At 38.4% G+C, this 70,885-nt stretch overlaps 2 protein-coding genes, 1 long non-coding RNA gene and 1 other non-coding gene across 6 annotated transcripts; 3 read left to right on the forward strand and 1 right to left on the reverse strand.

Moving 5' to 3' along the window:
- Window positions 1-3,523: 3,523 nt before the first annotated feature.
- On the forward strand, window positions 3,524-26,518 carry LOC131225039 (GDSL esterase/lipase At2g24560-like). Its single transcript, XM_058220464.1, has 3 exons — window positions 3,524-4,153; window positions 4,527-4,788; window positions 26,448-26,518. The coding sequence occupies exons 1-3, from the start codon at window positions 3,524-3,526 to the stop codon at window positions 26,516-26,518; spliced, it is 963 nt and encodes a 320-aa protein (XP_058076447.1).
- Window positions 18,121-18,227, forward strand: LOC131226326 (small nucleolar RNA R71). The gene has a single exon (XR_009161719.1). It is a non-coding gene; the product is annotated as a small nucleolar RNA R71 (small nucleolar RNA).
- A 1,126-nt stretch (window positions 26,519-27,644) lies between the features above and the next one.
- LOC131224659 (uncharacterized) lies at window positions 27,645-30,218 on the forward strand. 3 transcript variants are annotated; one of them, XR_009161101.1, is made up of 4 exons: window positions 27,645-27,922; window positions 29,158-29,233; window positions 29,343-29,454; window positions 29,561-30,218. It is a non-coding gene; the product is annotated as an uncharacterized LOC131224659 (long non-coding RNA). The 3 variants fall into 3 exon arrangements; XR_009161100.1 differs by having other exon boundaries at window positions 29,158-29,229; XR_009161099.1 differs by having other exon boundaries at window positions 29,158-29,454; window positions 29,561-30,217.
- Window positions 30,219-35,146: 4,928 nt separating this feature from the next.
- LOC131225040 (GDSL esterase/lipase At2g31540-like) lies at window positions 35,147-37,243 on the reverse strand. The gene is made up of 3 exons (XM_058220465.1): window positions 36,276-37,243; window positions 35,631-35,892; window positions 35,147-35,337 (listed from the first exon to the last, which is right to left on the reverse strand). The coding sequence occupies exons 1-3, from the start codon at window positions 36,903-36,905 to the stop codon at window positions 35,147-35,149; spliced, it is 1,083 nt and encodes a 360-aa protein (XP_058076448.1). The 5' UTR covers window positions 36,906-37,243.
- Window positions 37,244-70,885: the final 33,642 nt, after the last annotated feature.

Raw genomic sequence — 70,885 nt, forward strand, 5'->3', positions numbered from 1 at the left:
ATAGTTTTATTTTGTCATATCACAATAAAATAATATGGAAAATTGGATGGATGGCACGGATAAGCTACATATACATCAATTTGAGCCCCACGTTCAGGGCAGCACCGCACAGGAGGTTGCGCCCCTTGGCCGCGACGTGCGTGCGACGCTGTCCGTAGGGTCCACCTCGATATATTCATTGTATATCCATGCCGTGCATCAGCTTTTACAGATTATTTTACGGCTTGATCCCAAAAATTAAGTAGCTAAAACTTTCAGGTGGACCACACCACAAGAAACAGTCGTTATTTACCATTTAAAACCTTTTATGGGCTACAAAAGTTTTTAGATCAAGCTCTTTTTTTTTTCTTTTTTTTTGCCTTTCATCCAGGTCGAGAGCTAGTAAGTTCTAAGAAGTTTTTAATGGTGGCCTAGAAAAACTCGTGGACGACTACATTGAATACATCGAAGTGGGCCCTGTGATCAGGGTCGCACCAACGTCACTGGTTTGGATGGTCGTGCTCAGAGACGTCAGAAACAAATCCACTACGTCCATCTTTTTTGCAAGGCCACGTTAAGACAGGATCTAAAAAGCAGGCAGATCCAAACCTCGTGTGGGCCATATCACACGAAATAGTCCGGACTGAGGGAAGCGGATTGGCTGGTGTACCGCACACCAGTGATATGTCTGGTGTGGGTACGTGTCGTGCGAAGACGATCGTTGCAGCTACTCGAGCTCAGAGTTGCAGGAACAGTTCAAACGAGATCAAAGTTACATGGTCTTCAAAATGATGTATTTATTATATCCACACTGTTCATCCATTTTATGAGATCATTTTAAAGTGTGATACCAAAAATGATTCATATCCAAATCTTAAGTGGACAACACCATAAATAGCAGTGGGACAATGATTCTCACCGTTAAAACATTCATAGGACCCATTATAACATTTATTTTCCATCCAATCTATTCATAAGGTCACACAGACATGGATGAAAAGGAAAACTAAATATTATAACAATTGTGATCTCCAAAAGGATTTTAATGGTAGACATTCAATCTCTCACAACTTTTTTCAGTGTGGTCCACTTGATCTTTGGATGTCTTATTTTCCTGTTCAAGCCTTTGGACGGGCTCATCAAATGAAAGGACGGTTGAAATATAACACAGCCCAGTTAAGTTTGAGATCTTGTTCTATTTTGGTCCTTACTCTTGCTCGAGTGGTAGACTCCCAAGAGTTTCAACTCCGGGTCAAGGGTTCGAGTATCCATAGGTGGTGCAATTCCACTAGTGTGAGTGTGTGGAAAAAAAATTTTAAAAATTCTAAAATGAGCTTAAAAAATATATGAACTAGGAAAATTTCTCACAAACATCATGGTGACCCCACCAAAGTTTCCAGCATAGCAACTTTATGCTAAAGGCTTCCGCACGTAATGCGTCCTACCCCTCCGTAATCCATCTGGGCAGGGCTATATGGGGCCACCATGATGTAAGTGCTTTATCCATGCCGTTCATTGCTTTTATCAGATTATTTTAAAGTATAATACTAAAAATGAGGCAGGTGAAAGGCTTAAGTGGACCACAAAGTGGGGGATTTAACGACCACCGTTAAAAACTTCCTGGGAGCTAGAGAAGTTTCGGATGAAGATGATATTTAAGTTTTTACTTCATCCACATCTACATGACCTTATGAATAGGTTTGACGGTAAAAGAACATCATGGCAGCCCTTAGAAAGTTTTCAACGGCGGGTGTCATTATCACTGCAGCTTCCTTTGGCGTGGTCCACTGGAGGTTTGGACCTATCTCATTTTTAGTATTATATCTTAAACTGATCTGATAAAAGCGATGAACGGCGTGGATAAAAAATTTACATCCCGGTGAGCCCCACATATCACTGCCTGGACGGATAATCATCCAACAGGGTAGGATATAATCCTTGCCGTATTAACAATGTTAGTTTATCACCATGCTAGTGCCTCATCATCTCACACTTGCCATTATTGAAGACAATCCAGACCATCCAAATCACCAACACAATTATGGAGGAGTATAAGAATCTCACACTTGCCATCATTGAAGACAATCCAGACCATCCAAATCACCAACACAATTATGGAGGAGTATAAGAATCTCACACTTGCCATCATTGAAGACAATCCAGACCATCCAAATCACCAACACAATTATGGAGGAGCATAAGATATATACTGATAACAAGCTATTGATCGTAAGATCTCTCCCTTGGAATTGGGATCACTGGCTATTTTTCTTCAACCATCCGTTTGACAGCCATCAATTGGACGGCTATGATTGCCTGATCAGTGTAAAATTACAGATAGGCTCTATCCACAATGTCCCAACCATTCTAACAATGTGGATAGCCACACGTGTTGAGCCACCAAGGTTACCAAAATGTGGTGTAACTGTAGCGAGTATGTATTATAATTGGACGCGGTTTAGCCAGTGACGCTGCCACCAGCCAGGTGGCAAGTCATTGGTGCTATGTGGACCCCACCATGACGTGTGTGTTTTATCCACGCCGTACATACATTTTGAAATATAATTTTAGCGCTTGATCATAAAAATAAATTATATATAAATCTCATGTGGGTCACACCATGGGAAAACAGTAGTGATTGAATGTCCACCATTAAAAACCTCCTAGGGACTAATGTAATGGTTATTTGACATCTAACCTGTTGATTAGGTCATACAGACTTGCATGAAGGGAAAAAAATTTATATTAGATTGATCCAAAACATTTGTGGCCCCAAGAAGTTTTTAACGGTGGGCGTTCAATCAACACTGTGCGGTCCATCTGAGATTTGGATCAACCTCATTCTTGGGTTATTACAATAAAATCATCTGAAAGAATGGGTGGACGGCATGGATGAAGCATATACATCATGGTGGGGCCCACAGAGCACCGATGTCAGTATCCAATTCGTTGCAGGACGCGGATTTCCTGGAAAGTCTTTCGCAGGAAGTTCTTGCGCAAGGATACTGGGTGGGCCCTCTTCAACGTATGTGAGAAATCCATTCCGTCCATCCATTTTACGAGCTAATTTTAGGACGTTCAACCAAAAATTAGGTGGATACAAAACTCAAGTGGGTCACACGAGAAGGAAAATTGGGAAAAGAAATTCCTACCGTTGAAACATTCCTGGGATCTACCTTGATGTTTATATGCTATCTAAACCGTTTATAAGGTCATTCCCATTGGGATGAATTGAAAAAACTGAAAATATAGCCTGATATAAAACTATTATGTCCACAAGAATGCTTCAACAGTGCTCACTGAATTCCCACTGTTTCCCACTTAAGTTTTGGATACACTTTATTTTTGGTCACACGTCCTAAAATAAGCTACTAAAACGGATGGACGGGTTGGATTCCTCAAAAACATCACGGTGGGCCCCACCCAGCATCCTTGCGCAGGAACTTCCCTTTCGCGGTAAATCCGCGTTGCAAGTTACCGCATTAACCAACACTATAAATAAAAGCACTAACAGCCTCAAATATTCAAAAAAAAATAAATCACAATGGCGAGAATCGTCCTCTCCATCATTCTCTCGTACGTGTTCATCACCATCATGGCATGCCCCGCCCACGCCCACGGTACGTCGCCGATGAAGAAGAAGTTCCCCGCCGTTCTAGTCTTCGGCGATTCTACTGTCGACACAGGCAACAACAACTATATTGATACAATGTTGAAGGCTGACCACCCGCCCTATGGTGTGGATTACCCTGCTTTTGAGGCCACGGGCCGCTTCTCTGATGGTCGGCTGATGCCCGATATGCTAGTGTCCGAGCTAGGCATAAAGGAATCGTTACCGCCATTCTTGAATCCATTGCTATCGGATGATGAGATCAAGACCGGTGTTAACTTTGCGTCAGCGGGTTCCGGTATCGATGACCTGACCACGGTAGCAACTGGCGTGATACCGGTGTCGAGGCAGCTTTCGATGTTTAAGAACTATATAACTAGACTTAAGTCAATCATAAGTGATCAAGAGGCTAATACGACAATTAGTAATGCACTAATCTTGATTAGTGCAGGGACTAATGACTTTATATTCAACTGGTATGATATTCCTTCAAGGAGGTGGCAGTTCCACAACATTAGTGGGTACCAAGATTTTCTACTGCAAAAGCTACGTAATCAGCTCGAGGTTCTCTCTCTCTCTCACTCTCTCTCTCTCTCTCTCTCTGTGACTAAGATCTCTGATTGTTCATTAGGTGGGCCTACTATATGAATATTTGTTTCTAATGACAGCTAATCTGCAACACGGATTGGGTACTAACCCTACCAGGACCTGACTAGAGACAGATGGTCCTGATAGGGATTCTTTGGGACCCACTGTGATATATTTGTTTTATCCAAGCTCAACTTGGCTTGAACTCAATTTCGAGTCGATTCTAGGGAGTTAACAGAGCTGTGGTTGTTGTGGACCATTCACCCTTTAGACTAAAATAAAATAAAATAGCCTGATTGCTTCTTGAAATGCTTTCAATTTTTACATTTTCTAATATGATCATGTGCAGCAATTATACCATCTCGGCGGTAGAAAGTTCATCGTGCCAGGCCTTGCGCCGATCGGCTGCATCCCATTTCAAATAACTACAAAATTCAAGAACCCATTGCAACGGGTGTGCATTGAAGAACAAAACTTGGATGCTACCATCTACAATGCAAAGCTCAAGAATCTGTTGCCTGAAATCCAGTCTTGGCTGCCTGGAAGCAGATTCGTCTATGCTGGTGTCTATGATCCAGTTGCTGACATGGTCAATCACCCTGAAAAATATGGTAATTCTTTTCATTTTCATTTTCTCAGAAGTTTAAACAGTGGTCTAGTAATTAGAACCATTGGAGGGTGGTTCCTTGATAAACCATTCACTACAGATGGGGCCATGGTTCAATGATAAGTTACGATGACGAATCTATTCTCTCAGATTAGAGATTGTTGATCTCTCTAAAGAATCACCTTGATCCAGCAATTCTAACCGTTCAATCAGTGTCTTGGACAATGTTAATTTCCCTTACGAAATCCATGGATCTTCGATCGTTAATTTATTTGGTTATTTATTTTGATGGGCAGGATTTGTGGACACCAAGAGAGGATGTTGTGGGACCGGTTTTCTTGAAATAGGCCCACTTTGTAACATCCACACTGCTACTTGTAAGGATGCTTCTAAGTTCTTATATTGGGACGCCGTACACCCAACCGAAGCAACCTACAAAGTACTTTCGAAACATCTACTCGAGCTTCTTCCGGGGCTGTATTGAGGCCATTATAGGAAATTCTAATAATATCAGTGTATGCACAAGATAAGTTAATTTATACCGTCCATTTATTGATTCAACACACCCCATCTATTATTTTTTTTTCTAGGTCTTTTTATTTTTATTTTTATTTTTATTTTTTTATTTATGAGATGTATGCAGTGCAATTTACAAGTTTAATGGAAATAGTAGTTTTTTAGATGATCGCTGCCGTTTATTTGATGACCATCAATTGGACGACTAAAGAAGTATCTTTTCATTGTCATCATTTGTTATCTCCATCTATAGTGGATTGGACTATATGAACGGTTTGGATTTGTCTACACATGGGGATACATTTGCATGTGTGGATGGTCAGATGGTGCCTATATTTTTAATTAGATTTATGATGGGCCACCCAAGCCCGAACTGTGATGATTGGGCACGATCTTTGCCGGCCACCCTCTCTCTCTCTTTTTTTTTTTTTTTGCAAGATCTGGGCTGTTTGTAAGGTGGGCCTGGATTCCAATGCAAGCCCAGGCCGAAAGCCCGAAAGGCCAATCCATCCCATTGGCAGCCAGATTGATCTTACCATCAACTTCAAAACAGGTAAAAAAATCAGTCTCCGACTTATCATTTGACCCCATTTGATGATCAGATCAAGATGAACGGTTGGATTTGAACATGTTTGCCACGTTACCAATTTGGGAAGCCCTTGTATGAGAACTGTCTGGTCTTTCAATAACCCACAGATTGTATGTTTTCCGTGCACCCGAGCCGTGTTGGGCGCACCCGTGCATCTGGATCACTATCCAACTGAACTTGAACCACATGCAATTACAAATACTGGTGGGTTTGGGTGCACTATTGAATTGAATTGTGAGCACATGTAAACAGATATGACATAGTCATGGAAAATTTTTTTAGACAGGTCATTCATTTTCAAAACCATTTAAACAGGTACATTGTCTAAATTAAGAAAGAAAGAAAGAAAGAAAACATCAAGAACAATCCCTAAATCTAAAAATCTGAACTAATTAACCTGAACGATCATCTACAAATGGAGAGACGGATTGTAAAGATCATCTAAAAATCTGAACTCATTAACATGAATGAATATGAAAGACCCAGATTACAACAATCGTTTGATAATAAAGAAAGGGAAAAAATAGGAATCATAGTGCAAAACCAAATTTCAATGCCAACAACCAGAATTTTTTTATTTTTATATTTTTTGCAAGGTCCATATTGGTAGAATCTGATCAGCCGATCCACATGCAATATCAATGGTATCAGCCAATACTATCAATATCGCATGTGGCTAATACAATATACAGATGGGTTATGTGATGCTCAATAATATGGTGGGCTCAATAATTTTCCCATATCAGATTATCACTTTTGTACAACAAGAAATGGACAATTGAAACCAATAGCTCAAATAGGGGAGAGTTATTGGTGGAATACTTTCGCTTGATGAAATCATCAGTGAGTATAAAATGAACATGTTTTACTTGTCTACTGCATCCAACCTTGCCAAAGAGTTTTTCACCATCCTCCCAAAGAAGATCATATGGTGATTGCTTCTCATCTAGACTGGTAAAGAAACATCCAAATGAGAGAGAGAGAGAGAGAGAGAGAGAGAGAGAGAGAGAGAGAGAGAGATTGCTTCTCATCTAGCCTGGTAAAGAAACATCCAAATGAGAGAGAGAGAGAGGGAGAGAGAGAGAGAGAGGGAGAGAGAGAGAGAGATCCCACAATTTCAAGATCCCAGCCCAACCACAGACAACAACCTGGCCTTTCATCTGGAATCCAAGACATTCATCGATGTGGGGCAAAAAACTAGCTATAATCATTGATACTATAGAAAGCAAGGGGTGTTTGGATGGAGGAAAAACAAAACATGGACATGGAAAAGTAAACTAGAATCCTCGGAAAATGGAAATGTAACCAATAGATTTTGAATGAATTGCATGTGGGACTGTAATCTAAGAACTAGCCCTTTTCATGGCTGCATGTAGAATTCGATAAGCCTGGAAAAAGAAAATCCAGGATTCAAATTATATTAATGAATACTTTATTAAGATTAAAGGGGATTAAGCTCCAAAAAAAAAAACTCTTACTAAAGGTCTCAAGATAAAAATCCTTGTTTCCCACAACCTGACTGATTCATCGAGCTTGCCATCTCCCATGTTGATGATGCCTGAAAAACAGGACAACAGAAGTTTCAGCATGTAATCGCTTCCTACCTAGAGAAATGGGTGTTGAAAATGAAGGAAATTTGAAAGACCATGTGATGCCACGATGCATTGAAGCACCTCTAGAGAATCCATATATGGACCAGTTATTATCCATATACATTAAGAAAACCATGCACGTACCATTGAGCCATCGGAAAGTTGAGATCTTCACTTAAGCTCCTCTATGTTGCCATGATTAGGTAACTGCAGACATTGATGTCCCTGTAGACATTGCTAAATATTCTTTGAAAATATAGAAAAGAGAAATAATGAGACTGGATTAATCTAACCTCTGCAATAAAAAGTATTCTCAATGTGAACAACAAAGATTGGAAAAGAATCTGAACTTTCAATTTGAAGCTCAAATCCTACACCAACTTGCCACAATTTAGGTTCACAATCAGCCAAAATGGTGTAGAAAGGATAAATACGCAGAACGGCACCACTCAAACTCAATGGCATCGCACCAAAGGGGCTCTACGGTGTCCTTTGGATGCTTGTAAAATTGTTTAGTTATAAAGGGTTTACTAGATGGGAAATTTTGGGCATAAAGCAATTACAACTTTCTTTAGCTAAGACATTTCATTCAACCATTTAAGGACTATTCTCCAACCTGTAGTTATATTACCTTCCTTTTTTAAAGCAAGGAATTTAACCGTGGTTTGAAGGCTACTTCCTCATTCTGGATACTAGGAAAAGCCATTGCAGTTTCATTACTTTGCCTTAGTTGAACTGAATTTTCATAATCAAATTAAATTGTGCATCCAAACATGCTCTTGGGCCATTTCAGGTTTGAATGTTTTAATGTAGTTACATTTTTATCCAACCATTAGAAGTTTACAAAGACAAAACAAGAATTCTTGAAAATTTGCAAGATTTTCACGAAATGATCAAGAAATGAGATAATTAGCCATGCCCGAGAAGTCTCTTCCCTAAAATATGACCAAAGATGAACCCTAAGATGAATCTGAATTCAAAGAAACAATACACACAGGCAGCCAGTCAATCAAAACAAGAAGTACATAACCACACAAATTGAGTAAGAGAGTCAAGGGTTTAAAAGATATCAGACAAGAAAAGACAAAATGTTGAATGGTTAAAATTATCCACTAAAAGCTATATACAAGGAAACCTTAATATTCAAATCGTTTCATGAACAATATATTCATATTTCAACACAACAATTAGAAAAAAGGTAAAAGCAGAAAAAGCGAAAGATCTTTTCCTTTTTTCTTTCTTGCCTATGAGTTTTGGTCAGCACATGCGTGTACAAGCACGACAACAAACTGACTTTTACCAGCGGTTAAAACCGCCAGGAAAGGACCAGAAAACTGCCGGTAAATTTGCGGTTCGGTAAGTGCCAATAAGGGCAGCATCATTAAAAGTTTTGCCAGCGGTCAACGGACTTTGCCGGCGGTTATGCTGGAGGTCGTTTCGTGTCCCACTACCAAGGGGTCAAACGTGATGGATAAAATCCGTAGTTAAAATCTTATAGCTACGGTGATAATCCGTAGTAAGACCGTACTCTATCATTTTGAAGAAATAGCAACGGATCTAATCCGTAGCTATAGAGACGATCATTATGAATTAAATCCCTAGGTGGTGTGGGAACAACACTAAATGTGTCACCTCATGAAATTCCCTAGGTGGTTTGATCCAAAAATCTAGTAGGCCATGTTAAAGTGGAAACTCCAGTGCCTTTGATTTGCCTCCCAACACTAAATGTATTCACCACATGTATGTATGCACCACATACACCCAATTTCATTTCAAGTTAACAGCATATAAGCACACAAACATACAAGGCAACCATATCTCACCTGAACCTGAGATTGTGAGTATCCACCATTACCGCTGACTTTACTTTGCTAAACACTCCGTGCAACGAAAAGAATAATATAATAAAATGACTTAGTGAATAAGAGAAAACGGAAACAAACTTTAGTAGGTCCATAAAAGATCATATGAACACAACAGTTGCCAGCACGACATGTATTTTCATTACCCAAGGGTGTGTGGGTGGATTTGATTCTTTAAAGAACAAATGCTTTCCAGCCAAATCAAGAACAACAAGGTTCAAGTTGAAACAAAACTTTCCATGATATGGGGTGGAAATCTGCCTCTTTAACTTGCAAATTTAAAAGAACGAAAAAAAGAGAGCAACCGAACAAAAAAGAAGAAGAAGAAGAAGAGCAACCCAAACATCTAATTCTACAATTCTTATAAAGGAAAACTCTGGATACATGAAATTTGAGATTCAATCAGATGTCCAAATACACCATACTTCAGAATATTTATGTGATCCTCATTTTTCATGGAATTGATTCAAGAAGCTGTGAACATCAGTAAGAAAACTAATTCCTAGTTCAGAAAAGTAAAAGTTAATCCATTTCTAGGGCTGTACATCGAGTCGAGTCGAGTCAAGGTGGATCAAGCTTGGCTTGTGTTCACTCCCCAAGTATAGGGTTGTGATGTAGTAATAAACTCGGTAAGACCGAGGTCGAATCCACAGGGACTGAAACTTGTACGCTTCCTGAAACTATGTAGAAATAGAACTAGACTAAGATGTGATCTAAACCAAATAGAATTTAGAAAGTAATTGTGGAATAATTATCTAAAACTTTTAGGAATTCAGAAGAAGGAAACTAGGGATTCAGAGGATCCACTTGTAGAGATCAGGAAGATCTTATGCTTGCATCAATGTTTATGGAATTTAAACTGAACTTACTTGATCTGGTTTTCAAGAGATGAAAGGTATATGAATTAAAATGGATTCCATCATCTAACCATGCCCAGGAGACAAAGCAAACAACAGGATTAAACTAATTACCAACCACTCAACAATGTATGAGGATCAGGAAGGGTACTGTCATCCAACCATGCCCATGGAGCAATGATGAACAACAGGGCTTCCTGACTTCATAAACATAAAAAAAAAAAAGAAATATTCAAAGCCCTTGCAATCCCATTGTAATTTCAGTCACACCAGACCATTAAAGGTTAGGAAAAATATTCCTTTGATAATTAAATATATCAAATTCGGTTTAGAAATTTGGATTAAATTACCAGCATACAATGGAGTCTCCCATCTCGCTACAGGCTTCACCTCTTAGCCCTAGCTAAGAGGTTTAGCCACACATGATATGGGCTAGATTATAGAAAAAGGAAAGAAAAACCAGAACCGTGCCTTGTCCAGCTTCTACTCCTCACGTGCCAAACTATTCCACGTTCAGCCCTTCTCTCTCCGTCACATGTGCCAGCAGCCACGTTCCAAAACAAAACCGAGCCTCCCCCACATGCAGCAGCAGCAACTCCCTTTTTCTCTCCCAGCCGTTCACAGCAGCAGCCGTAGCTCCCCAAAACGAGGCTGATTCTCTTTCCTCCCTTCCGTTCCGTTCCGTCCTCCCCAAAACCCAAGACCGGGACCTCCTTTTAAAGATGAACAGTCTCCTCCGAGAGCTGCTGTCGAGTCCCGAACGGAATAGGTTGCGGAACCCGTTTTTACGCAGCCAGCTTGCATACGAACGCAAAACAGTTTGCGTTTGTATGAATTTTGAGATGGAGGAACGTCCCAAACTCCGTTTTTTTCTTCTTGGTTGGGGTAAAGACCCACTTATAAGAATTTTGGACGGTCTGGATCACTGATCCGACCCTGATAATGATCACAGAACGGACCACCGTAGCCGGTTTTCACGGACGCGCGTCCCTGCGTAAACAGGGTACGCTGTGACAATCGGTGGGGCCCACAGTATGGTTTTTAGAGAAATCCACCCCGTTCATTGGGTTCCTGGCGAAAAAAAAGGCTGGAAGGAGTGGTTTTGGTCAGGTTTTAGTGCGGCCCACTGTATTTTCTCCCTACCGTCCGTCCTGCGTTTAGACGGTTAAAATCCGATCTACGCTTTCTTCTGCAGTTCTGCCACCTAGGAGTTGGTTTTGATCATCCTATGGAATGAATGTACGGTCCAGATCAGCTTTCTGGGGAGCGAGGGGGGCCCACTGATGAAAATCGGACGGACAGCGTCCGCTGCAGAAGAAGGAGACGGGTCAGCCCGTCTTTGACCGGGCTGACCGTCCGGTGCGGCGCGGGCAGCGGTGCACTATGTACACGCGATGTACATGCGGAGTCCATTGAGATGTTTGTGAGAAATCCGCTCCGTCCATCCGTATTGTCAGCTCAGATAACGCGCTGGGACCAATTTTCAAGTACATCTGGATAGCGGGCGGGCCCAAAATCAATGGTTTTATGGGCTGATATGTCTGTTGGGCCAATTCCACAGCGATCCAATGGATGAAATTTTACGTGTACGGTTCATTTATGGTCTTCAGGCCACGTATGGAGTCTCGAACTGATTGGATGGTGGGAACCTTATGATCTTGCATTCTGGACACTTTTCAGGCCGCTTGAGCTTCAATTCCTCGATTTTCTTGGATCCCTGGCGTGCAAATCTATCGATCTTGGTCTCCTAGGGTCCATCCCATGCTTTGGTGTCATTAGAGTATTAAGTCCATGCTTTAAGCACCCTTTTCGGTCCAAGCTCGTACATACACTCTGCATTACAAATACAATTAAATTAGGCTATTAAACGGTATCATGCTTGTAAATCCATGCAATAAATGGGTCTGATATGCAATATTTGACCCTCACACACAACCCCCAACCAGCATTTTGCTAGTCCCGAGCAAAGTATGCGAAAAATAAGTTGAGAATTACAGGTGAATTTCTATGAACTCAAGTGGTTTTGGAAAACAATCCAGATATTTAGAATTCAACAATTCATGAATGTTGGGCCTTACTCTCTCCTAGACTCAAACACAAGGTATACTTCGTAACCAAATTCAAAGTATTAGTCCCTTAATTAGAAATAATCCTAAACATTGAGTTCCACAGGTGTAAAGTGTAATCCCAACTTTCAACATTAATATTCAATTCTTTATTTCAGGATATCGTTGGCAATCAACAAGAGAATTCATAATAACCAAAGCTTGCCTCAAAGATCATCTTTTCATTCATTTAGCTTCTTTTTTTTTTTTTTGGACTAAAAACCAAGAAAGGGATTAAGTCCTCACCTATAGGGAGCAAACCTATAGTGAAGATTCTTTGCCTAACCTTTTTCAACGGTATCTTTTTCGTTTAATTGATCATGCCAGGCAATTGTTCAAGTTGGTTCCTTCTATGCTTACTGAACACCAAATTAACCCTTCAGTTTCAAACTGAAATCTTAATGTGTAAGCGAGATGTGACATGTGAAATCATGACTCAATCAATGTTTACAACTTCTAATCATGGACTAATAATTAAACTTAACTGTGAAATCTATCGAGCAACTGAATCCAAGGGCAGTAAATCACTAACATTCCATATCCTGTAATTCTAAATCAAAGATGGTTGTCAAATCACTTTGAATTCTCCAGAAAGTCCAGAAAAATTTAAAAATTTTCACAATTTTTTTTGCTCAAGAAAATACTGATTAGGTAACCCAATCTCCCACCCCCAACCTAAAAGCTACATTGTCCTCAATGTAAAAGATATGAGTATGGAATGCGCAAAGGACAACAAAAGTAAAGAAAAAGTGAAGGGAAGATAGTACCTGGATAATGAATCGTGAGAGACTTTCCAAGAGATCGCAGCATGGAATCCAGTCAGCACGAGAGAGAAAGTAACACAAAACTAACAAAAATAAAATCCTACCTATACCACTTTCGCAGGTGCTCTCGATTGCATTTAGCGCATGCAACAAGCCTTTAAACCCCTAGGTTACCCCTAGTGGACGAGTTGTAGTCTCGTGAGGGTTTGCAGTAATGTTACCCACAAACATTGAACTAGCTAGGAAAATGAAATAAGTTGAAAAGCTGGGTTGCCTCCCAGGAGCGCTAAGTTTAACGTCTTCAGCCAGACCAAAGCAACTACCCTAATCCTATGAAAGCGATAAACCTACCTATACCTCCATCAGACTAGGAGATCAGTCCTGATAAACAGGATCAGTCAGAGGCATGGACATGTCCTCTGAATCAAATTTCTCGACAAATGGCTTTAAACGATGTCCATTTACTTTAAACTCCTTGCCATTGTCGGGATCTCTTATCTCAACGGCCCCATGAGGAAAAACAGTAACAACATTGAAAAGGTCGGTCCAACAAAATTGGAGCTTACTCGGAAAGAGATGTAATTGAGAATTATACAAAATAACTTTTTGACCTAGCTTGAATGATTTTTGCAGAATATGTTGGTCATGAAACGCTTTCATCCTGTCCTTGTAAATTCTTGAGTTCTCGTACGCATTGTTTCGGATTTCTTCAAGTTCATTTAACTGAAGTTTGCGTAGCAAGCCAGCGTTGTCCAGATTAAAATTTAGATTTTTGATCGCCCAGTAGGCTCTATGTTCTAACTCCACAGGAAAATGTCAAGCCTTCCCATAGACAAGTCTAAAGGGAGACATTCCAATAGGAGTTTTAAAAGCAGTACGGTAAACCTATAAGGCATCGGTCAATCAGATTGACCAATCCTTATGGTCAGGGTTAACCGTTTTCTCCAAAATGTGTTTGATCTCCCTATTGGAAATCTCAGCCTGTCCACTTGTCTGTGGATGGTATGGGGTGCTCACCTTATGAGAGATACCGTATTTCTTCATTAAGCTCTCGAATGGTCTATTACAAAAGTGTGAGCCCCCATCACTAATGATGGCTCGAGGCGTTCCGAATCGAGAAAGGATGTTTTCTTTTAGGAATTTAATGACCGTGCGATGGTCATTCTTTCGACATGGAATCGCTTCGACCCATTTAGTGACATAATCTACGGCGAGCAAAATATACAGATTTTCAAATGATTGGGGGAATGGTCCCATGAAATCGATGCCTCAGCAATCAAACGCCTCAATGATAAGGATGGGATTCAAAGGCATCATATTTCGACGGGACAACGCTCCCAATTTCTGACAACGCTCACAAGCTTTGCAAAACTCATGAGTGTCCCTAAACATAGTGGGCCAGTAAAAGCCACACTGTAGAATCTTGGCCATGGTCTTTTTAGCAGAAAAGTGACCACCACAGCTTTGCGAGTGACAGAAGGAGATGACGCTCGGATGCTCGTCTGTACACATCTCCTTAAGATTTGGTCCGGGCAATATTTAAATAAGTAAGGATCATCCGAAAAGTTGCGCACCTCGGTGAAGAATTTCTTCTTATCTTCGTAGTCCATGTCGGTATGGCACTGTAGCAAGATAGTTAGCAATATCAAGAACCAAGGTGAATGGGAGACTCTAAACAGCTGTTCATCATGGAACATATCATTGATATGGGTCGCCTCAAGGGACTCGAGGTATTAAGGCGAGAAAGGTGATCGGCCACTACGTTCTCTACTCCCTTTTATCTTTAATTTCCAAATCAAATTCTTGGAGTAGAAGGATCCATCGTATCAAACGGGGCTTAGAATCATTCTTAGAAAGAAGATGCTTCAGTGCTGCATGATCCGTATAGATAATGATCTTGGATCCGATCAAGTAGGACCTAAATTTGTCCAAGGCGAACACTACCTAAGAGTTCCTTTTCCGTAGTCGAGTAGTTCACCGGTAGGATTTAGAGTCCTACTCGCGTAATGAATGACGTAGGGCTTCTTATCTTTTCTCGGGCTAAGACCGTCCCAAGAGCATAATCAAGCGTCGCACATAAGCTCAAAAGGAAGGCTCTAGGTGGGTGCATGATAGGTGCAGTGGTTAACGTGCCCTTAAGCTTGGTGAAAGCTTCCGGGCATTGCTCCCTTAAATGGAACATCCTTTTGAAGAAGATTACATAAAGGACGAGAAAGAAGACTAAAATCCTTTATGAATCGCCTGTAAAATCCTGTGTCCTAAGAAGGATCGCACGTCTTTGATGTTCTTGGGTGGAGGTAGGTTAGAGATAAGATCGATTTTTGCCTTATCTACCTCGATTCCTTTGGACGAGATGATATGCCCAAGGACAATTCCCTTCTGAACCATAAAATGACACTTCTCCCAATTAAGTACCAAGTTCTTTTCTTCACATCTTTTCAGCACACATTTAAGACTTTCCAAGCACTTGCTGAAAGATGGACCGTAAACAGAGAAGTCGTCCATGAAGACCTCTAGATATTGCCTCACCATATCAGAAAAGATACTAAGCATACATCGCTGAAAGGTGGCAGGGGCATTACATAGTCCGAATGGCATCCTTCGATAGGCAAAGGTGCCGTAGGGACATGTAAATGTGGTCTTTTCCTGGTCTTCAGGGGCTATCTCTATCTGGTTGTAGCCCGAATACCCGTCAAGGAAACTGTAATAGGAATGACCAGCTAACCTTTCCAGGATCTGATCAATGAATGGTAAAGGAAAGTGGTCTTTCCTTGTGACGGTATTCAACTTCCTGTAGTCAATGCACATTCTCCAACCAGTAGTGACTCTAGTTGGCACGAGTTCATTATTAGCATTGGCTACGATGGTGATTCCAGACTTCTTAGGGACCACTTGAGTTGGACTCACCCATTGACTATCAGATATAGGGTATATAATACCCACGTCCAATAGTTTAAGAACCTCGGCCTTAACCACTTCCTTCATGTTTGGATTTAGTCTACGTTGTGGTTGCCGAGCGGTTTTTGCATTATCCTCAAGATATATGTGGTGAGTACAAATCGAGGGATCGATTCCTTTGAGGTCCGCTATCGTCCATCCCAGGGCTCCTTTATGCTCAATGAGAGTAGATATAAGCATACTCTCCTGTTCTTTCTCCAGGTGGGCAGAGATCACCACCGGGTATGTCTCATCTTGACCCAAATATGCATATTTCAAATCAGAGGGCAAAGGTTTTAGGTCAAGCTTCGGCGGCTTGAGGTTAGACGGTAGAGGCACTACATCAGTTTGTGGTAATTCTTCAAATTGTGGCCTCCACCGGTTAACTTCAAATACCGGTGCAGTATCAAGCAAGGCGCATGTCTCCCTAATCATGTCATCATTAAAATCATGGGAGTGGGTCAGGCACGTCTCTAGATGTTCGTAGTATAAGTTCTGATTTGTAGTATCTTACACGAAATAGTCAATCATGTTAATGTCGTTAAAATTGACATCATCCTCTGAGCTGCCATTATTGAAAAAAATGTTTGACTCCAATGTCAAATTTCCAAAAGACATAGTCATGATACCATTCCCACAATTGATAATTGCATTTGAAGTAGCAAGGAATGGGCGACCAAGAATGATGGGAATCTAAGTGCTCATGTTATTGATGAGTTCAGTGTCCAGGATTATAAAATCTACAGGGTAGTAAAATCTATCAACTTGGACCAACACATCCTCAATTATCCCTCTTGGTACACGAATAGAGCGATCAGCAAGTTGTAGTGTGGTTAGGGTTGGTTTTAATTCACCCAAACCTAATTGTTTGTATACCGAGTAGGGAATCAAATTAACGCTCGCTCCTAAGTCAAGAAGTGCATGATCAATTCGATGGTCCCCGATTACACATGATATGGTTGGGCTACTGGAATCCTTGAATTTCTGTGGCACGTCTTGCTTTAGGATGGTACTCACTTTCTCAGAGTTAAGAAGATTTTCTTTTGAATAATTTTCCGTCTTTTGGTCGTGCATAAGTCTTTCAGAATTTGGCATATGAAGGTATCGTTTAACGACATCAAGTAGAGGAATGTTGACTTTCACTTGTTTCAACACCTCTAGATATCCCGAGAGTTAGAGAGAGGTTTTGGTGAAACCAACCGTTGGGGAATGGAGCAACGGCTTCTCTAGAAGTTCCGGTTCTACTTTTTGTGGGGCATCACCGGATCCATCATTGTTGTCCTCTTTTGGTTCTTGAGGCTTTTCGGGCCTAACCTAAGAGTTTTATCAATGATCTTCCCACTCCTAAGAGTGGTGATGGATTTAGCATGCCCCATCTGATTTGAAGAGCCGGGATCATTATTCTCGTATACTGCGGTTTAGGATTGGGGAGAGGTTGTGCAGGAAGCATCCCCTTTTCTATAACCGTCATACGAGAATCTATCTTTTGCATAAATTCTGTGATTCCTCGCATTGCCTGAGCCAGCTCTTGTATGGGATTTTGAACTGGTTCCTCTTGAGGTTTCACTTGATTTGGATTTTGATTGAAAAAACCTGGAGGAGTCACCGTTTGTCCATTTCTCCAACTGAAGTTTGGATGATTTTTCCAGCCAGGATTGTATGTGTTGGAGTTAGGTCCAGTAAAAGGTCTTTGATAATTATTTACGGCATTGGCTTGTTCATTCAACACTCCTCGAAAGGCAGGTATTGTAGAACAGTTTTCAGTTGTGTGAATGTTGCAATCACGGATGCCGCAAACAATTTCATTGACCTTATCCTTCTTTCCTTCCATGACCTCAACTTTCCTTATGAGCGTAGTCACTTTACACTTGAGATCATCCTCTTCTTTCAAGAGATATAATCCACCTTTTTCCTTTAATTGAGTCGGCCTAGACGTGGTGTTCGCCATTGGGTAATAGTCCCATGATTGTGTTTTTTCAGCGAGACTATAGAGGTAATCCCATACCTCGTCAACATCTTTGTTGATGAACTCTCCATTACACATTGTCTCGACCATTTGGCGCATGGAAGATGTCAGTCCATCATAGAAAAAATTTGTAATGCGCCACGTTTCAAATCCGTGTTGTGGGCATGAACTGACCAAATCTTTAAACCTTTCCCAACATTGGAAGAATGTTTCATCTTCCTTTTGGGCAAAGTTCATGATCGCTTTTCTGAGGGTAATCGTTTTATGATGTGGGAAGAATTTTTTTATGAATTCCCTCTGCATATCGTTCCATGTGCCAATGGATCTAGGACGCAGTGAATGTAATAACGTCTTAGCTTTCTCTTTTAAGGAAAAAGGAAAGAGTTTCAGCCTAATTGTATCCTCAGATACATTAGGAAAACATAATGTAGCTATAATCTCATCGAACTCTTTCAAATGTAAATATGGACTTTCTGATTTAAGTCCATGGAATTTGGGAAGGAGTTGGATAACTCCTGGCTTGATGTCCATTTGTCCTGTATTTTCAGGAAAAATCATGCATGAGGGCATACTTACTCCCGCCGGTTGTAGATAATCTCGTAAAGTACGAGGCGGGGGTGCCTGTTGCACCTCATTCTCATCTTGGGTATCCTCCACCCTGGGTGGAAGTGGAGGAAGTTGGTCTTCAGCCATAACCTCAGTTAACTCAGGGGATTTCGAGCGGTGTCTAATCCTGTGATGGATAGTCAACCCCTCAACCAATCCTCCTTCAGTCAAGAGACGTCGAGTGTCGTCACGGGCCCACTTGGGCATGAAAACACTCGCAGCCCTCAATTAAAAACTTAACCGTAGGAAAATCTAGCAAGAAAGAGAGAGTTGGAAAGAAATTACCAAATTGGAGTCCTGAGTTAAAACCTGCAAAATAAAATAAAATAAGTTAGATTCTAAAAAGAGAAGAACAATTCTTTAAAAGAAAGATAGAAGTAAACTAGCTTCTAAAAGAAAGAATTCCTAAAAGAAAGTGAAAATTTCTAAAATAAATTAAGAGAGTCCTAAACTAGAAAGTAGATTACTAAAAGAGAATTGAAAAATAAAAAGTAGGGAAGGAGCTTACCGAATTAGAGATTTCTATCTTAAAGGCCTACAAAATAGGAAGGTTAGTTTCTAAACAAAAATAAACTAAAAATAAACTAGGAGACAAAAAAAAAGAGTTAAGATTAGAAAGTTACTAAAATAAGAATAGAAAGTTAAGAAATAACCCAGTTTCTATTTCCTACAGATGAGAAGATACTAGAGTTAGAAAATTTCTAAGATTTAAACCTTAATTCTAAAAACAGAAAAAGTAGAGAAATTAGGAAGGAATTACCAATTTAAGAACTTATGTCAGGATCCTACAAAACAGGAAAACAGGTTAAGTTCTAAAAACAGAATAAAATAAAAACTTCTATCCTAAAATAAGTAAAATCCTAATCCTAACCTAATTCTAAAACTAATTAATTTCAAAGAATCGTAACCGTCAGTCCTCGGCAACGGCGCTAAAAACTTGTTCACTCCCCAAGTATAGGGTTGTGATGTAGTAATAAACTCGGTAAGACCGAGGTCGAATCCACAGAGACTGAAACTTGTACGCTTCCTGAAACTAGGTAGAAATAGAACTAGACTAAGATGTGATCTAAACCAAATAGAATTTAGAAAGTAATTGTGGAATAATTATCTAAAACTTTAAGGAATTCAGAAGAAGGAAACTAGGGATTCAGAGGATCCACTTGTAGAGATCAGGAAGATCTTATGCTTGCATCAATGTTTATGGAATTTAAACTGAACTTACTTGATCTGGTTTTCAAGAGATGAAAGGTATATGAATTAGAATGGATTCCATCATCTAACCATGCCCAGGAGACAAAGCAAATAACAGGATTAAACTAATTACCAACCACTCAACAATGTATGAGGATCAGGAAGGGTACTGTCATCCAACCATGCCCATGGAGCAATGATGAACAACAGGGCTTCCTGACTTCATAAACATAAAAAAAAAAAAGAAATATTCAAAGCCCTTGCAATCTCATTGTAATTTCAGTCACAACAGACCATTAAAGGCTAGGAAAAATATTCCTTTAATAATTAAATATATCAAATTCAGTTTAGAAATTTGGATTAAATTACCAGCATACAATGGAGTCTCCCATCTCGCTACAGGCTTCACCTCTTAGCCCTAGCTAAGAGGTTTAGCCACACATGATATGGGCTAGATTATAGAAAAAGGAAAGAAAAACCAGAACCGTGCCTTGTCCAGCTTCTACTCCTCACGTGCCAAACTATTCCACGTTCAGCCCTTCTCTCTCCGTCACATGTGCCAGCAGCCACGTTCCAAAACAAAACCGAGCCTCCCCCACATGCAGCAGCAGCAACTCCCTTTTTCTCTCCCAGCCGTTCACAGCAGCAGCCGTAGCTCCCCAAAACGAGGCTGATTCTCTTTCCTCCCTTCCGTTCCGTTCCGTCCTCCCCAAAACCCAAGACCGGGACCTCCTTTTAAAGATGAACAGTCTCCTCCGAGAGCTGCTGTCGAGTCCCGAACGGAATAGGTTGCGGAACCCGTTTTTACGCAGCCAGCTTGCATACGAACGCAAAACAGTTTGCGTTTGTATGAATTTTGAGATGGAGGAACGTCCCAAACTCCGTTTTTTTCTTCTTGGTTGGGGTAAAGACCCACTTATAAGAATTTTGGACGGTCTGGATCACTGATCCGACCCTGATAATGATCACAGAACGGACCACCGTAGCCGGTTTTCACGGACGCGCGTCCCTGCGTAAACAGGGTACGCTGTGACAATCGGTGGGGCCCACAGTATGGTTTTTAGAGAAATCCACCCCGTTCATTGGGTTCCTGGCGAAAAAAAAGGCTGGAAGGAGTGGTTTTGGTCAGGTTTTAGTGCGGCCCACTGTATTTTCTCCCTACCGTCCGTCCTGCGTTTAGACGGTTAAAATCCGATCTACGCTTTCTTCTGCAGTTCTGCCACCTAGGAGTTGGTTTTGATCATCCTATGGAATGAATGTACGGTCCAAATCAGCTTTCTGGGGAGCGAGGGGGGCCCACTGATGAAAATCGGACGGACAGCGTCCGTCCGTTGTTGTTGCGGAAGAAGGAGACGGGTCAGCCTGTCTTTACCGGGCTGACCGTCCGGTGCGGCGCGGGCAGCGGTGCACTATGTACACGCGATGTACATGCGGAGTCCACTGAGATGTTTGTGAGAAATCCGCTCCATCCATCCGTATTGTCAGCTCAGATAACGCGTTGGGACCAATTTCAAGTACATCTGGATAGCGGGCGGGCCCAAAATCAATGGTTTTATGCGCTGATATGTCTGTTGGGCCAATTCCACAGCGATCCAATGGATGAAATTTTACGTGTACGGTTCATTTATGGTCTTCAGGCCACGTATGGAGTCTCGAACTGATTGGATGGTGGGAACCTTATGATCTTGCATTCTGGACACTTTTCAGGCCGCTTGAGCTTCAATTCCTCGATTTTCTTGGATCCCTGGCGTGCAAATCTATCGATCTTGGTCTCCTAGGGTCCATCCCATGCTTTGGTGTCATTAGAGCGTTAAGTCCATGCTTTAAGCACCCTTTTCGGTCCAAGCTCGTACATACACTCTGCATTACAAATACAATTAAATTAGGCTATTAAACGGTATCATGCTTGTAAATCCATGTAATAAATGGGTCTGATATGCAATATTTGACCCTCAACAACTTGGCTCGTCTGTGCTCTCCTCGAGTTCGAGCTCCGCCTCGAGCTTACCATTAGAGCCTGGCTTGTTTGCCAAACCTTTCGAGTCGAGCTCAAGGTGAGCTAGTGGATCGAGTCGAGACGAGCTTACCTCGAGTCGAGTTAAGTCTGCTCCTAACTCGGATCCTTACTCCTACTCCGGTGGTAGACTCTCAGGAGTTTCAACACCCGGTCAAGGGTTCGAGTATCCATAGGTGGTGAAATCCCACTATGGCGTGAGTGTGTGCGTGTGTAAAAAAAAAAGTCTGCTCCTAACCCGACCTAACCAGCACCTGACTCAACCCAGCAACCTAACCCAACTGACCCAACCCCCAAATCAAATATTCAATTTTATATATATATATATATATATATATATATATATATATATAATATTAGATAAAGCCATAGAGGGTACATTGTTTTTGGTTCTGAGAGAGATAGGAGCTTGAGCGCGGCGAGTTAGGTAAGGAAGGGAAAGGGTAAAGCGTAGGGTATGGTTTAAATTTTAATTTTTAAAATTTTTAATTATAATATAATATAATATAATATAATATATATCGAGTCGAGCCAAGCTCGAGTTTCGAGTCAACCCGGTTCAAGTCGAGTCAAGCTCTGCTATGTTCGAACTTGGCTTGTTTTCAAAACGAGTTAGGTCAAATGAAGCTTGTCTGGCCTCAAATCATAGTTCGAGTCGAGTCAAGTTGAGGTAGATTGAGCCAAGCCGAGCAAGAGCAAGCTTTCGAGCTAGCTTGGCTCGTGTACAACCCTATCCATTTCGCAGTCTTTTTGAAAGATAACTGAGATTACTAATGAAAGTAATGAACAATCCTTAAACAAGTGTCAACTTTCATTGATGTAATTTCATGAAAATCAATACCCAACCATCACAAGCTAAATGCCAATTTCGCTCTTCACATGAACTTCTCACAAAAAAAATGCCACATTCACAGAAAATTTCCATCATTCGACAAAAAGTCATTGCCTAATTGGCAAAAAGCTAAGTCAACATTCGTGTCTGTAAGAAATTCTAAAATGTTAAGCCCAGTTCTTAAAAATCACAACCTAAACCCATCAGATCATGATTCAAGCATCCACACAAAGACCAACCACAGGTGTCAAATCAAAGGGAATGCCCACCATTAGGCAAAATTGAAGAGGACCATTACCAAAATTAATTAAAATTTGCTGCATAAATTTCCATAACAATTGCACAAATTTCCATCTTTAAGAATTTTGAAAAGAGCATGGTGTTTGGCTAACAATTGCCACTATATGAAAGACATTGATAGTATGGAGGCCAAATTCAAAAGGCAATGAGGCCCTTCTAGTATGGAGGTTGTCTTTAAAGATGTTGTAGGCTAAATACAAATATGTTTCTTGGGCCTATCTTGAGCTAAGCATAATTCAAAAACTTGATAACTTGACTTAAAAGCCTAGTTCATCCATGTATTGGCCTCACCTGATGCACACTTATACATCCACTATGAGTGCCCAGTTAGCCAGTAGTGCAGCATATGTAAAGGTGCTTCTGGGCTCATGTAAGTCTACATTAATTTCTTTTACATGAACAATGAACTGTTGTAGCCATAGCCACTTCATTTTAATTTTTGTATATATATATATATATATATGGTATTTCTTACCTCTGTTACATGCAACCGGTGTTCGTCAATTGAGCTTCCAAAACAAGCAGCATAATATTGACAGAGGATAAAGGCTGTTTCCACTTTTTGCTGTTCAAATGGAATTTCAGAACAAAGATGTAGCAACTTGCATTGATAGAGTCCATGTATGAATCTAGTTGGAAATTCAAACAATATACATCCAAAAATAGATCTAATGGGTTTCCACCGTAAAATCCTCCAGGATGCATTACTAGCTATGCTCCTTTCTTTTCAGATGTTGCGAATCCTATGTAATGTGCGTTTGGATGCATATTAAAATGAATTCAAATAATTAGTGGAATAAAGTGATAACCAAGTTGCAAGTAACTTTCTTAGCATTCGTATTGAGGAATTGAGCTACAAATTGCTACCACAATATTTCAAATCCGACTTCAATGAAACACAATTGCAATTTGAAGCTGCTTCCTTTTATGAATACTAAAAAGCATAAACAACATAATTCGGACAACAAAAATATTTAAAAAAATATATATATATCACTCCATCTGGCAATCATATTTTCTGTGGAAACACAAATTAGAGTACCTGCATACAATGAAACCACTGTGGCAACCTGCAGCCTTGCTCAAAGTTCAATCACAGGTGAAAAATCTCCATCCATACTAAACAAGCTGCATAATAAGATAAACCAGAGTAGCTTATATAACAAAAATACAATATACCCCCCCTTTTTCTTTTTCAAGAAAGGTGGGAGCACACTGACACTCCACCTATAACTCTGTTGATCAAGAATAACAAAAATACAATATACCACTTCAAAGATGTATTTTATGAGCTAAGAACTTACATAGAAATTGAGAAAAATGATTTGACTTGGTATCCTTGCATAGAATGGCATATTAGGAAGACAACAAAACAATGCACCAAGCCATCTATTGTTCAAACTACCAATCAAAACATCCATCAAACCATACCATGTAATAACTGTGCAATAACATATATAGGCAAGATATTGCATAAGCATTTTTGTGGTTTTAGTTTTACCAGCACCACTTTCACCACTAACTAGAATGGAGTTGCTTTTTCCCTCATTAATCATTGCCCTGTTTCCAATGAATCATATCTGTAAACAAGAACATTCTAATGAAGAAACAACATGTTTTATTGCAAATCATGAGTATGATCCTACCTGTAAGCAGCATATGCAACTGCAAAAACATGAGTATGATCCTACCAGTACATTGGCAGAAGTTTTACAACAATTATCCAGAGAGAGAGAGAGAGAGAGAGAGAGAGAGAGAGAGAGAGAGAGAGAGAGAGAGAGAGAAAGAGAGAGAGAGAGAGAGAGAGAGAGAGAGAGAGAGAGAGAGAGAGAGAGAGAGAGAGAGAGAGAGATTGTGACCATGATTGAAAAAACCTGCATTTTGTTTTTCGTTTTCTTCAAATCATACTGAAAACATAAGGATGCTCGAGCATTTGAGGATGAACGATTGAACATGGCTGCTGTTCTGGAAAAGGCACAATATCTATTTTAAACATTTTGGTAATCCAACCAAAAGAAATAAAACAGTTGAGTCATGGAACACATTGTATTTCTGTCAAACAAAAATCAGGCCAATCAAGTCACCAGGTGGACCACCCTATATCAAAGTACTGGACGTTTTAAATTTGACATGTTGATGATCTGATCAACATACCTGTGGCCTGCCAGATGAGTAGACCGGACTATTTTTGTTCCAGGAGATCTTCATAGTGGGCTTCCTTTTCCACAGCTTGGATGTAGTACACACATGACATGTTGTCCCATAAGATCATTGGTGCATTAAGCTAACCTGCAACTGTTTATAGGAAATCATGCTTTGCTAAGTTCACACATGTATGCAAGGCAGTTCATGCACACATCAGCACTTGTCCCATTGCACTGTCCAGGTGCAATGTCCAAGCTATTCATCAGGTGGTTTTGACCATGTCATGAAAGTAAATCTGGTCCATTCAGCAGGTGGGCCATAATCTCAGAAGCAGTTGGATGGGTAAAGACACTTCAGCCAAGTTTTTTTCAGCCGTATATTTGTTTCATAAACTGTGGTCCACCTGATGAGTGGGCCAACCTGATTTTGAGAAACCCAATATGGAAAGATGTTGTTTCCATGGAAACTGTGCCTTGCTAACCATGGAAATCGTTGTTGCATCAAACAGCTTGACCTGCTTCTTCCTCATGCATAAGCAAAATAAGAAGTGGAAGAACCATGCCACTTGATGCATTTTTTTTTTACCAAGATCCATTCATTCTGAATAAATGTCATGGATTATCCAGGAGTTTAACATGCATCTTTTTATAACAAAGAAAATTCTAATTAAGAGGGAGAAAACAGAAAATTTACTCGCATTTTCCCAAAGGTATGGTTTGGATTTCAGATTAAGCTTAAAAGGTATCACAGAAAAATAAACTTTTCCCTACATTGTGCAATTTTGAACTCCTTTGTTTTCTGTTTTCAATTCTGCCCCTACTTTACACAAGACCTCTTACTGTTTATCTCTTTCAACATAAGTAGGACGTAGAAGAATTTCATGATTTTACAAGTATAGATTGCATATGACCATGATTAAGTTTATGACTTCCTGGCTGTTTATATGATTTTTGTGTTTATATGAATGAAGGTTAGAATGGGTCAAGTTTGGGCTGTGTATGATGGCATGATCTGTCAAAACCCAATTATGAAATTTACTTAGGTGGCAAGATTTGCTTTGGGTGCTTGAGCTTTTCTTGTTCTGTTTTGTGGGTCCATGTACATGGACAATATCTGAAATGCTTTCTTCCATTCTTCTATTAATAGATCTTACAATTTCCATTGTGCTATATGGTTGGTTCTCAGCAGTGCTTTTGTGTGTTTCATTTGGTTTAAGATGCTAAACTTCTTGTGTCTTTTCTTTTTGTTGTTCTATTCTTGAATCAAGTCCATGGGTGTTCGCCTTGCTGGAATGCATTTAAATTGTAAATAAGGATTTCATTTATGTTGATTAAATGTAATGGTAATTGTATTCAATAATGTTTTTTCACATTTGATTTATTTCCAGATGCTTCTTTTTCTGAGTCTTTATATGGATTGCGAAGGAGGGCAGTGAATGGACTTTTCCTTTTCTGTTGATGCTCTGGAATTGGACCAGTGCATCAGTCTGACTTGTTGATGCTCTGGAATCAGACCAGTGTATCAATCTGACTTGTTGATGCTCTGGAGGGTGTTAAACAGGTCAGATTAGGCGAAATAGAACTAACTCGAGTACAACCCATTAGCAATCAGATCCAATGACCTGGACCCAAATCCAAAATGGATCCTAAATGGGTCTAGTCTTAGGCCGTCGCCATACCTGATCCACCAGGTCATGGGGTTGACTCAATCTGTTGGCAGCTGTACTACACACAAGTTTGATGTTTGGCAGTCTAGGATTCAAGAGCAAATGTAGAGCAAAGAAAAAAAAGAAAAAGAACTTGAGCATGAATGTTTTGTTGGATGATCAATGCTAACTGCATGATTTAAAATTTGTATCATGTTGACATGTCTCAGTGTTAGTGTGAAGGACACTACCAGAACCCGGCAACATTGCTTATATAAAAATATTTTTTGAGATTCTTTTATGTTAAATAATTTACTTAAGTAATATATTTTAATAATTAAATATATGTGTGTGTGTGTGTGTACACACACACACACACACCAATGTGTGGATGAAACTGTGTTTTAAACACCATGTCTGGCGTGGAGCATGTGTTGAAGTTACATAGAACCCCATCATTAGCAATGTTAGAACAAGAGCATTTTATGAAATTAATGACTTTGTTGTAATAATCCAAGAGGATGGATTCATTTGACGATGGCATAGAAACTAGTAATGAAGGAATCATTCCCAAAAGGACATGATGTGTAGCATGATTTTAGAACTTGAAGTGCAAATTTTGGCCACTAAGAATGGCCATTCCAACTGAGGAATTACCTCTTCTCAAGTAGCCTTGAGTACTTGATGAAGAGACCTTTTTAAAAAAAAAAAAAAAACCTTCCCTCCATTTTTTTTTTTAAAAATTTATCATTAGCCCTTGACCTTGTGCATAATCGGTTGGACTTGATGGCTCTAATGAGTCTGTTGTTCTTCAATTTCCAACCTTGGTGACTATTAAACCTGTTTGACTTTGCTTTTTGGTAGGTAACTAACTTGGGACCTACAAAACAATACCAGAAGGTAAAATGGAAGAGATAGATGATCACCATCATTGTTGCAAGACGTGCGTTCGCACCATCCCCTAATTGACATAATCTTGTACTCATTTTATACCTATGAAGGCACTTAATTTAATGTTTCTGAATTGGCACTTGAAATATGAATCCAAGAATTATACATTTGGCACAATTTCTATCTTTTTGTGGATGAATTGAATCTGTTTATTCTGTGTACTCATATAGTTGAGAGGTTTTGTGGTGCAGGTACAAAGCATGGGGTGCTCTTTTGGGAAAACAGTTAGCAGAAAGAGATATTATAGTCACATCCATTGATTACAGGTTTTTCTGTTATCTTAATTTAAGGTTCTACCATTTTGTTGTCTTATCCAAAATCTCCACGTACCTGTGCACGTAGATCAGCGCACACATGCAATCAACATGTTTCATGGTCCACATTTCTATGCAGAAATTTTCCTCAGGGAACCATCAGTGATATGGTGAAGGATGCGTCTCAAGGAATCTCGTTTGTATGCAATAATACTGCTGAATATTGTGAAATATCTCCAGTCTCTGTAAGTTTCTTGTTGAATGAGAACTTAAAGGTTTTTGGTTTATGAATACAGGACAGATTTTCATGAATCGCATTCCATCTGTATGCAGGAATCTTAGCCACAATTCCCTATCTGGGCCTATTGGCAACATATTTATGGATCTGCTGAATCTAAAATAATTGTAAGATTTCAAACAACACTTTTTCTATGTAGATAAGTAAATGTAAACTTAGGTATCTATAAGTAATTTGTTTGGTTTCGATTTTTAGTACTCATTTTTCTTAGTCAGAATTTACCCATTGAATTTTTAGGTGATTCCATTGATATATTATAGTTTGCGATGAGTACTTGTGTCAAGGTGAGATCGGGTTTGTCAATAGTGGAAATAGTATGTTTCTATATCTGCCCTCTACTCATTCGATAAAATGCCTGAAAATGATTTTCCTTGTTAATGGTTGTTGCTAATTGAAGCCCTGCATCAGTCCAACTGAGGATCCTAACTAGCCTTGAACAAATATGAATAAATAAATAGTTTTGTATTGGTTGGAAATGAATTTCCATTGTACCCATAAGGCTATTCAAGTGGTTTGCTCACTTGCACAAAATCATTTATAACTTAAACCATTTACCACCATCCAAACAACCACTTAGGTATTGATTTGTTTCCAGTTTTCAGATATCTGGCATGGAAAACTACCCGTCATGTCAGGTTTTGTAGACATCAGTTTGTTAGAATGCAATCCTTTATCCAGACCCCTGTTGGTTTCAAAGCCTATTTTTATTTGTAGGTTTCAATTTGAATCTTCATTTCTTGGCTTTTGGTTATGGAAATTGTTAATACATGGCGTTAAAACCTCAGTTTTAGAAGTCTTACAATTTCATGTCTGCATTTGGTTTGCTGATTCTCACTATATTTTAGCTTCTCTCTTCTTCTTTTTTCCTGCTTTCATGAGAAGGATTTCCAGATCTTGCAGACCTTGAACATGTTATCTTACTTGAATTTCTCTATTTTGTTCTTTACAGAGTTTCCTGTATCAGTTGTGCAAAGGAGTTGCTCATTGTCTAGGCCATGGAGTGCTACAGAAGTTACCTTTTGTTGGTTATTCATTCGTCTTCCTTTTCATTTCATTGATTCCATCCTTCTATAAATGTCATTGTACAAAAATATCAAAAATCTGATCTTGATCCGTTGGAACTACATGGAATAGAGATCTGAAGCATCAAAATCTCTTGGTGGACACAGAGAAAGGCATACTGAAGATTGCAGATCTTGGGCTTGGAAGAGCCTTCACAGTCCCTCTCAAGAGCTACACTCATGAGGTATGCATAGGTAGTGGAAAATGAGAAACCGGTCCATGTAATTTGGTTTAGATTACTCCTCTCAATCAAATCTGCTATTTAATTTCATGTTTGTTTCCCATTTCAGATTGTTACACTTTGGTACAGAGCTCCTGAGGTGTTGTTGGGATCTACCTATTACTCAACTAGAGTGGACATGGGTTAAATTTATTCTTCTTTCTTCATCTTCCATTGCATTATATGAATTTGAAGAAGAATAGCCTTAAAATGCTAATTTGTTTGTCTGAATTGGCTCAGTTGTATGTGTGGTGTCATGATTTTTGGTAATAAAAAAATTATAGTTGCCTTCATGAATTATTTAATATTCATGATAATTGCCTAATAGCCATCATATCCAAGAAATGAGTGGAGTTGTAGTCTTTGGTGTCATAGTTTCACGAATTACCATAAAATTGATGTTCCTGTTTCATTGAATTGGTCTCTTGTAGGAGAGACATTGAAATCCCCATTGCTCCAGCTTCTCTGTTTCTATAAAAATTGTATCCAACAACTGTACTTAGTTCTTGACTTCTTGTACTCTTCCTAAAACTTAGCAACTTTATTGAAATTTCTTCCGGTTATGAATTTCGATTTTTAAACTCAACTATTTTTTTTCTTTGGGTTGGATTACCAAAATGTTTAAAATAGATATTGTGCCTTTTCCAGAACAGCAGCCATGTTCAATCGTTCATCCTCAAATGATCGAGCATCCTTATGTTTTCAGTATGACTTGAAGAAAAAAAGAAAAACAAAATGCAGGTTTTTTCAATCATGTCACAGTCTCTCTCTCTCTCTCTCTCTCTCTCTCTCTCTCTCTCTCTCTCTCTCTCTCTCTCTCTCTCTCTCTCTCTCGATAATTGTTGTAAAACTTTTGCCAATATACAGGTAGGATGATACTCATGTCTTTGCAGTTGCATATGCGGCTTACAGGTAGGATCATACTCATGTTTTGCAATAAAACATGTTGTTTCTTCATTAGAATGTTCTTGTTTACAGATATGATTGATTGGAAACAGGGCAATGATTAATGAGGGAAAAAGCAACTCCATTCTGGTTAGTGGTGAAAGTGGTGCCGGTAAAACTAAAACCACAAAAATGCTTATGCAATATCTTGCCTATATATGTTTCTTTCTTCTATTAGTATTGTACAGTTATTACATAGAATGGTTTGATGGATGTTTTGATTGGTAGTTTGAACAATAGATGGCTTGGTGCATTGTATTTTTGTCTTCCTAATATGCCATTCTATGCAAGGATACCGAGTCAAATCATTTTTCTCAATTTCTAAGTTCTTAGCGCATGAAATACACCTTTGAAGTGGTATATTGTATTTTTGTTATATAAGCTACTGTTCTTGATCAACAGAGTTCGGTGGAGTGCCAGTGTGCCCCACCTTTCTTGAAAAAAAAGGGGGTATATTGTATTTTTGTTATATAAGCTACTGTGGTTTTTCTTATTATGCAGCTTGTTTAGTATGGATGGAGATTTTGCACCTGTGATTGAACTTGGAGCAAGGCTGCAGGTTGCCACGGTGGTTTCATTGTATGTAGGTAATCCAATTTGTGTTTCCACAGAAAATATGATTGCCAGATGGAGTGATTTTTTTTTTTTTTTATAAATGTTTTTGGTTTCTGAATTATGTTGTTTATGCTTTTTAGTATTATAATAGGAAGAGCCTCAAATTGCAGTTGTGTTTCATTGAAGTTGGATTTGAATTAATGTGGTAGCAATTTGTAGCTCAATTCCTCAACATGAAAGCTAGGAAAGTTATTTGTAATTTGGTTATCACTTTATTCAACTAATTATTTGAATTCATTTTAATATGCATCCAAACGCACGTTACATAGGATTTGTAACATCTGAAAAGAAAGGAGCTTAGCTAGTAATGCATCCTGAAGGATTTTACCCATTAGATCTATTTTTGGATGTATAATGTTTGAGTTTCCAACTAGATTCATACATGGACTCTATCAATGCAAGTTGCTACATCTTTGTTCTGAACTTCCATTTGAACAGCAAAAAGTGGAAACAGCCTTTATCCTCTGTCAATATTATGCTGCTTGTTTTGGAAGCTCAATTGACAAATACCGGTTTGCATGTAACAGAGGTAAGAAATACCATTATTATAATAATTTTTTTTTAAAAAAAAAGGAAGTGGCTACGGCTACAACAGTTCATTGTTCATGTAGAAGAATTTCATGATTTTATAAGTATAGATTTTACAAGTCAATTTTGTTGTAGTGCTTTTACATGCGTGTGCTGACCAAAACCCATAGGCAAGAAAGAAAAAAGACAAAGATCTTTAGCTTTTTTCTGCTTTTACCTTTTTTATAATTGTTGTATTGAAACATGAATCTATTGCTCATGAAACGATTTGAATATTAAGGTTTCCTTGTATGTAGCTTTTAGTGGATAATTTTAGCCATTCAACATTTTGGTCTTTTCTTGTCTGATGTCTTTTAAATCCTTCACTCTCTTACTCAATTTGTATGGTTATGTACTTCTTGTTTTGACTGACTGGCTGCCTATGTATTGTATCTTTGAATTCAAATTCATCTTGGGGTTCATCTTTGGTCATATTTTAGGGAAGAAGCTTCTTGGGTATGGCTAATTATCTCATTTCTTGATCATTTTGTGAAAATCTTGCAAAATTTCAGGAATTCTTGTTTTGTCTTTGTAAACTTCTAATGGTTGGATAAAAATGTAACTGCATGAAAACATTCAAACCTGAAATGGCCCAAGAGCATGTTTGGATGCACAATTTAATTTGATTATGAAAATTCAGTTCAACTAAGGCCAAGTAATGAAATTGCAATGGCTTTTCCTAGTATCCAGAATGAGGAAGTAGCCTTCAAACCACGGTTAGATTCCTTGCTTTAAAAAAGGAAGGTAATATAACTGCAAGTTGGAGAATAGTCCTTAAATGGTTGAAAGAAATGTCTTAGCTAAGAAAGTTGTAATTGCTTTATGCCCAAAATTTCCCATCTAAACACTAGTAAACCCTTTATACCTAAACAATTTTACAAGCATCCAAACAACACCATAGAGCCCCTTTGGTGTGATACCATTGAGTTTGAGTGGTGCCGTTCTGCATATTTATTCTTTCTACACCATTTTGGCTGATTGTGAACCTAAATTGTGGCAAGTTGGTGTAGGATTTGAGCTTCAAATTGAAAGTTCAGATTCTTTTCCAATCTTTGTTGTTCACATTGAGAATACTTTTTGTTGCAGAGGTTAGATTAATCCAGTCTCATTATTTCTCCTTTCTATTTTTTCAAAGAATATTTAGCAATGTCTATAGGGACATCAATGTCTGCAGTTACCTAATCATGGCAACATAGAGGAGCTTAAGTGAAGATCTCAACTTTCCGATGGCTCAATGGTACGTGCATGGTTTTCTTAATGTATATGGATAATAACTAGTCCATATATGGATTCTCTAGAGGTGCTTCAATGCATCGTGGCGTCACAAGGTCTTTCAAATTTCCTTCGTTTTCAACACCCATTTCTCTAGGTAGGAAGCGATTACATGCTGAAACTTCTGTTCTGTCCTGTTTTTCAGGCATCATCAACATGGGAGATGGCAAGCTCGATGAATCAGTCAGGTTGTGGGAAACAAGGATTTTTATCTTGAGACCTTTAGTAAGAGTTTTTTTTTTTTTTCTTGGAGCTTAATCCCCTTTATTCTTAATAAAGTATTCATTAATATAATTTGAATCCTGGATTTTCTTTTTCCAAGCTTATCGAATTCTACATGCAGCCATGAAAAGGGCTAGTTCTTAGATTACAGTCCCACATGCAATTCATTCAAAATCTATTGGTTACATTTCCATTTTCTGAGGATTCTAGTTTACTTTTCCATGTCCATGTTTTGTTTTTCCTCCATCCAAACACCCCTTGCTTTCTATAGTATCAATGATGATAGCAAGTTTTTTGCCCCACATCGATGAATGGCTTGGATTCCAGATGAAAGGCCAGGTTGTTGTCTGTGGTTGGGCTGGGATCTTGAAAGTGTGGGATCTCTCTCTCTCTCTCTCTCTCTCTCTCTCTCTCTCTCTCTCTCTCTCTCTCTCTCTCTCTCTCTCTCATTTGGATGTTTCTTTACCAGGCTAGATGAGAAGCAATCACCATATGATCTTCTTTGGGAGGATGGTGAAAAACTCTTTGGCAAGGTTGGATGCAGTAGACAAGTAAAACATGTTCATTTTATACTCACTGATGATTTCATCAAGCGAAAGTATTCCACCAATAACTCTCCCCCATCTGAGCTATTGGTTTCAATTGTCCATTTCTTGTTGTACAAAAGTGATAATCTGATATGGGAAATATTATTGGGCCCACCATATTATTGAGCATCACATAACCCATCTGTATATTGTATTAGCCACGTGCGATATTGATAGTATTGGCTGATACCATTGATATTGCATGTGGATCGGCTGATCAGATTCTACCAATCTGGACCTTGCAAAATATAAAAAAAAAAAAAAATTCTGGTTGTTGGCATTGAAATTTGGTTTTTGCACTATGATTCCTATTTTTTTCCTTTCTGTATTATCAAACGATTGTTGTAATCTGGGTCTTTCATATTCATTCATGTTAATGAGTTCAGATTTTTAGATGATCTTTACAATCCGTCTCTCCATTTGTAGATGATCGTTCAGGTTAATGAGTTCAGATTTTTAGATTTATGGATTGTTCTTGATGTTTTCTTTCTTTCTTTCTTTCTTAATTTAGACAATGTACCTGTTTAAATGGTTTTGAAAATGAATGACCTGTCTAAAAAAAATTTCCATGACTATGTCATATCTTTTTACATGTGCTCACAATTCAATTCAATAGTGCACCCAAACCCACCTGTATTTGTAATTGCATGTGGTTCAAGTTCAGTTCGATAGTGATCCAGATGCACGGGTGCGCCCAACACGGCTCGGGTGCATGGAAAACATACAATCTGTGGGTTATTGAAAGACCAGACAGTTCTCATACAAGGGCTTCCCGAATTGGTAACGTGGCAAACATGTTCAAATCCAACCGTTCATCTTGATCTGATCATCAAGTGGGGTCAAATGATAAGTCGGAGACTGATTTTTTTACCTGTTTTGAAGTTGATGGTAAGATCAATCTGGCTGCCAATGGGATGGATTGGCCTTTCGGGCTTTCGGCCTGGGCTTGCATTGGAATCCAGGCCCACCTTACAAACAGCCCAGATCTTGCAAAAAAAAAAAAAAGAAAAGAGAGAGAGGGTGGCCGGCAAAGATCGTGCCCAATCATCACAGTTCGGGCTTGGGTGGCCCATCATAAATCTAATTAAAAATATAGGCACCATCTGACCATCCACACATGCAAATGTATCCCCATGTGTAGACAAATCCAAACCGTTCATATAGTCCAATCCACTATAGATGGAGATAACAAATGATGACAATGAAAAGATACTTCTTTAGTCGTCCAATTGATGGTCATCAAATAAACGGCAGCGATCATCTAAAAAACTACTATTTCCATTAAACTTGTAAATTGCACTGCATACATCTCATAAATAAAAAAATAAAAATAAAAATAAAAATAAAAAGACTCTAGAAAAAAAAAAATTAGATGGGGTGTGTTGAATCAATAAATGGACGGTATAAATTAACTTATCTTGTGCATACACTGATATTATTAGAATTTCCTATAATGGCCGCGCCAGAAGAAGCTCGAGTAGATGTTTCGAAAGTACTTTGTAGGTTGCTTCGGTTGGGTGTACGGCGTCCCAATATAAGAACTTAGAAGCATCCTTACAAGTAGCAGTGTGGATGTTACAAAGTGGGCCTATTTCAAGAAAACCGGTCCCACAACATCCTCTCTTGGTGTCCACAAATCCTGCCCATCAAAATAAATAACCAAATAAATTAACGATCGAAGATCCATGGATTTCGTAAGGGAAATTAACATTGTCCAAGACACTGATTGAACGGTTAGAATTGCTGGATCAAGGTGATTCTTTAGAGAGATCAACAATCTCTAATCTGAGAGAATAGATTCGTCACCGTAACTTATCATTGAACCATGGCCCCATCTGTAGTGAATGGTTCATCAAGGAACCACCCTCCAATGGTTCTAATTACTAGACCACTATTTAAACCTCTTGAGAAAATGAAAATGAAAAGAATTACCATATTTTTCGGGATGATTGACCATGTCAGCAACTGGATCATAGACACCAGCATAGACGAATCTGCTTCCAGGCAGCCAAGACTGGATTTCAGGCAACAGATTCTTGAGCTTTGCATTGTAGATGGTAGCATCCAAGTTTTGTTCTTCAATGCACACCCGTTGCAATGGTTTCTTGAATTTTGTAGTTATTTGAAATGGGATGCAGCCGATCGGCGCAAGGCCCGGCACGATGAACTTTCTACCGCCGAGATGGTATAATTGCTGCACATGATCATATTAGAAAATGTAAAAATTGAAAGCATTTCAAGAAGCAATCAGGCTATTTTATTTTATTTTAGTCTAAAGGGTGAATGGTCCACAACAACCACAGCTCTGTTAACTCCCTAGAATCGACTCGAAATTGAGTTCAAGCCAAGTTGAGCTTGGATAAAACAAATATATCACAGTGGGCCCCAAAGAATCCCTGTCAGGACCATCTGTCTCTAGTCAGGTCCTGGTAGGGGTAGTACCCAATCCGTGTTGCAGATTAGCTGTCATTAGAAACAAATATTCATATAGTAGGCCCACCTAATGAACAATCAGAGATCTTAGTCACAGAGAGAGAGAGAGAGAGAGAGAGAGAGAGAGAGAGAGAGAGAGAGAACCTCGAGCTGATTACGTAGCTTTTGCAGTAGAAAATCTTGGTACCCACTAATGTTGTGGAACTGCCACCTCCTTGAAGGAATATCATACCAGTTGAATATAAAGTCATTAGTCCCTGCACTAATCAAGATTAGTGCATTACTAATTGTCTTATTAGCCTCTTGATCACTTATGATTGACTTAAGTCTAGTTATATAGTTCTTAAACATCGAAAGCTGCCTCGACACCGGTATCACGCCAGTTGCTACTGTGGTCAGGTCATCGATACCGGAACCCGCTGACGCAAAGTTAACACCGGTCTTGATCTCATCATCCGATAGCAATGGATTCAAGAATGGCGGTAACGATTCCTTTATGCCTAGCTCGGACACTAGCATATCGGGCATCAGCCGACCATCCGAGAAGCGGCCCGTGGCCTCATAATCAGGGTAATCCACACCATAGGGCGGGTGGTCAGCCTTCAACATTGTATCAATATAGTTGTTGTTGCCTGTGTCGACAGTAGAATCGCCGAAGACTAGAACGGCGGGGAACTTCTTCTTCATTGGCGACGTGCCGTGGGCGTGGGCGGGGCATGCCATGATGGTGATGAACGCGTACGAGAGAATGATGGAGAGGACGATTCTCGCCATTGTGATTTTTTGGTTTTGAATATTTGAGGCTGTTAGTGCTTTTATTTATAGTGTTGGTTAATGCGGTAACTTGCAACGCGGATTTACTGCGAAAGGGAAGTTCCTGCGCAAGGATGCTGGGTGGGGTCCACCGTGATGTTTTTGAGGAATCCAACCCGTCCATCCGTTTTAGTAGCTTATTTTAGGACGTGTGACAAAAAATAAAGTGTATCCAAAACTTAAGTGGATCAAACGAGAGGAAACAGTGGGAATTCAGTGAGCACCGTTGAAGCATTCTCATACACATAAAAGTTTTATATCAGCCTATATTTTCAGTTTTTTCAATTCATCCCAATGGGAATGACCTTATAAACGGTTTAGATAGCATATAAACATCAAGGTAGATCCAAGAATGTTTCAACGGTAAGAATTTCTTTTCCCAAATTTCCTTCTCGTGTGACCCACTTTAGTTTTGTATCCACCTAATTTTTGGTTGAACGTCCTAAAATTAGCTCGTAAAATGGATGGACGGAATGGATTTATCACATACATTGAAGAGGGCCCACCCAATATCCTTGCGCAAGAACTTCCTGCGAAAGACTTTCCAGGAAATCCGCGTCCTGCAGGGAAGCAGCTTGCGTAACGAGTAACTCAGTACTCCTAGCGTACTGAGTAAACTCTGTGGAGCCACCTTCATTCATGCATTATATCAACTCCATCCATCCGTTTTATCATATAATTTTATTTCTTTAAACAAAAAATTAGTTATATATAAAGGTCGAATGGACCACACTACCTGAAACAGTGTGAATTAAAGTCTACCGTTGAAAAAGTTCTTGGGACCCACAGAAGTTTTAGATCAATATGATATTTCTTTTTTCCCTTCATCCATGTATTTTTTTATCTTATGAAAAGTTTGGATGATAAATAAACATCACTGGGGCCTTGGAAAGGTTTCAACGGTGGAAATCAACACTTTCACTGTTGCCTTTGGTATGGTTTACTTGAGCTTTTGATATACTTCAGTTTTGGGCTGAACCCCTTAAATGATCTGGAAAAACGGATGGTCGGCGTAGATAAACCACGTGAAATAACAGTGGGCCCAACAAAATTTATTCAGTAAAATAACAGCGTACTGAATAACTCAGTACCCAATCCTATTTCGTCCTGCAACGAATTGGATACTGCCCCTGACACAAGCCAATGGCTACTGGTAGGTGCTCTGTGGCCCCACAATGATGTATGTGTTTCATCCATGCTGTCCACCCATTATTTCAGATCATTTTATTGTAACAGACCAAGAATGAGGTTGATCCAAATCTCAACTAGACCGCACAGTATTGATTGAATACCCACCATTAAAAACTTCTTGGGGCCACAAATGTTTTGGATCAAGCTAATATAATTTTTTTTCCCTTCATCCAAGTCTATATGACCTAATCAACAGGTTAGATGTCAAATAATCGTTACAGTGGACCCTAGAAGGTTTTTAATAGTGGACATTCAATTACTACTGTTTTCCCATGGTGTGGTCCACCTGAGGTTTATATATAGTTCATTTTTATGGCTGTTCAAAAGGATGGTTGAAGAAAAATAGCCAGTGATCCCAATTCTAAGGGAGAAATCTGACTGTCAGTAGCTTGTTATCAGAATATATCTTATACTCCTTCATAATTGTATTGGTGATTTAGATGGTTTGGATTGTCTTCAACGTTGGCAAGCATGAGATGACGAAGCACTAAAAATGGTGGTAAACTAACATAGTAATCTGCAAAGTGTAAATATGGCAAGGATTGCGTCCTACACCCGCCCGGATGGTAATCCATCCGGGCAGGGCTCTATGGGCCCCACCATGATGTAAGTGTTTTATCCACACTGTTCATCACTTTTATCAGATCATTTTAAGGTTATGATACTAAAATTGAGACAGGTCCAAAGCTCCATTGGACCACACCAAAGGAAGATACAGTGATAATGACACCCATTGTTGAAAACTTTTGAATGGCTACCATGATGTTTTTTTTACCATCCAACCTATTCATAAGGTCATGTAGACATGGATGAAGTGAAAACTTAAATATTAACTTGATCTGAAACTTCTCCAGCTCCCAAAAAGTTTTTAATGGTGGACGTTCAATCCCCCACTTTGTGGTCCACTTAAGCCTTTCACCTGCCTCATTTTTAGTACCGTACCTTAAAATAATCTGATAAAAGTGATAAATTACATCACGGTGTGCCCCACATAGACTTGTCTGGACAGATTGTCGTCCGGGCAGGGTAGGACGCAATCCGCGTCCAATTTACTAGAATACATCGAATTATATTTCTTGTGGAAGCCTTTACCATAAAGTTGCTACACTAGAAACTTAAGTGGGACCCACCGTGATGTTTGTGAGAAATCTACCCTGTCCATACATTTTTAAAGCTCATTTTAGGACTTGAGACTAAAATTGAACAGGATCCAAGACTTGAGTAGACCGCATTGAAGGACAAGGTGGGTAGGGAAATTGAAAATTGGTAACAATCTATACTATAACTAGGCTAGGTTATGTGAAAAAAGATAAATTGAGAAGTAGATAGATGTGTTTGGTATAAGACCTTGACTTCTTCTTCATGTTCTTTTTTATACCTTATCGAGGAGGTAGAACCCTCGCTGGGTTTCCTTGTTGATCTTGAATCATTCGTATTTGCGACGTGTTTTCTTGATAAGAAAATCTCCTGATGGATTGGGAACTGCTGCCTTCTATGATTCTCTTCTCACAATTGATCCATTTGATAGAGATGTTTATGGCCCACTAATTGGAATGATTAGGAAATTACTGATCAATCATGCCCATTCACCTCGTAGACCACCTACTGCACTTCTAATCTAAGTGTTGGATGGTCCAAATTAAACCACCACCTGCATTCAACCTTCCTTCCCATGATGGTTTGGAGTGTTGGAAAGGATAGATGGACAGGATCCCCTTGATACCAATATATTATGAGAGATATGTCAAATTAGATCTTCCATCTAGTTTTCTCATTCTCTTGATCCTAATTGAACCACGACTACATGATCGAGTACTCAATCTCTCTCATTCCTTTTTTTTCTAATCAATATATGGCTTGAGATCTAATATAGTCGTTATCCATTTTCTCCCAATTTAGGTCCGAACCATAATTGAGTTTACTTGGAAATCAGTCTAATCTCCCTATATTCGAAACCGTCTAGAATGCTAGAGACTCTTTAAACATCTCTGAAAAGATCTTCCATTTTGGAAGGACTGTGAGAGATGGCTTCGCCGAGTATATCATAGCCAAATATTTGGTAAGATACATTCTCTCAATAAGTCGGCCTCGCTAAGTGTATAATAGCCAGATATATGATAAGAAATGTTCTCTCAATGAGTCTTTTTGTAGACGCGCTGGGTATGCTGCCTTATTAATTAACACATTTACTTGTGGCCACATGACATATGTCAATTTGCTCCTTTAAAAGCATGCATAAGGGTATATGCCTCCGTATTAATAACAGAATACGTAAAGGAACATCGAGCAACCAGTACTAACCTCATAGTGTCAATATGTGGTAGCTCTCTATTGGTCCATGTCAGGGTGCCAAAAATGGGTGTGAACACATTCCATACATATCTTGCACCCACCATGCTAGTTTGTTCGAGTGTATGCTTTGTGGCTTATCTGTTCCTCATATTCTGTCCATAAAAAAAAAACTTAGATTAACTGGAGTCTTATAGCTTCTCAAGTCAGGTGGGTTTGGGCGGAGAATTCCTCTTATCCCTCTCCTAAAGTGAGTATCGCATTATCACACAATATATCATCCATTCATTATACCATTCAATGCAAGAACTAACCAAATCCCTTATATTTCCCTTGCATTTTATCAAGTTTTGTGAAGTATAGATCGTACGTTTGTATGGCAAAGATGGTACCTACACTACAACAAAATCGGGTTTTGTGGACACTTTGGGGGGACCCTTTGTGGCACTAACTAAAACCGAGCGCCGACCCTTGCAGCCTATAAATTTATATATATATATATATATATATATATATATATGTATATATATATATATATATATATATATATATATATATATATATATATTAAAAAAGCCCTAGCCCATTTCTATTCATTCCCTCTCCCCGCCCCTGACTCTCTCTCTCTCTCTCTCTCTCTCTCTCTCTCTCTGCAACTCCATGACCTCGACTCTCTCTCTCTCTCTGCAACTCCACGAACCCAACTCTCTCTCTCTCTCTCTCTCTCTCTCTCTCTTTGCAACTCCACAACCCATATTTCGACAGCAGAACCACCTTCTGTTGCAGCTCCAGCAGCTACCGACCACGGAGAAGCAACCTTCGTGGCACAATGACTCTTGGTCTCCCTCTCCCTCTCTCAGGTCTCTCTCTCTCTCTCTCTCTCTCTCTCTCTCTCTCTCTCTCTCTCTCTCTTTCAATCTTGCGTTCAATCTCTCTTAAGATAAAGCATCTTCAATGTTGAAACCCTAATTAATATTTTACAATGGTGAATTCCTAATTAGGGATTTACAATGTTGAAACCCTAATACACATCTGGTTGGTTTATAGGTACCTTGTTCCATTGTTCGGCCCATTTTTTCATGTTCACACATTTGCAATATGGGTGAACGTTCCTTGTAGGACATTGGACATGAAGTAGATGATGCCAGAGGCCCATATTGGAACAATTCGGATGATGCATTTGTGCTCTTTGATCTGTCGGATAGTGCAAAGGCATTATGGATTTGTAGAACCGTCTGACATTAGTTCCCCATCAGTTATGATGATAGCTTTGTTTAGGAAGCTGACGAAGCAGCATGATCATGGTATTAGATTTCTTCTCACCAGTAGCAAAAAATGATTTGCATGTAACCACTTGTTGGACGATATCATTAATCCCAACCGTCGGATTAATGGTAAGCTATTTGATCCATTTTGATCCTAACTATCATAAAACATTTGATTTTATATATGCTAATGAATAAGTGTACACACGTGGCTATCTTCATGAATCGACCAGTTTGGTTTTTGTGCTAAAATGTGGCCCACCACGCTTGCTCTTATTTTTTAGGTGTTATGATCGTGTGGGGTCCAACTATCAATATCTGACCACTATAAGGGGGCACGATAGGATTCATCCATATAGCCTATGTGATATGTTCATGCGAGATCCAGGCCATTCTTCAGGTGAGCCCCACCTAGTGTGTTAGTAAAAAATTGAGGCCGGTCCAACTGCAGAAATGTGTGAACCGTTGGCCAAGTTTGTTTGTTTATTTTTTTATATAATACACATGTTGGACATAGGGTAGATCTTTTTTGGCCATTAATTCTGTTTTTCTCAACCACAACAGCATGAGAGGTTGGGTTTCATCTAAGCACGTTTGTTTCGAGTTCTAGGAATTAACATGATAGCTTATTAAAAAATTTGGGTCACGTGTAACTGAAGCCTGCAATTCATTGGCGATCTTTAATGATTTATATGTAACTGATATGGGAATTGAAATTCCTAATCTCTAATATGGGAATCAAAATCCCTAATATTGGATTGATCCTCCATACCTGATGCACAGTGTCTCTGATACCAACTGTAAGTTCTTATTGCAGAACTGCCAAAGGATCTACTGTACATTGGATATGAAAGATCGATGAAGAAGATGGCTTACCTTGTTGAGTCGCCATTGCTATGAAATCAGAATGCCGAGATCTTCCTCTCCTTACACCTTTTAAAGAAGCTATAATGGAGTTGTAACTTCTGTCGATGGTATTGGATTGGGGACCCAACCCTGTTAATATAAGTTAAAGGGGTGAGGAGTTTGAAACCCATCAAAACTCCTCTCCCCAAGGCTCCACACGAATTGGTAATCCTAGTTCTTCTAAAACACTGTGTGTGTATCACAATTGTAACACTCCACCCCTTACACAAAATTCTGGATGTATCACATCTTAGTGGGGCCCACAGGTGCACCCGATCACACTATCCAACCTTTAGGTTAATCTAGACCATTGATCAATAAGGCCCGCCTTATAAGATTCTTTCAAAAAAGACTACAGGTTTCATAAATGATGGATATTGATTTGTAGATTACGGAGCTAAATGCGCTTATGTTTACTCCTAGTGCAAATATCATGTTGAATGCTTGTTTATGTAAGAGTTTGGATGCTGATTTTTTGTTTCTCTTTCTTTTTATTGTGAATATTTCAAATCTGTATAGGTGGCTGAGTTAATGCAGTGTCCTGTTTTGTTGCCTACTTGCTTACCTTACCCGCAACATCATTTAGTAACTTTATTCATTTTGATGTGTCTCATGTACTCTTATATGTGAGAAACTCAAAAGATTGGTCACGTTTTTCCTTTTCTTTATTGATGCATATTGTCACCTATTTCTTTTAGTATTCTTTGCTCCCGGTTTGATATTTGTTTATTCATATAGGAGGTTTTCGTGATTCAATACGACATATTCTTGCCCTTATTCTTTGCATCTTATGAGTAGAGGGCCTCTTCCAAGTTTTCCATTTCTTACTGATATAGGGATGAACGTGAGGAGGTCAATCACCGTCTTCCTCAAGGATAATTACTCTAAATCCATGTAGCTTCTTTGGACTCCTCATAGAAACTTCTCGAATTCATGAGGAAAAAAGTAAGAAAAATAAAATAAATTCTATAAAATTCATAATTTGATCGATGAATGAAATAAACGAGTTCACAACCCTTTAAATAGGGATACTAAGCAATGGAAGAAATTTCAGAATCAAACTACTACTAAAACTCCTAGAATTCATAACTTACTATAAATAGTAAACTTACTATTTATAGACGGTCATGATGGCTCAAGGTTTTCGGCGAAAAATAATAAGTATCCTATTTGGCTTCATCATGCTATTCTTCTAATTATTCTAAGCACTTTTCACGTTGGGCGCGACTCCTAAAGCCCAACGGATGAAGAGTTATAATTAAACTAAAACGTACTATTTATAGTAAAAAAGGAATTAAAACAGGTAAACGACCATCGATCTGATGGTATTTCGCAAATCCGACTAGCATAACCAGGCGCACCTAGGTTCGGTGGCTAAAGTAGCTCGTCTTACCCCAAAATCATATATGGTACATCGAATAACTCATTCCAGATTGCGAGATGCACCCGATTTAAGGTCTAATGGTCTGGATCACTTCTGTCGTCGACTGGGCCTTTTCTGATCCATCTTAGCCATGAAACTATCCGCGACCCACTCTACATCACTTAGGTGTTCGGCCCATTTTTTTTTTTTGTTGAAAGTGTAATTTTGTTGTATTACAGTTCATTATTGGCCACTCATTGCAATTTGGAATACTTTTGGCACATTCCTTTTCTATGGTGGAGTCTATAAGTCTGGACTTTGGATTACTTAACCATGAGAGTAAGATGTCGTATTAATCATATCTGATTAATGGCCAGACACTTTATGGTCCAGTAAGATGGATGTAAAACATTCCTCCTTTCTGAAACCAATGCATCATATGTAACTTTAATTATCTAAATCACCACTCCAAGCCTGTTTGGGAGCGTGGATTTGAAACCACCTGGATTCGGAACCCCCTGGATTTGAAATCCTCTTGTTGTGTTTAGCACCCTAGATTGAGAATCAACTTTAATCCAAAAGTAGCTATTCATAGTATATTTGCAGGGGTTTGAATTTAAATCAACTTTAATATCCACCGTGATGTTTGTGAGAAATCTACCCCGTTCACACATTTTTAAAGCTCATTTTAGGGCTTGAGACTAAAATTGAACAGGATTCAAGACTTGAGGATCCAAGACCTGAGTGGACCGCATTGAAGGAAAAGGTGGGTAGAGAAATTGAAAATTAGTAACAATCTATACTATAACTAGGCTAGGTTATGTGAAGAAAGATAAATTGAGAAGTAGATGGATGTGTTTGGCATAAGACCTTGACTTCTTCTTCATGTTCTTTTTTATAGCTTATCGAGGAGGTAGAACCCTCGCTGGGTTTCCTTGCTGATCTTGAATCATTCGCATTTGCGACGTGTTTTCTGGATAAGAAAATCTTCTGATGGATTGGGAACCGCTGGCTTCTATGATTCTCTTCTCACAGTTGATCCATTTGATAGAGATGTTTGTGGCCCACTAATTGGAATGATCAGAAAATTACTGATCAATCATGCCCATTCACCTCATGGACCACCTACTACACTTCTAATCTAAGTGTTGGATGGTCCAAATTAAACCACCACTTGCATTCAACCTTTCTTCCCATGATGGTTTGGAGTGCTGGAGAGGATAGATGGACAGGATCCTCTTGATACCAATATATTATAAGAGATGTGTCGAATTAGATCTTCCATCTAGTTTTCTCATTCTCTTGATCCTAATTGAACCACGACTACATGATCGGGTACTCAAGCTCTCTCATTCCTTTTTTTCTAATCAATATATGGCTTGAGATCTAATATAGTCGTTATCCATTTTCTCTCAATTTAGGTCTGAACCATAATTGAGTTTGCTTGGAAACCAGCCTAATCTCCTTATATTCGAAACCGTCTACAATGCTAGAGACTCTTTAAACATCTCTGAAAAGATCTTCCATTTTGGAAGGACTGTGAGAGACAGCTTCGCCGACTATATTATAGCCAAATATTTGGTAAGATACATTCTCTCAATAAGTCGGCCTCGCCAAGTGTATAATAGCCAGGTATATGATAAGATACGTTCTCTCAGTTAGTCTTTTTGTAGACATGCTGGGTATGCTACCTTATTAATTAGCACATTTACTTGTGGCCACATGACATATGTCGATTTGCTCTTTTAAAAGCATGCGTAAGGGTATATGCCTCCATATTAATAACAGAATACGTAAAGGAACATCGAGCAACCAGTACTAACCTCATAGTGTCAACACGTGGCGGCTCTTTATTGGTCCATGTCAGGGCGCCAAAAATGGGTGTGAACACATTCCATACATATCTTGCACCGACCATGCTAGTATGTTCGAGTGTATGCTTTGTGGCTTATCTGTTCCTCAGATTCTGTCCATAAAAAAACTCAGATTAACTGGAGTCTTATAGCTTCTCAAATTAGGTGGGATTGGGTGGAGAATTTCTCTTATCCCTCCCCTAAAATGCGTATCGTATCATCACACAGCATATCATCCATTCATTATACCATTCAACGCAAGAACTAACCAAATCCCTTATATTTCCCTTGTATTTTATCAAGTTTTATGAAGTAGAGATCGTACATTAGTATGGCAAAGATGGTACCTACACTACAATAAAATCGGGTTTTGCGAACGCTTTGGGGGGACCCTTTGCTGGCACTAACTAAAACCGAGCGCCGGCAATAATTTATAAATTTTATATATATATATATATATATATATATATATATATATATATATATATATATATATATATATATATATATATATATATATTAAAAAGTCCTAGCCCATTTCTATTCATTCCCTCTCCTTGCCCCCGACTCTCTCTCTCTCTCTCTCTCTCTCTCTCTCTCTGCAAGGGCAGACCTCGACTCTCTCTCTCTCTGCAACTCCACGAACCCAACTCTCTCTCTCTCTCTCTCTCTCTCTCTGCAACTCCACGACCCATATTTCGGCGGCGGAACCACCTTCTGTTGCAGCTCCAGCAGCTAACCACCGCGGAGAAGCAACCTTCGTGGCACAATGACTCTCGATCCCCCTCCCTCTCTCAGTCTCTCTCTCCCTCTATCAATCTCGCAATCAATCTCTCTCTTAAGATAAAGCATCTTCAATGTTGAAACCCTAATTAATATTTTATAATGGTGAATTCCTAATTAGGGATTTACAATGTTGAAACCGTAATACACATCTGATTGATTTATAGGTACCTCGTTCCATTGTTCGGCCCATTTTTTCATGTTCACACATTTGTGATATGGGTGAACGTTCCTTGTTGGACATTGGACATGAAGCAGATGATGCCGGAGGCCCATATTGGCACGATTCGTATGATGCATTTGAGTTCTTCGATCTGTTGGATAGTGCAAAGGCGCCATGGATTTGTAGAACCGTCTGGCATTAGTTCCACATCGGTTATGATGGCAGCTTTGTTTAGGAAGCTGAAGTAACATGATCATAGTATTAGAATTCTTCTCACCGGTCGCGAAAAATGATTTGCATGCACTCACTTGTTGGACTTGATCATTAATCCCAGCCATCGGATTACTGGTTATATGTTTGGTCCATTTGGAACCTAACTATTATAAAACATTTGCTCTTATGTATCCAAATGAATAGGTGTTCATCGTATGAGGCCCACCCACTGAATGGAGTGGCGTGGTTTTTTGTGCCGGAATATGGCCTACCACGCTTGCTCTTATTTTTTAGGTGTTATGATCGTGTGGGGTCCAACTATCAATATCTTACCACTATAAGGGGGCACGATAGGATTCATTCATATAGCCTGTGTGATATGTTCATGCGAGATCCAGGCCATTCTTCAGGTGAGCCCCACCTGGTGTGTTAGTAAAAAATTGAGGCCGGTCCAACTGCGGAAATGTGTGAACCATTGGCCAAGTTTGTTTGTTTATTTTTTTATATAACACACATGCTGGACATAGGGTAGATCTTTTTTGGCCATTAATTCCGTTTTTCTCAACCACAACAGCATGAGAGGTTGGGTTTCATCTAAGCATGTTTGTTTGAGTTCTAGGAATTAACATGATAGCTTATTAAAAACTTTGGGTCACATGTAACTGAAGCCTACAATTCATTGGCGATCTTTAATGATTTATATGTAACTGATATGGGAATTGAAATTCCTAATCTCTAATATGGGAATCAAAATCCCTAATACTGAATTGACCCTCCATACTTGATGCACAGTGTCTCTGATACCAACTGTAAGTTCTTATTGCGGAATTGCCAAAGGATCTACTGTGCATTGGATATGAAAGACCGATGAAGAAAATGGCTTACCTTGTTGACTCGCCATTGCTGTGAAATCGGAATGCCGAGATCTTCCTCTCCTTACACCTTTTAAAGAAGTTGTAATGGGATTGTAACTTCTGTCGATGGTATTGGATTGGGGACCCAACCCTGTTAATATAAGTTAAAGGGGTGAGGAGTTTGAAACCCATCAAAACTCCTCTCCCTAAGGCTCCACACAAATTGGTAATCCTAGTTCCTCTAAAACATTGTGTGCGTATTACAATTGTAGCACTCCACCCCTTACACAAATTTCTGGATGTATCACATCTTAGTGGGGCCCACAGGTGCACCCGATCACACTATCCAACCTTTAGGTTAATCTAGACCATTGATCAATAAGGCCCACCTTATAGGATTCTTACAAAAAAGACTGCAGGTTTCATAAATGATGGATAAGTGATCCTATGATTTGTAGATTACGGAGCTAAATGCGCTTATGTTTACTCCTGGTGCAAATATCATTTTGAATGCTTGTTTATGTGAGAGTTTGGATGCTGATTTTTTGTTTCTTTTTCTTTTTATTGTGAATATTTCAAATCTGCATAGGTGGCTGAGTTAATGTAGTGTCCTGTTTTGTTGCCTACTTGCTTACCTTACTTGCAACATCATTTAGTAATTTTATTCATTTTGATGTGTCTCATGTACTCTTATATGTGAGAAACTCAAAAGATTGGTCACGTTTTTCCTTTTCTTTATTGATGCATATCGTCACCTATTTCTTTTAGTATTCTTTGCTCCCAGTTTGATGTTTGTTTATTTATATAGGAGGTTTTCGTGATTCAATACAACATATTCTCACCCTTATTCTTTGCATCTTATGAGTAGAGGGCCTCTTCCAAGTTTTTCCATTTCTTACTGACGTAGGGATGAACGTGATGAGGTCAATCACCGTCTTCCTCAAGGATAATTACTCCGAATCCATGGAGCTTCTCTGGACTCCTCATAGAGACTTCTCGAATCCACGAGGAAAAAAGCAAGAAAAATAAAATAAATTCTATAAAATTTGTAATTTGATTGATGAATGAAATAGATGAGTTCACAACCCTTTAAATAGGGATACTAAGCAATGGAAGAAATTTCAGAATCAAACTACTACTAAAACTCCTAGAATTCGTAACTTACTATAAATAGTAAACTTACTATTTATAGATGGTCATGATGGTGCAAGGTTTTTGGCGAAAAATAGTAAGTATCCTATTTGGCTTCATCATGCTATTCTTCTAATTATTCTAAGCACATTTCACGTTGGGCCCGACTCCTAAATCCCAACGGATGAAGAGTTATAATCAAACTAAAACTTACTATTTATAGTAAAAACGGAATTAAAACAAGTAAATGACCATCGATCTGATGGTATTTCGCAAACTCGACTAGCATAACCCGGCGCACCTGGGTTGGGTGGCTAAATAGCTCGTCTTACCCCAAAATCATATATGGTACGTCGAATAACTCATTTCGGATTGTGAGATGCACCCGATTCAAGGTCTAATGGTCCGGATCACTTCTGTCATCGACCGGGCCTTTTCTGATCCATCTTGGCCATGAAACTATCCGCGGCCCACTCTACATCACTTACTTAGGTGTTCGGCCCATTTTTTTGTTGAAAGTGTAATTTTGTTGTATTATAGTTCATCATTGGCCACTCATTGCAATCTGGAATACTTTTGGCACATTACTTTTCTATGGTGGAGTCTGTAAGTCTGGACTTTGGATTACTTAACCATGAGAGTAAGATGCTGTATTAATCATATCCGATTAATGGCCAGACACTTTATGGTCCAGTAAGATGGATGTAAAACATTCCTCCTTTCTGAAACCAATGCATCATATATAACTTTAATTATCTAAATCACTACTCTAAGCCTGTTTGGGAGCGTGTATTTGAAACCACCTAGATTCGGAACCCCTTGGATTTGAAATCCTCTTGTTGTGTTTAGCACCCTAGATTGAGAATCGACTTTAATCCAAAAGTAGCTATTCATAGTATATTTGCAGGGGTTTGAATTTAATTACTAAATCAACTTTAATATCTCTAATTAGTGAACTTATGTAATTTTTGACACAATGGTTGTAATAAGCCTGCTGAAATATATACTTTGCCAAAAAATGATGAAATTTCAAGTCTTAAATGGGCCACAACACAAGATCACGTTCGAGTGACTAACCAACGATTTTTAACCATTGATTTACATGGACAATGTTTGGACGGTGCTGATCATCGTATCAATGTAATTATAGTGATGCAATTGATAATCTAATTATTTTAGGATATTTTTGGTGGGCCATGTGTCCAATAGATTAATAATCTAGTGAAACACATGTTACACATGCAATTATGTGAATGATTTTTGATGTAATCTAAGGTCTCACCTTGGATTTCAAACCCCCTGTTTGAGGGGACGAGATTTGAAACCCCCAGTTACTTTATGGTGCCTAGAGGTGTACACGAGTTAATTCGAGTTGAGCTTGGCACAACTTGACTTGGCTCGGCCTGTAACACCCCCTTTTTTCCAATGGTGGGTTCCACTGTTTCCTATGATGTGGCCCACTTGAGCTTTAGATTGCCCTAATTTTTAGGCCCATGCCCTAACTTTAATAGGCAAAACTGATGGGTGGAGTGGATTTGTCATGACATCTATGTGGGGCCCACTATTTTTTTTTTAAAAGAATTTGAGTGACGTGTATCAACCCTGCTCTAATTTTCTCTCTTATTCCTTCTTCTTCATTTCACAAAGAGAAAACTGGACCCATCTGCCTCTAACCAACCATCATCGTTGGGACCCACCTTTGGGATCCAAACGGTCCATTCAAATCGGAATCCCATAAAACTCCACCTGTTTCAGTCCTTTGCTCCAAAACCTTTAGTACGGCCCACATGTGATCCCAATCTTCTTTATTTTTAAGTTCATAACCCTTCATGACATTGCAAAACTAACGAAAGGCTTAGACTCTTTTCACACCACCTTATCCCATTAAAACTGGAAGCTAAGCCTCTCGGGGTGCACAATTAGTGCACGAAACCCATCTTCTACCGAACTCCATCCACATTCGGAAACACGGCTTTTTATTGATCCACAAGACTTCCATCCAGAGAATCCTTTATGTCCATCCTTTCAATCTTAGCCATTGATCAACTCATCCCTCAGATCTATCTGCTTTGCTAAGTTACAAATCATTATTAATGTGTTGTGCCACACATCTCTCTTTCTCTCTCTAACTCTTCGAAGTACGGAAACTAAGCAATCCGCTTGAGACCTTCCAACTCTTGTCAGTTGCTTGATCTGCTAGCTCTTGTTGCTCCAACACAATTTTAGTGCTAACACCAGACATGGGATTCTTTCACATCAGAATATTTATTCACAATCAAGTAGGTGATCTTCCCCGTTGAAAACATTACATTATGTTGAGTTTAGTTGATAATTAATATGTACATTGAATTGATTTGAGCATTATTGTGTAAATTGAAATTACTTGAATTTATTTGATTCTCATTATATAGATTAATTAGATTTATTTGAGCATTGCATCTAGTATAAATTTTATTTAATTTATGTTTCATATTGTAGAACGCATTTAATTGACTGGTGTTGTTGGTGCTCTACCCTAGAAATGATCATGTTGTTATGGGTGCTCTGCCCGAGTCTGTAACACCCTGGAAATCGGGGGTCGCGCATATACTCAACTCCCGAGTTCCCGAGAGTCACCATTAACAGATTTTATTAATATGCGTTAAATTTGTTTAAGTTGCGCAGCCTGAAATTTCCTGAACATGAAACATAAACACGCAAGTCTGCTGAAATGAAAGAGGTCTGTCATATATATACAGGTTCAAAATATAAATGGGTCGCACAAGGCGTTGCTCAACCAAAACAACAAAAGAATATTATGTCCAAAAAGAATAAGGCCGAGCTCATTGCCTAGCCATCCAATCCCGCCCCTCAAGCTGGCGGAGAACCCTCCATCAACTGGAAGTACGATAGCTCGTCCTCCTCGTCCAAGCTCGCCTCGCCAAGCTCCTCCAGTCCCGAGTCACCTGCATCTATGAATGGGTCTGGTTGGTGTTTTAAAACACCGTCCCAAAGTGGGAGTGAGTGATCAACTCAGTGGGTGCTATTAGTCTCAAGTTATCATAGGCATCAATTATAATACGGTCTTAATGAAAAGCAGACAATCACATACGTCTAAGTAATCTTATTAATGCGCATGTATGCAGCATGACATAATGCATGCCCTTACCACAACGCTCCCTCGTGCGACACCATCTAACGATCGCCAATGACAACACTCCCTAAGTGCGACCTCGACTACCGAGTCGCCAACCTAACTAGTGCAATGCAATGTGATCGTGTTAGCCGAGTTATTAGTTAGGTTTATTCATCTAGCAGATTTAGAAATCTGGTACACCCTACGTATCAATGCCCTAAACAGGTTGCGAGGTCAAGGCCCCCCAATGCATGAGGCCAATACCCCGCGGTCCGTGATCCCGTCGGGTTCCTCATCCCCGACTTCAAGCACATGAGGAGTGTCATGAAAAAGGGATCGCTCGCGGTCACTACGGAGAGGCGCGGTATCCCAGCATAGGCCGACAGCTCGGACACAGTGTCCCATTCTACCATGCCCGGCTCACGAGGCTGTGGACTAATTTTCAAGTGGGTTATTGATGGGCTACCACGGTTGTGGGGTATTCCAGGTTCTAAACATATGTGAACAAACAGGGTTAACAATCAAGGTTGGTCAGTCAGTAGGCTAGACCTCACGAGTCAGGCGAGTGTGAGGCGTGTGGCATCGGCACGAAGGTTCCATATAGTCGAACTACAACTACCCGATCACACTCGCCCAAACCCACAAGTCCAACCATAGCGTAGTCCTACCGATGGGACTACCGTCTCTCCTCAAGTTCCTGACCAACCCAAGGGTAGTAATAGTGACTCATAGCATGCCAACAACAAAGCAACATCCAACATATTCAACACCTTGTTCTCATGTTGCTCAACATATAAATCAATTTTTTTTAACAAGCAAACCCTTAATATCATGAATAAAGTGTATGTGTGTGGTGTGGGTTGGTGAGAAAATTAACACTTTCTCCATGTTGAGAAATCATGTACACAAGAGTAATGAAATCATACGTGATATGAAGCAACAACATATGAAAGTCAACACGGCATGAGCATATGATCATCCGTACACCAAATCATGTGAGAAACATGAACGACATCATGAGAGAGAGCCAAACATGTAAATCCATACCATTCCATCCAATATACCATTCCTAGGATTTCCCTAGACTCTCCAATATAACATCTAAGCAATCAAAATCATTAATCTCATATTGAAATTGGTGCTAGGCCACCTAAGATCAATAGTCTGCACCTTCGAATTCGTTGGAGGTTTATGAACGAACTAGGAGCGGGGATTTTGGGATTTGAATCGCCGGAGTCCCTAAAGCATACATTTGTATGTTAGAATCCCATGTAAGCATCTCCTCTACACAAGGGTTTCAAGCAAAAAGGATGAAGGATCTTACCTAGACGATCAACGGACGATTTTTGGGGTTGTAGTGTTGGGTTTTTCCTTTGAAAGAAGGATAAGGAGATGCAATATCGACTATCTTAGTCTCCACCTCGATCTAGGGTCCACCTTAAATCTCCCTCCCTTTCTCTCTTTCTTCCCTTCACTCTCCTTTACTCTCTTTCTCTCTTGGTGGTTGTAGGAATTGAGATAGAGTTATGGGAGTTAGGGTTTATTCCCTAGACTTGGGCCTTTTGGCCTTAAGTTTCCTCAAATTCCTAAAATAGCCTACTAGGACTCACCTTTGGGGTTGGTGTGGCCCTAATACTCCTTTGGCCACCAAATATGGTGGGTAGGTGCCCTATGGCCCGATTAAGGCTCGTGTAAAATTTGGGAACAAATGGATGGACGGTTGTGGGGTTTGAGTCAAGGGTTCTGATCTTTAAACGGCCCTGAGGGGTCCATTCTGGTGATTGGAGTGACTCTGGTGGTCCTCTGGCTATGAAATTTCTAGGATAGATACTTCATGGCCCGATAAAGGGTCATGCAAAATTTGGAGACGATCGGACCTGGGGTTTGGTCGTACGGGTCCAATTTGTGATCAACGGTCACCGTTCAACGATCGGGTCCCAGAGTTGGTGGACGGGTGTAGGAAAATTCATTAGACCTCTACCGTGAATGTGGAAGAGATCCGACTGTTGGATAGCCTGGTATCTTGGTTTCATTTGCAAGCGCTAGATTTCGGTTCTGGCATTGGTGGGGTGCATTTAGTCGGTGCCAAATCCCACTTCTGGGTGTCCGCTGGGTCCGAGGTCCACGATAGTCCTCAAGCCCAGTGAGATTCATGGTTCCCTTTATTTTTAGAGTTTTCTGACCTTCCTGTGTCAAGTGGACTATCACTAAGGGCAAATGAGTCATCTTGCTCGACGGCCGCACCGGGTCCTGCCATGACCCGACCGGTTTATTCTAATGGGCTAATCCTAGGTTGATTTGCTTGTGGTATCTCACCGCACATGGTTTGAATGATCGGTCCTGCGGAAAATCATACGTGGACGCCCCAGGACACTGTACTGGTTGGACGAGTTGTTACAGAGTCATTTTCGAAAAGGATGTTTATTTTGTGCCGCATTTTAAAATTTAGCAATTGTGGACATTTAATCCCTGACCCATGTTTCAGGATGTATGTCATATGTGAATATTCAATCTCTGGCCCGTGTTCCAGGATGTAAGTTGCATTTTATTTTTTTTTGGTAAGGTTAAGTGAATCTATATACGGGTGCTCTGCCCTGACCAAGTCCAAAAATGGATCAGAATTCATTTTATTTTATTTGACTCCTTTATTAGAATTTCAGTTGTTATTATTAAAATGTTAATGTTCTCTTATATTCGGGTTGTGGATGCCTAAATAAAAATTTGGTGCACACATTCATGGGCCACGGTCCCCATTAGGTATGAGACTATTCGGGATTGGAAGCCTATCATCATGTAATTACTTCACACGTTAGGTATGTGACTAACGTCAGTTGTGGTCTTTGGTGCTAGGCCCCTACCGGCCCGTGATACCATGCATTACGACTCGACCTTTTGTTATTTTCTCTTTTGTAACATGTCTACTTATGATAAGTTGTGTTGACTTTATTTATTTTATCAAACTATACTTAATGTCAACGTATTATTTCTAACTTTGGGAATGATTTGACCCTATGAGCCATAGGGCTCACATCTCTGTAGATTGTTTTACAGGTATAAAGATGGAATAATGAGAGCAAGCTATTATTTTATGATTAGTTTGCGTTTTGGATGATGATTTATTATTTAGTTTATTTTTATTCCAATGTAATAAAGATTTGTTGATGGTTTAGTAAGCTTCTAATTAATGAGAATGGGTTATTATTTATTTTATCTTTTAGTTTGACTCTAGTTACCTTGAAAATGCATGGAAACTATGTGGGTTGCGTCGTATATTTTGTTTAAGTACAACTCACAGTCCTGGAATTCGTGTTCGGGCTTAGCCAACTCGCGTACTGAATTTCGAGGCGTGACATGACCACTAGTTGACCTCAGCTCAAAATCGTCTCGGCTTGGTCCTCGAACCTGACTGGCCAGCTCGGCTCGGTTCGGTCAGCAGCTCGGACTAGATCGAGCCGAGTTCGAGCCAAGATCAAGCTGAGTTCGCCCGTGCAGCATTTTCACAAACACACGGACTTTACCTTCAAATTCTCACTGTATATAAAACATCAGCAACGGTTTTACAGGTATTTCATCAAACACTTTGTAGGTAACATCAAAATCAAGAAAAAATATACCTTCCTTGTCACCAGCCGACACTTCATTGAGTCATTTCATCAAATACTTGGTGAGCAACATCAATATGAAAGTAATCGAGTCACCGAATTGGTTCGTTCCGAGTCGAGTCGAGCTTGGGCAAGCTCAAACTTGGTTCAAAAATTTTTCAAGCTCAAAAAATCAGCTTTAACTCGCTCGAACTCAGTTTCGAACAGAGTGAATCGAGCTTTTTTGAATCGAGTCGAGCGAACTAACTCGGTTCGTGTACAACCCTAGTACTGGCGGGGGAGCAGCCAATCCGTTCCCCAGGTATCATACCATGCAGGATTATATCATGCTGCTAGAAGTGGATTAGCTAGTGTACACACAATACTAGAGGTGGGCAAGATGGACCCGATCCGGCAGATCCGACTTGACCCAACTCGATCCGCCCCGATTCGAACAGAACCGATGGCCTGAATTGGTCAGGTTCGGGTAAGATTGGACAGATCCGAATGGTAATCAGATCAAAATTGGGTACATAGCAAATTCGATTGAACCGAACCGAAAACCGATCCATTTGGATCCGATCCGGACCGGGTGTAGTAACCAGTGAATTACATGTATACCCCTCCCCTGTATATACAATATACGCGGACTGTGTACTACCCCCATTAGTCCCTAGCTCTAAATTGAGTTTTGTGGGTGGTCCCACCGTGATGTATCTGTACATCCAAACCATCAATCCTTTTTCTCATATTATTTTAAGGCTTGATAACAAAAATGAGGCATATCCAACGCTCAAGTGGACCACACTAAATAATAATTTTGGTTGCATTAAAATGCACAAAGCATTACCCGCATGTTTGATTTTTCAAAAAAGTTGTAAATATCTGGAAAAGGGGTAATAATTACATCCTCTTACCTTGTTTTTTCCTGGGCTTGATTTGACCGTGTACTTTCAAACACAAAAAACAAGAAAGCTGCAGGATATTTGTGGGTCCTACTGTGATGTATGTCGCTTATTCACACCGTTCATTTATTATGGCAGGCGAATTTACAATATGAGCCAAAAAATGAGGCATATCCAAATCTCAAGTGGACCATGCCACTTGAAAAAGAGAATAGAACATTAACCATTAAAAACTTCTTGGGGCCACTCTTTCTTTTGGTGTGGACCACTTAAATGTTGGATCAGGCTAATTTTTTAGCTCATGTTTCAAAATGTCGTGGAAAAATGTTTGGATAGAACGGATTTATCATATACATCAGCGTGAGTCCAAAATTTTAAACTCTTTTGAAATGGTTTTAAAGTTAGAAGCTCTGATGCATTTTCAAACCGAGTGAAAGGGACAAAGGGTAACAATTAACCATTTGCAAGTATTTAGAACTTCGTTTTTTTTAAAATGGTGTGGTTCATTTGATCGTTGGATCTGCTCATTTTTATTCTGATGCCTTAAAATGATACGAGAAAAGGGATAAACGATGTGGATGTACAGATACATCACGATGGGCCTGCTCACAGAACTGCCCGTTCGAAGATAGGGACGAGGGCGGGTAGTACACAATCCACGTCCAGCCTATAGCTTAGGCACGTGGCGTGCTAAGTCGAGCACTGACTCTCCTCGAGCTCCTTGTTGTACGAACGGTTCAAAGGAGGTCAAAGTTATATGGCCCCACAGTGATGTATTTATTATATTTACACTGTTCATATAGTTTTAGAGATCATTATAGAGTATTATCTAAAAAATAAATCATATCCAAAGATCATATGGACCACACTACAAATAGCAGCTAAGAATGATTTTTCAAGTGTGGTCCACTTGATAGTCAAATCTATCTTATTTTTCGTATCAAGCCTTAAAACGAGCTCGCAAAATGGATGGACGGTTTGGATATAACAAATATCCCATAATATGATTTATAGCCACCTATAGAACTTGCTAAGATCAAATCTTGAATAGCACGTTACCGTGAATGTTCACACGTAACCCTCGAGCACTGAGTTTGTACGAACTGCTCAAATGATATCAACGTTAGATGGGCCCACAATGATGTATTTTTTATATCCACACCGTTTATCAATTTTTGGTGATCATTTTAGATCATTTGGAAAAAAATGGATCATATCTAAAGCTCAAATGGCCCACACCGAAATGGATCATATCTAAAGTTCAAATGGCTCACATCAAAGATAATAATGAGGATAATAATTTTTCACCATCAAAAAAATTGATCGAATCGCACCTGACCTGATCCAACTCGGTACCAACTCAATTTCTGACCGAGTTGGATTCGGTTCAGGTCTCGCTAACTGTGCGTCAGATCGAATCGAATAGTATGCCCCAGACCCGGTCCCGGATCCAATCGAGTTCGGGTCACCTGAGTTAAATATCGGGCCGAATCAGATTAGCCCCGGTCCGATCGACTTGGTCCGATGCCCATCTCTACGCATCACCGTTCTGGCTGATGTGTTGACGTCATCAAGTTCCATGGGTCTCATCACGAGGTATGTGTTATATCCCAACCGTCCTTTCATTTGGCGTGCTAGTTCTAAGGCCTGAACCGAAAAGTACGACGGATCCAAAGATGAAGTGGGCAAAAAGCTGCTCGGGATTGAACGTCTACCATTAAAACCCTTTTGGGGTCATTGCGCAGGATTGAACGTGTACCATTGTATTTGTTTATCCTCTTCATCCAGGTCTGTCTGACCCTATCAACAGATTGGATGGAAAATAAACGCTACAATGGGCCCTAACTTTGTCCCACTGCTATTTCTGGTGTGGTCCACTTAAGCTTTGGATGCGAATCATTTTTGGTATCATGCTCTAAAATGATCTCATAAAATGTATGAACGGTGTGGATATAATAAATACATCATTTTGGGGGCACCTGTAACTTTGATCTCCTTTGAACCGTTCGTACAACTCGTAGCTCGAGGAGCTGCAACGGTCGACTTCGCACGACACGTACCCACACCGGTACACCAGCCAATCCGCTTCCCACCAATACCATGCTAGGGTCGAGTATTTGCATAATACATTTGTTAGGATGTATGGAACCTGATTACCGGAGGTTAGTATTCATCCGGACTTTCTTGGGTCGAGCTCTGCGCTGAGTGCGCTGTCCTCTTCTTTGGGTTTGGGAGTGTTCCAACGGTTTAGAGGGTAATTTTATAATTTCAAATGAAGTTTCATTCATTTGGGGTAATATATATTCGGTCGTGAGAGAGAGCCGTCATTGTATTGTAAGCTACTTCTTCATTTAATTTTATTTTCCTTCAAGCATGGTGGATTCGCGTGTATCCATGGAGGTACCGAAAGGAAACACCTAAATCTCTGATTTGTGGTTTGCATCTTTATTTTTTTATTTAATTATTTAATTTTATAAATTATCTGATATTGCTGTATATGTGATTGAGAAGGGATTTTATTCCCAACAATGTTGAGGCTTTCAGTTCATAGTACGATACAAGTTGGCCTGTTGGTACGGTGTTACAAAGCATATATTTGAGCCTCACACAAATAGCTAATGCCCCAAATTTCTCTCCCAAACTGAAAGATCATAGCCATGGAATGTAGAGCCTTTTCTTGATTAGATGTGAGGCATTTCAACAGCGTTGACCGCTTTTGTGACCATTTATTTTTAGGCTAATCTATTGAAGGGGTTAGAACTTTTGAAATACAGGGGATATCTACACACATGGGCCATATGTTTCGTTGGTCGGAATGACAAAACCATGCCTGCTTACAAATTGAAACTCTGAATGGTAATCAATCAAGCCTTCGCCCTGGCATTGTATAAAAGAGACTATATGCAGTACAAATGTTTCTACATTGAGCTTAATGTATAAATCAATGCATGGGTGCATTATGATGTGTCGATGATATCCAATCCTTATACATAATACACACTCACTATCATTCTCCTTTGTTCCCAATACTCATGTGGGCCACATCATATAAAATCATGCTTGAAACCTTTAAAATTAGATGTTGTGGTTTACTTAAGTTCTAAAATATCCTAATTTTTGTTATGCTTTATCTGGATGGATGCATGTTTTAAATGGAATTCAGCTTCTTAAGTAATACCTCTATGTTGATACAGCATATGATGTACATTTTACAAGTTTGTTAGCTTGGTCAGGTTGGCCGGTGGGCTTTTAAGTAAAAGTATACTGCAGCTCAGGTAATAAATGGATTAATATTTGAGCTTAAGAGATGTAGGACAAAGTCAAGGAAAATTTCATGAATGGCTAGGATTGAAAGGAATCAGGTTGGAAAGGTCAACCCAAGGGTTTAGCGTGCACTATAGTTGTAGATGGCTATAATTTTATAGTTGGTTATCCATTTCGTAAATATAATGTCGTTACAAAGCTATCCATAAGCTATGCATGCTGGCCAATGCCAAAGGCCATTGATGTTTGAACTGCTTTTCAAAGTAAGGTCGCTTTAGAAGTTAATTTTGAGTTATAAGTTCAAATTTACTATTTTTAGCAAGTCAATGAAGAGAAGGTAGCTCTCTCTCTCTCTCTCTCTCTCTCTCTCTCTCTCTCTCTCTCTCTCTCTCTGTCTACACTGTAGATCAAGGCCCATCATTGGTTGTGTGGGCTATTTGCATTACATTTTTGTCATTTTTAGGTATTTTAAGGTTCTGAGATTTCTATAATAGCTTAGAGTCTTTATTTTAGTCATAAGAAAGAATTTGAGTCAGGTTAGAGGTCCTTTATTATCTTTAAGTAAATTAAAGAAAGTTTTATTATTTTGGGGAAGTGACAAATTTAGAATTTTTCATAGATAAACTTTAATCAAACTTCCATTAATAAAAAATAAAATAAAATTTCATTATATATATATATATATATATATATATATATATATATATATATATATATATATATATATATATATATATATATATCTTTCTCTTTGAGGATTCAACCACGATGCTTGAGAAAAGACAATTAAAATGTTATCTTTTATCCACACACCGACCACGTTATTGACCCAATCCCTGGGCGTGATACATGTTTTTGAGACTTCTACCCTAATTTAGACAAATCAATTCAAATTTGAAAGACTTGTATGAATTGTGTGCCTCAACATGTTGAAGTCAACCTAGATTTAAAAGAACTTGATCTAGTTAACACTACGAGTTGGCCACCGACCCCCTAAGTCACCCCAACTAAGGGGAGTTAGGCCAGTTTAGTCTCGACTTGCCTATATACATGGTAGTCTTTTAACGATAGCCTAATATGCTAGACAAGGCCCCATCCATGGTGGACCAAGCACAAGAGCTTAACAAGCAAATCTAACACATTGAAAGCACTGGGACAAATTATGAGACTGAATTTAACCTTCTTTTAAAAAAAAAAAAAAATTCCCCTAGACCAGCATAATTGCACTCGGGTATGTAGGAGATTAGGACCGTTCATCGAGCAAGGGCACATTGTTAGAATTTCTTGGCAAAAAATACCATCATTTCACAAAGCAGTTGTAAATCCGAGAGGCTGGATATAAAACTAACGGTTCAAGGCAAAAGCTCTATGGCCCCCACCATGTGATGTTCATGTGGCATCCACTTCAATCATCAGTTTCACCACCTTATGATGTAGAGTTTGGATCCTTTGTTTGTAGCAAAACAGGAAATGTCTGTTTGTTTCATTTTTATTGGTATAGCGTCATCCCTGCCGACGTCAACAATACGCTCTTTGAAAAGAAAAAAAAGAAAAAGAAAATATAGCTATTATTTAAAAAAAAAAGAGAAAAAAATCAAAAAAATTAAAAAACCCACACAAAGGCAGTGTCGTTCCCTCTTTTAGAACCAACCCATCTTCTTCCATTTTGAAAAAAAAAAAAAAAAACAGGGAGAGAGTGTGTTGTTCCCCCCTCCAGAACCAACTCTTCTTCTCCCATTTTGCTACAAACAGAGGATCTAGAATCTCTTATCTCTTATCTCCCAACTTCTCTCATATCATTTTTCTTATTTTCTCTCCTCACACACCTTCTCTCATTTTTTTTGGTTTTTTTTAAGTCTCCCACCTTTTCTCCTTACATTGCTTGACAAGGTATGATATAGTGAGTTATTCTATAATGTCAATCAAATTTAAAATGCTTTAGAATGTAATTAGAGCTGGACATCAGACCGAGTCGGATCGGATTGGGTCCAACTCGACTCGGTCCGGATTCTACATGGCCCAACCCGAAGTCGGACAGATTCGGGACTGAGTCCGGGTCATCTTACTTGGACCGATTCGAACCCCTGCTGGCCTGAACCGATCCGAGTCCGACTCGGTCAGGAAAATCGAGTCGGATCAGATTGGGTAAGGTTCGGATTGGATTTGGTCATCAGATTCTCAGCGACGTCTGCAGGAGTGATTTTGGCCTCTTCTAGCAAGTATTGCAGTCGGCGCAATCTCCAAGCCTAACTCATCCGTCTTGAAAATACTCCTGGTAATTCCATTATTTGAAATAGGGATTAGTTTACAAACGTACAACCACACTCTGAAAATTTAAAAGTAATTAAGAAGCCTGAAATAAGGCTTAGATGATGAATCCAAAGCAATTGGTAGATAACTCCAATTAATTGATTATATATGATGATGATGAACCAAGAAGCCTGAGAGATAAACCCCCTAAGCATTAGATGAATCTACTTCATTATCTTTAGATTTGAATTTTCATTTTTAAGAACAGAGTGAAATGGTAACCTTGCATCATGAAAAAAAGATGAAAGGGGGAAGTCCAATATTTCCAAATGAGTATCAGTGTCCTCAGGCATCGCTAGGGCTTCTGGGTTGTTTGGCATAGCTGCTGCAGCCACACTCTCCTTGGGCGTAGCTGGAGCGTCCATCTGTTATAACCAACTCCTCTTGAGGATGACAACTGCAAGAGAAGAAGAGAAAACAAAAACTTCTAACAGCACGATTCTTTCTTCTTCTGGATTCATCATAGACGAAAAAGTAGAAAACAAGTGAAAAATCATCAGATCATAGCAATCGATGGATGTCCTCTTTCGAGTCTCCATGCGAGTTTGTTAGCTTGGAAGAAGATTACCAGAAGGCGGAGAAGAGGGTATCAGAGAAGGAGATTATTGGGTTTTGTAGGGAACCCGACTACTTGCTCTGGATCGGGTCGGTCCGAATCCTTTTGGATCGGGTTTTCGGATCGGATCGGTCTGGATAGACCACTATCCGAACCCGACCCGAAAAACAATCAGATCTGGATGGCCACACTCGATCCGCACCGATCCAGGCCGTCGGTTCGGTTCAGAAGAGGTCGGATCCACCAGATCGGGTCAGACATGCCCACCTCTAGATGTAATAAGTAAAAAGGTATGGGATAAACTCATTATTATTGTTTCTCATTTAATATTGGAGAAGACCATTCACTCACAAAACGTCAATTATACTACTAGATGTGCTCCGTCAAAGTTTTATAATTTTATTAAGAAAATAAAATTGAAAGATGAGCATGTTAAAGCGATAAAAGATACTCATTTTAAAGGATTTATGTATTTTACGAAGTTTTCAGTTCAATGCACATTTCTAAATACTCTTTTCACTAAATGGGATGATGGACGTAATTGTTTCCTCTTCGGAAGAAAGATGATCTTTCTTAAACCCCAAGACATTGCCATTATATTGTGGTTGAGTATGAATGGATAATATATGGATTTGAGAAGGGAATTGAATGCTTGTGATAAAGAATTAAAGAAATTTTTTTTGTAAAGGTTCTTCTTAAGAGAGAGTTAATAGGGGAGAATATTGAGAAGTTGTTAGAAGAAAGTTCAAAAGAATCTTTATTCGATTTTATAAAATTGTTCCTTATGTATCTATTTAATACAGTTTTATTTCCAATCGCCAGTGAGACTACTCCTATATTCCTGTTGCACTATGTCAATAAGTTGAAAATTTTGTTAGTTATGCATGTGCCACCGTCATTTGTGAGTTTATGGTTAGGAGTATTTCTGAATGTGTCATGGTTTTGGAAGTAAATATTAATTGTTATATAAATGAAATTATTTTCAATCAACTTTTTTTTTTTTTGCTTTGTATGTTTTTTTAATCAATGATATTATTCTCAATAGCCCTGGTTATAAGAATATATTATTCTTCTGTCATAGTTATCAAGCAAAATGGTGTATCCACGTTTTTTGACATGGGTCAAAAGCAGTTATCAACAGATTGCCACACATTAAAAATTATTAGACACTCTTATCTGTACACATATATTTACATTTTTTAAAGAATTATTTGTCATACATTCATCAATATTGTATCCAAATATATATTTATATTTATGTATTTATGTCCATCAAATTATTGAAGATATAAGCTCTACAACTGAGGATAGTTATTTCTCACCTTCTGCCTCCTACTATTAATGTTTTATATTCATTTTTTTTACCCATTATGTAATCAATTACTGATTTCACATTTGATTATATAAGTTATTATTGTAATTGGCATACAAGAGACATCGAATACAATTAAAGAGATACGTCAGTGGTTGAAGATTGAAGAGAAAATAGTAAATATTCCCAACATAATAATTATTTTGTTTACACTGTGAACGCTTGGTAATATAAATAAGCCCACACTTGATCATATAAGTGATGGTTGTGATATTCATATATGAGGTCTCAAACCCAAATAAAAAAATGTATCAGTAGTTGAAACCTGGACTTTTGAAGATTGATGAGAAAATTATAAGTAAAATTTTAAATATTTTCCATATAACTTCAATTTCATTATATGTGACTAGATTATATAACTGATTCCACATTACTTTATATAAGTAATCATTGTAATTAGCATACAGGCGACCTCAAACACGAACAAATAAATGCATCGGTGGTTGAAACCTGGACTTGTGAAGATTGAAGAGTAAATCGCAAGTATTCTTCCCATAATGTTTATTTCATTTATATACATGCACATATTTGTAATCAGAAAATTATTTTGAAATATTTTATTTTTTTCGCCGTTTATTTCAACTTGTATTCGATTTTTTACTATTAAAATAAGACAAGTTTTTGACTCAGAATAAGAATCATGAAGAGAACGTACATAACAAAGAAATGTTGATGGAGTGCAAATAATTATTAGAGGCGTTCAAAGAAGTGCAAGATAATCTAGATGCCCAGACAACACTCATTAAATAGTTATTTGATAAACTAACAAAGTAAAAAAAAATTACAATTATTTTAGTCCATTATGTGAGATAATGGAGGATAATTGGATGATAGCAAATAGTCCATAACTTACCCCCCTTATGAATGCAATGCTGGATATGCCTTTAGCTGCAAATAATTCACAACTTCCCCTCTTTTGAATACGATGTCGGATATGCCGTTAGCTACAAATAGCTTGCGACTTTTTCATCTTGTGAATGCAATGCCCATTAAGAATTATTTTATACTTGTAAACTCGAGCTTTTTAGTGAGGTGTGTAAAGAGGAAGGTAGGATTAGGAATGCTTCGAAAGTTCTCCGTATATGATTACACACCAAAAATGTAAAACTAAAATCAAAGTTAAATCACTTGATAATGATTCAACTATAAATAAGGGGGCGGATGAGCGTATCTTGTCTTCAAAAGAGGATGTTACAATTATGAGTTTCGTTGCCTTGACTGACTACTAGTATGACACGTAAACTAGTTAGTTCGTCATTAATTCACCTATTTTCGTTGTAATAATTCCTCGTACTAATACCAAATTACATGTATGTAGGTAAGATTTATGTGGACCACTGCATGTCCTTCGAAGTTCATTAAACATATTGGTTGATCCTACAGGATGACTTGATGATGAAGTATATCCACATATACTGTTTTCAGGCTCTTACTATATCATACACAAGCATATATTAATCTATCGTTCATGGATACAAAGAGTATAGTCACTTGACATATCATATTTCTGTTAAAATTGTATTTCAGGTTATAGACAAGTATAATAAATTGTTGAAGAGTCCAGAAAAGAGAAACGTGCAAGATTTATTAAAATGTCATTTTTTAATACCTGTTTTCATGTAAGTTTTTCAAATAAATGTACAATGTCCATATAAAGATTGATGTGTTTAAAAATACATTCTAAGTTGATAATAATTGAACTATTTCCACGATTTATATGTTCAAAGAGCAATGATAAGGCAAAAAGAGCGAAAAGTGAAGAGACAGAGAGTAGTTTTAGAAGACAAATTAAACGTATTTTCGAGACGATACCTTATGATTTATAGAGCAGAGATAAAAAATTTATTCCTATTAATGAAGCGTTGCACTAGTATTTGCTCGTTATTGACTTAAAGTACCAAAAATTTTTAGTTTATAACTCCATCAAAGGTCACCACACGTTTAGCTACATTAAAACAATGGTATGTAGTTGTTTATGTGTTATGATGTAAATTATTTAAACTCAAATAATGTAATAATGAGAATATTTACTTTTTTATTTTCATTGCATGTTACAAGTGTGAATAAATTTTATATTAATATTTTGTATAATCGATTGCGCTACTTTTCAACTCATCGTGGAAAATGAATGCCCTCAATAAGAAAATTCGTATGTTTATCATTTAATTACTTCTTTTTACGGATGTGTTGATATTGTGTTAATACGTACTTACTTTTATCATTTTGATGTAAATAGCCATGATTGCGGTCTTTTTGTAATCAAATTTATATATTCCTTGTCTCGGGGAGATGGATTTTATTTTAATTCGGTATTTTCACTTTCTCTTTATTTTTTTCTCATAAGAAATATATAAAATTTATTACAAAAAGACCGCAATCATACCTATTTACACCAAAATGATAAAAGTGAGTACTTATTAACACAATATCAACACATATCTATATAAAGAAGTGATTAAATATTAAACATACGAATTTTCTTGTTGAAGGCATTCATTGTACACAATGAGTTGAAAAGTAGCGCAATCAAGTATACAATATATTGATAAATATTTCTTCACACGTAACCTGCAATGACAATAAAAAAGTAAATATTTATTATCACATTATTTGAATTTAAATAATTTACACCAGAACACATAAACTACATTCCATTGTTTTGATGTAGCTAAACGTGTGGTGACCTTTGATAAAGTTATAAACTAAAAACATTTTTGTGCTTATAAGTCAATGACTACTAAATACTAGTGTGACACTTCATTGATAGGAATAAAATTTTTATCTCTACTCTCTAAATCGTAAGGTATCATCTCAAAGACACGTTTAATTTGTCAACTAAAACTACTTTCTGTCTCTTAACTTATCTTTATTTTTGCCTTATCATTTTTCTTTGAACATATAAATCGCTAAAATAGTTTAATCATTATCAACTTAGAATGCCTGTTAAACACACCAATCATTGTGTGACCATTGCACATTTATTTGAAAAACATACATGAAACCATGTATTAAAAAATGACATTTTAATAAATCTTGTCCATCTCTCTTTTCTCAACTCTTCAACAATTCACTATACGTGTATATAACTTGAAATACAATTTTAACATGAATATAATATATCAAGTGACTATACTTTGTATCAATGAGTTGTAGATTAATATATGCTTGTGCATGAGATAGTAAGAGCCCAAAAGCAATATATGTGGATATACTTCATCATTAAGCCATCATATAAGATCAACCAATATGTTTAATGAACTTCAAAGGACATGAAATGGTCCACATAAATCTTCCCTACAGACATGTAATTTAGTATTAGTACAATGAGTTATCATAATGAAAATAATTGAATCAATGACGAACTAACTGGTTTACGTGACATACTTGTAGTCAGTCATGTGAAGGAAGCTCCTAATTGCAACATCATTTTTTGAAGACAACACAGGCCCAGATGCCCATTTCCCATAGTTGAATCATTATTATGTGATTTAACTTTGATTTTAGTTTTACGTTTTTGGTCTGTTATCATGTACGAAGATTGTACAGCTTTTGAAACATTTCTAATCGTACCTTCCTTTTCACACACCTCACTAATGAGCTCGAGTTTGCAAGTACAAAATAATTTTTGATAGGCATCGCATTCAAAGGATAAAAAAGTTGTGGCTATTTGTAGTTAACGGCGTATCTGGCATCGCATTCACAAGAGGGGAAAGTTGTGGATTATTTGTAGCTAACGGTGTATCAAGCATTGCATCCATAAGAGGGAAAAATTATGGACTATTTGCTGTCATCCAATTATCCTCCATTATCTTACATGATGGATTAATATAATTGTGATTTTTCTCTAACTTTGTTTGTTTATTAGATAAGTCTTTGATGAGTGTTGCCTGAGCATCTATCTTATCTTGCATTTCTTTGAACGCCCCCAATCATTGTTTGTGCTCCATCAACATTTCTTCGTAATGTACATTTTCTTTAAGATTCCTATTCTGAGTCATAAACTAGTCGTATTTAGATAGTAAAAAATTCAATACAAGCTGAAATAAACAGCAATGAAAACAAAGTATTTCAAAATACTTTTCTGATTATAAATATGTACACATATATAGATGAAATAACAATTATGTGAAGAATACTTACGATTTTCTCTTTAATCTTCGCAAGTCTAGGTTCTAATCATTGATGTATTTCTTTATTCGTGTTTGAGGTCGATTGTATTTAATTACAATGATTACTTATATAAAGTAATGTAGAATCAATTATATAATCTAGTTACATATAATGAAATTGAAATTATATGAAAACTATTTACAATTTTACTTACAATTTTTTTTATCAATCTTCAAAAGTCTATGTTCCTACCACTGACACATTTTTCTATTCGATTTTGAGGCCTCTTATATAAATATCACAATCATCACTTATATGATCAAGTGTAAGATCTTTTATATTAATAAGTGTCTACCATATAAATAAAATAATCATTATGTGGAGAATATTTACTCTTTTCTTTTCAATCTTCACTAGACATTACTCTAACCACTGATGTATCTCTTTGATTTTATTTGATCTCCTATATGCCAATCACAATAATGACTTATATAATTAAGTGTGAAACCAGTGTTTGATTACATAACGAGTAAAGAAGTGAATATAAAAAACTTATGGTGAGAGGTAAAAGGTGGCTCTCCTCATTTGTAGGGTTTATATCTTCAATAATCTGATGGAGATAAATACATTAATTTAATTGTATATTTGAACATAATATTGATGAATGTATGACAAATAATTCTTTAAAAAATTTAAATACTTGTGTGCAAATAAGAATGTCTAAGAATTTTTTATTTGTGGCAGTATGTCGGTAACTTCTTTCGACTCATCTCAAAAAACGTGAATATACTATTTTAGTTGATAACCATGATGGAAGAATAATTTGCTTTTGTAACCATGGTTATGGAAAATAATATCATTGATGAGAAAAACATGCAAAGCAAGAGAAAAAAAAAAACCAGTTGATTGAAAATAATTTCATTAATATAACAAGTAATACGTATAAAACCATGATACATCCATCTGTTCACATATTTTTTCTTCTTCTTCACACATTCAGAAATACTCCTAACTAGAAACTCAAAAATGACAGTAGCTCATGCATAAATAAGTAAAATTTCTAACTTATACATATTGCAACATGAATATAAGAGTAATCTCACTGGCGATTGGAAATAGAATTATATTGAATAGATACATAATGAACAATTTTGTAAAATCGGATAACGATTCTTCTGAACTTTCTTACAACAACTCTAAATATTCTCTTCTATTAACTCTCTTAAGAAGAACATTTGCAAAATATTTTTTCTTGAGTTCTTTATTAGAAGCATTCAATTTCCTTCTCAAATCCATGTATTCTCCATTTATACTCAACCTCAATATTATGCAATGTCTTTGGGTTTAAGAAAGATCCCCTTTCCTCCAATGAGGAAACAATTACGTCCATCATCCCATCTAGCGAGAAGAGTGTTTAGAAATGTACGTTGAACTGGAAACTTCGGGAAATGCATACATTCTTTAAAATGAGTATCTTCTATCGTTTTAATATGCTCATCCTTTAATTTTACTTTCTTAATAAAATTATAAAACTTTGACGAAGCACATCTAGTAGTATACTTGACGTTTCGTGAGTGAATGGTCTTCTTCTACGTTCAATGAGAAACAATCACAATGAGTTCATCCTATACATCTTTATTTATTACATCTTAAATCATTCTAGATTTGATTGACATTATCTGAAAGAGAGGATAAAATAACTCACCATGTTATAATGAATATTGCTTCAATAAGATATCATAGTACGAGAATATACCCATATTTATAAGATAAATAAATGTTGAGAGAAAACTAAATGATAACATAAGAAAAAAAAAAAATGCTTCGAGTCATGTTTAAATTTTAAATAGGCTCAACCCAAACCATCCATATTCAAAATAAAAGAGCCAAAATTGTCAAAGGATTCAAATAACCCAAAGAAAGTTTTTTTTATTTGTTTTTCATCCTTCATGCAACCTAAATTACGCTTTAGGATGTGAATGGGTTTCAGGTAGAGCATGGGGTTACACCTGAGGGTGTGTGGGATGATGGAGTGTATGATGTTGTTACACTTAAGAATGTGACTTGGTGAAGAGTGTAATTGAATTAACTTTCGAATGTGTACGGGTTTCAAAGTGGAGTGATGTGGTTACACTTTAGGGTGTGATGGGGACGATAGAGTGTGTGATTAGGTTACACTTGAGAATGTGAATTGGTAGAGTGTATAACTTGGTTAGCATAAAATGTGAGTGGGTTTCAATGTTGAATGATAGTGTGTGATGGGGTTAACTTTTAAAATTGTGATGTGTTAGTTGAGAGTCATTCGGTAACATTTAGGGATGTGTGTGGGTTTCAACGTAGAGTGATGGTATTATACTTGAGGTTGTAATTGGGAATAATAAGGTGTGTGTTGTGGTTGCACATGAGAACGTGAATTGGTTGGTGTAGATTGTAACTTGGTTAACTTTGAAGATTGAGTGATGGGGTTTACTTGAGGGTGTAATGGGGTTTACTTGAAATCATTTAGCATTAAAACAATGCAAATCATTAAATAAACCCTACCTGAGGAAGAAATCACAAGCTGCCCGAAGCTCAACTCACAAACGTGAAAATTTCAGATGGTGCCCATACCTGAGGAAGAAATCACAAGCTGCCCGAAGCTCAACTCACAAATGTGAAAATTTCAGATGGTGCCCATACCTTGTCGAGCAATGTAAGGAGAAGAAGTAGGAACTTCA

Source organism: Magnolia sinica, chromosome 14, assembly GCF_029962835.1.
Source record: "Magnolia sinica isolate HGM2019 chromosome 14, MsV1, whole genome shotgun sequence".
In the NCBI taxonomy this organism is placed as follows: domain Eukaryota; kingdom Viridiplantae; phylum Streptophyta; class Magnoliopsida; order Magnoliales; family Magnoliaceae; genus Magnolia; species Magnolia sinica.

Bases quoted from the DNA above. Each gene is read 5' to 3' on its own strand.
- LOC131225039 (XM_058220464.1), top strand. From the start codon at position 3,524: ATGGCGAGAATCGTCCTCTCCATCATTCTCTCGTACGTGTTCATCACC. The intron at 4,154-4,526 runs GTTCTCTCTCTC...GATCATGTGCAG, and splicing joins AGCTACGTAATCAGCTCGAG to CAATTATACCATCTCGGCGG. The intron at 4,789-26,447 runs GTAATTCTTTTC...ATTTATTTCCAG, and splicing joins CAATCACCCTGAAAAATATG to ATGCTTCTTTTTCTGAGTCT.
- LOC131225040 (XM_058220465.1), bottom strand. From the start codon at position 36,905: ATGGCGAGAATCGTCCTCTCCATCATTCTCTCGTACGCGTTCATCACC. The intron at 35,893-36,275 runs GTTCTCTCTCTC...GATCATGTGCAG, and splicing joins AGCTACGTAATCAGCTCGAG to CAATTATACCATCTCGGCGG. The intron at 35,338-35,630 runs GTAATTCTTTTC...TTTGATGGGCAG, and splicing joins CAATCATCCCGAAAAATATG to GATTTGTGGACACCAAGAGA.